The sequence below is a fragment of the Thalia democratica genome, chromosome 4, assembly GCF_965202585.1.
Source record: "Thalia democratica chromosome 4, ktThaDemo2.hap1.1, whole genome shotgun sequence".
Lineage (NCBI taxonomy): Eukaryota > Metazoa > Chordata > Thaliacea > Salpida > Salpidae > Thalia > Thalia democratica.
This window is the reverse complement of record NC_139168.1, coordinates 6,374,811-6,446,899: the sequence shown is the minus strand read 5'-3', so window position 1 is coordinate 6,446,899 and position 72,089 is coordinate 6,374,811. Positions and strand designations below refer to the sequence as shown.

General features: G+C 27.2%; 2 protein-coding genes across 2 annotated transcripts; both read right to left on the bottom strand.

Moving 5' to 3' along the window:
- Nucleotides 1–18,041: 18,041 nt before the first annotated feature.
- LOC145833850 (small nuclear ribonucleoprotein F-like) lies at nt 18,042–21,673 on the bottom strand. Its single transcript, XM_082941064.1, has 3 exons — nt 21,580–21,673; nt 20,133–20,235; nt 18,042–18,099 (listed from the first exon to the last, which is right to left on the bottom strand). The coding sequence occupies exons 1-3, from the start codon at nt 21,671–21,673 to the stop codon at nt 18,042–18,044; spliced, it is 255 nt and encodes an 84-aa protein (XP_082797190.1).
- A 22,586-nt stretch (nt 21,674–44,259) lies between these two features.
- On the bottom strand, nt 44,260–47,891 carry LOC145833848 (small nuclear ribonucleoprotein F-like). Its single transcript, XM_082941063.1, has 3 exons — nt 47,798–47,891; nt 46,351–46,453; nt 44,260–44,317 (listed from the first exon to the last, which is right to left on the bottom strand). The coding sequence occupies exons 1-3, from the start codon at nt 47,889–47,891 to the stop codon at nt 44,260–44,262; spliced, it is 255 nt and encodes an 84-aa protein (XP_082797189.1).
- Between the last annotated feature and the right edge of the window lie 24,198 nt (nt 47,892–72,089).

The following is a 72,089-nucleotide window of genomic DNA, read 5'->3' as shown; positions in this document are numbered from 1 at the left end:
TAATTTTTTAATTAATGACTGAGTGGTTTTATATTGATAAGTTTGAAAGTAAAGTTTAAGGTAGCGGACAAGAATTAAAAAAAAACAAAGGGCTACGGCCGGTCGATGACACGGTGCTCCGCACCTGTCATCTTTCCGGCCTGCCCTTAGTTTTTTTTTAATTCTTGTCCTTTAGGCCCGGTTACTATGCTGGTCGGCACCTTTTTGAGTTATGACTTGGATGTACGAGTTAATGTGCTAGTACTTCTAAGTCAAAACTAATTTTTATTTTCACCAGAAATTATTAGATAGAACAGACTAATTTAAGTTGTATGAAAGACAACAGATATATATTACTCATGAGCCACTTGTTTTAATACTTCTGCAAACTACTTACGTCTTAAGTTGTCCACACAAAACTAGGTAAACTTATAAATCATTTGCATTAATCGTACAAAAGCAACTTGTTTTTTTAATTTATGCTACTATTACATAAAACAGTTTGTTCTTAATTTGTCCACATAAAGGTAGGGAATTTAAAAAATCATTTGCATCAATTATACCAACTTTTCTTTTTTTTGCTATTTTTCCACATTAAGTCTTTAATTTTTTCTTTCATTTTACCATATTGTTGCGTCATAATGAGGTAGTCTCTTTTTTTAATAATTTATTAGGTTTTTGCTACTTATGTAAAATGCATGCAAGTTATATTTATAAACTACCTTTTAAAGTAAATAACTTTCTAATAATGGATGAATAACATCAAGCTTTACTAGTTTATTTTTATGTAAAATTTCTTACTCATCCTTTAATTAGATCAAACAAACGTTGTTTACTTGTACTTCACACTTCCGAGATTCCGTTGAACAACCTTTGTGTATATTCTTCTTTCTAAAGTATTAGTCCATTTACACAATTCGCTTAATGCTTAATTTTTTTTGTGTGTTAGTCTATTGTAGTTGCCTTGTTTGTTATTTAATGGTTGTTTATGCTTGCAGGGACCACTTACATATGCATAATAAGTAATGGATAACATGTTTTTTAATAAAATTCCTGTATTTAAGCGTATATGGTAACCAACTAATAATATTTTGTTGTCTGGTCTCGTTTGATTTAGTTCAAACGAGTGAGATATTGTTTTGTTAATATTATCTAAAATATATAATTGATTATTTTCCTTATTACTTAGCCAAAAACTTCCATTGTGATCTATAAAGTAAAATGTATATTGATACTAATAAATACTTTTTATGTTAATTGTACAATTTAGATCATCCAGGGTTGCCAAAAAACCTGGAACTTGTGAAATTTTGAAATAAACCTTGAATTTTAAACAGTTTTTCCATGTTAAGTAGTAAAATCTTGACTCGACGCAAACAATCTATCAAATGTATAAATACTTTTTGTCATCATTATTTTTTTATTTAAAATACATTTCAAGTAGGTACACAGTAATGTTGTTATACTAGTTAAACTTAAGTTTTACATAAAAATAGACCAATAAACGTGTAATCTGAAAAATCTAGAAGAAATTTTGTGGCAACCCTGATCATAAGCCTAGATTTTATGAAATTAATTTCGATATTAAACAATCATTGTTGTTTGTTTATCTACTATTTTAATTTGATAGAGCTGTGTTTCTTAATTAAACAGTTTTGTTCATGTAATTTTACTCCCTTACTAAACTTTAGTTGAACAAATATTTAAACTACAACAACTCTTAAAATTTTATCATTAATTATCATCTTGTTGCGCTAGTTTATACTAATATACCTATTGCATTAAAAAATATTTACTTAGCTCGAAATTCAATAAAATAGACTGTCTATTTAAAGTAAAGTTACCATCCCGTTTTAAAGTATATATTTCACGGTCTGTACTACACTTAACCGTTATATAAATGGTTGCCACAAAATCAGGAAAAAGTAGGGTTTTTGTAATATGCTCTTAATATGAAAGCTTATCATCACTATATACTGCATTTTGATAATGTTAATTCTAAATAAAACGAAATTGCAGTTCATTTTTTTCTTGGTTTAGTGAAACTTTTTTAAAAAATTAAAATCTTCTATGACCTTTTGTGTGTATTTATTATGTGGTAAAGATACAAGTATTTTGCTTGTAGAGCTTTTTATTGCGTATACATTGATCATATACATATGATTCAAATAGTGCAATGGAAAAGTTTTATGATTGAATCATATAACTTTTGTTATATAAACTGTTGTTAAAACTTGTAAAAAATAGCTATTGAAAAGTTTACACAATTTCAAGTCATTGTTTATGTCTTTTTGAATTGAATCCAAAAATCCGTACATTTTTTTCAACTAGATATGTGACAACCTTGTATATATTTAAGCTATAAAACTGTCTCTACCTAAACTAAAAAATGGCAAACTGATAAACTTGTTACCAGCTTAAAAAAAATTCTTTTAACCGAACACAGTTACGTCAATTAAGTAACTGTTTTATTTTTGTTGTCTTGTTTATAATTTATTAAGAATAGTTTTTGTAGTACGATTAAGCAAAGTTTTTTTTTGTATACAAGAATGAGCATATCATACATAATTGTCTTGTCTAAAAGATATCAAATTCGTATGTTTGTAATGCGTGTACATTTAATTTAAATATTTTATATTATCTTACTGATTTAATCTATGTAAACACAAGGGTACACTTGTCTCAAAACTGTAAGGTACGCTTAGGCTTTATGTAGCTCTGCCGATGTTCTTTGATTTTAGCCTATTAGTTAGGTTATCCAAAAAGTATTGTTAAAGTTAAAACAATTATTTTAGTTTGTTTAATGTGTTTAACAGCTTGTTAAATCAAAACTGTTCAAACAATGTCTGAAACTTTATATTTATCTCCACATTAAAGACAGTTAACTAAATGCTCTAAAATGTTGTTATCGCTGATCTTCTTTTAGAGTTTCTGATTATGTCTTACCAAAGTAAAATTCTATGGAATTCAAATGTTCATTAGTTTTTGATTTATATGTCTGGAAGTTGTAACTATTGACGTTGTAGCGTTGGTTGTAAAAAAATTTTTGTTTGCACATTGTATGGAGATAAGTATTAGTTTAAAAGTGAACAATACTCTAGGATTGATAAATGTGTTTTTGATTTATTTTATCTAAACAAGACTATAATTAGTTCCTATTTCATACTTGTAGTATGATTGCAACCCTGATTTGTTCATTGTTTTGTTCTTACAACTGTAAAGTTAAAATTTGTTTTATAAGTTTAATTTGTTAAGATATTTTATTTTTATTTTTCCGTAGTTGAGTTCTACTTTCTTGCCTAAGGTAAGTAAAGATTGAATATATTTATGTTTTGTCTCAGTATAGCTAATCAATATCTAATTTATATTGTTTATTATTGTGTTATTTATTATACTTAACTACAAGAGAGTAATTGTATTCTAAATCTGCTACTAAATAACTTAAACCAATTAATTTCTCATCGTTAAAGCTTTATTTGTATGTTAAAACTGTGATAATGTTCTTTAGTACATTCAAAGTAATAAAATCGTAGTAGCTTACTAGAAATTCAAACAAAAACAACTAAACTTTCTGAAAATTTACAATATTGATCGTAATTTACTGACTGTTATTTAGTTACTTTTGTTAAGGAGTTAGTTTGATTCTAAACGAGGTTGACAAAAAACCTGTAGTTTGAGATATTTTAAATTTAACAAAAAACCTAGAATTCATAACTTAAATCCTTTAAAAACTTTAAAAATCTGGAATTTTTAACAACTTTTTTTATGTAAAATGTAAGAAAAATCTATCATATCCAATAGTTTTTATTTGTAACAAATATAATTTAAATTACTATAAAATGCATTCCAGTAGCACTACAGTATCTTTTCAGTGTTTTTGTATACTCAAAGTGGACAAAAAGTTGTTGTACTTTCAAAATGTATTCGTTTATGTTTTATACAAAAGTTTTTACATATGTTGTGTAGCTTTGACTTATTCCTCTAATGAGTTGTTATGTTACATTTGTCTAGTTTTCTTTGCGTTTTCTAAAATTTATTTAAGTAAGTTAGTTTAAATCAGATAAACTAGTTTTTTTTCTGAAATAGTGGAGTATGTTTTGTTATTACATTTAATCTTTTAATTGAGGTGTTTTGCTAATTTGAAGTAATTTTACTGAAAATAGTTGTAATGCTTAAATCACACCATGTCAAAAAAAAAGACTCATATTTTAGTTAATGTTTAATTGTTATTACTGTAGAATCACTTGAGTTTGTTCGAAACACCTTAATGGTTTTTCATGAATTTGATCTAAAGTTTGTTTATTAGTCAAATTCGTTATTATACTTTAAACTTATTTTTCCTTAATTTAATTCTACTTCGGTTTAAATTTGATCGGTTTGATTTTTAGATTGAAAAGTATGTTTTACTTATGATTTAGATATATTTTTAGTTAGACACTTGATTGTTTTGTTGTTGTTACTGTAAAATAATTTTAAGGCTTATTTAAAAACTTTTCCACGGGTTCTCTTTAGTTAATAATGTTTGTAAATAAGTTAAGTTATTTCAAGTCCAAGTAATTCAGCATGTTCTTTTAAGCGCAAATATTTTTCACTTAACTACCAATTAAGTTTCAATTTCTCATAACAAACGTCATAGTTTGTCCACATATCCTCAAATTGGTATGTTTTTAATGCGTGTATATTTATTTTAAACTTTTTGTAATTATTCAATTTTTTTCCTTGCTCTTTTAATCGATGTAAACACAAGGGTAAACTTGTTTCAAAACTTTAAGGTACAGCTGTATTTAGGCTTTATGTAGTTCTGTCAATGTTGTTTGCATTTAGCTTTTTAGTTAACTTAAATTTTGTCCTTGCTGAAATTAAAACAAAATGTAATTGGTGTGGTAAAAAACCTTTGAGTTTTATTAAATCGAAAATGATAAAGTCTTGAAATTTATTATTTATCTCCATAATTCAGACAGTTATTGCACTAAAGGTTTATATCGCTAATCTTCTTTTAACATTTCTGACTATTTCTTGATAAAAGTAAAATTCAATGGATCAAAAGAAAATAATTAGTTTTTGTTTTTATTTGCCTGAAAGTTTTAACTATTTACGAAGTAGCGTTAATTGAAATTTTTGAAAATATATGTGTTGCCGTATATATGTTGATTTTGTTTCACACAACAAATTTGTTGGTTATCTATTTTATTTTAGTTACATGAATGAATTTTTTTCTTAAATCAATATTTTTTATTTCTGCAGTTACAAGTTTTATTCCTACCTTTGTTTTATTTTTGTTTGCATTCATTATTATATCTTTAAGGTTTTATTTTATGTTTTTGAAAACTTTATGTCTTGTGTTAACAATGTATCAATTGTTGTCGGAGATACGTTGTACATTAAGCTTTGAATTTTTTTTTGTACATCTTGATACCATTCAATCTATTTTGTACCAGTATATTATTTTGGATACTCTTTTAAGTTTTATTTTAATAATTTCTGAGCCTTTTAGGTTTTCAATCTCATTAAATGTTGAAATCATATTTGTGATAGATCAGTAAATTATTTGTTGTGCTGTCTTAAGATTTCTGCAATCATTTAATGAGCAAATATTAAAAGTAACGTACAAATATCATATTTAAACTGTGGTTTTTAGTATTATAAAATGGATATTTATTACAAATTTTGTATATTTGTATTAAATAATCTATTTATTATGCTCTAAATCAAGTTCAACAATTTTATGGTACTAATTAAGAGTGACATTGTTGTTTTATGTCGTTGCTATGGTTTTCTTGAACTAATCTTGTTTGTTGTTTTGTCGCCTGTTAAAATTTCATGTCTAAAACATTGTTAACTTATATTTTGTCATTATTAAAAACACTTTGAGTTAGTTTTTTGCCTAAAATAAAATAAAGCAACTTCAAACAACCCACTTAAGGACTTTCATAGCTTTTTTACTTTTCTAAAGCTAAGTTGTTTATTGTCATCAGCTGAAATTGCTTTATTTTAATCTTTATTATTTTAGAAAAGTTGTACGTATTTCTAGAGAATTACAAATCTTAGAATATTGTGAATAAATGTGTACATTTTAAAGCCATTCAGTTTCTATAACTGCAGTTGAACTACACCTGATGAGCGTGTAACTCAACAGTTTGTATTTTTATTGATTTAATTTACCTATTCATGATCCTATTAAATGTTCTTAATTTATATAATATTAAGAGTCATTTTTGAGTATTAAACTAAAGTTTTATACATTTAAGTAAGCTATAACTTTAGCTGCTAAAAAGCGTTTTATAATTATGAATCACAGTTAAAAAATATTGTAAATCAATAGATTGACGTAAGATAGTAGTTTATAAATGATTACAATATTCATTAAGAGTTTGTTTAATAGACTGACCCAATTTACTTTAATTCTTATTTTAAATCAGTTGATATTGATTCAGTCTTAAAGTAAGTAGTAAGGGTTAATTCATGTTTGTTTTCTATGTTTAAACTTTTACGGTTTGTAGTCTAAAGTTTAAAGAAGACATCATGTTGTAATGTTCGTAAATTATTAAACTTTCCATGTTATTAGTTACTTTAATTCAATTTTTTTTTTTAATTTAACCCAAAGTCTTTTAAATGTTCTTAATTGTTGAAATGACGTAACAATCAAGATATCTGATTTTAAGTTTTCTTATTTTCGTTTGTAATGTTAAAACATTATTAATTCTCTTTTTATATTTCCAATAAACTGTTTTTATTCTATCTTTAAAATGAGTTAATATTTTAGTTTACACGACAATCAAAAATCTGCTTAAACTTTAAATTAAATTCGAAAAATATTTTCTCACCACGAATTTCCTTTTTTGAGTTATGTGAACGTACTTTTGATAGTTTTTTATTCTGGGTTGCTTTAATTTATTGCTGTATGATGCTGATTTTGTTTCACACAATAAGTTTGTTGGTTATATGTTTTTTTTTTTACTTACATAAATGACATTTTTCTTAAAACAATCATTTTAAATGTGCAGTTACTTTTGTTCTTACCTTTGTTTTATTTTCATTTGCATTCATCATTATTTTTATATCTTTCTCAGGTTTCTTTATTGTATGTTTTTGAAAACTTTATGTCTTGTGTTAGCAATGTATCAATTGTTGTCAGAGATACGTTGTACATTAAGCTTGAGTTATTTTCTTGTACATCTTAAAGCCATTTTTAAAACTTTTTTGTACCAGACCATGATTTTAGATACTCTTAAGTTTGAATTTAAATACTGAAATTAATCAATATTCCGAATTTTTTAGGTTTTCAATCTCAATTTTTTGGGTTTCAATTGATATATGAGGTCATACCTGTGATAAATCAGTAACTAGTTTGTTGTGCTTTCTATAGATTTTTGCTTTTAATTTTTTTTCAATTTTAAGTTTTTAGTATATTTAATTACTGCCGTCATATAACGAGCAAATATTTTAAACACAAAAGTAACATACAAAGTTTCATATTCAAACTGTGGTTTTTAGTATTATAAGATGGATATTTACTACAAATTATGTATATTTGTATTAAATGATCCATATATTATACTCTAAATCAAGTTCAACAATTTTATAGAACTAATTCAGAGTGACATTGTTGTTTTATGTTGTTGCTATGGTTTTCTTGAACTAATCTTGTTTGTTCGTTGTATCGTCCCCTGTTAATATTCCATGTCTAAATTTTTTTTTTTTTGTGTTATTTAGTTGTTGCATTAGTTTTTTGCCTAAAATATACCAAGTTTAAATACAAAATTTAAGGGATTTTGTAACCGTTTAGATTTCAGTTTACTTTGAGTTTGCTTAAAAGTTTAATTGAAGCTGAGTCATCAGCTGAGTAACTTTTTAAAGTCAGTATAAACGTTGTATTTGTACAAACTGTTACTTTTAAATCTTTTAAAAATACGTAGAATATCTCATTTGATTGTTGATTGAGGCAAATACTCAATACGCTAGATATGCTTTTTACAATGTGTTATGGATATTGCCAATGGACCATAACTTTTTATCTTTTTTTGTTTACAATAAAAGTTTCTTTAAACTAATGTTTATAAACTTGCTCTTGGTAATGGTGCTTATAAAATGATTATTTTATCGTTAATATTAAAATTTCGTTAAATTACATTCAGTTTTCTATAACTGCAATTGTAACTGCAATTGTAACACGCCTGGAGTGTTTGTAATTCAGCAGTTTTTGTTTTTAATGATTATATTTAACTAATATACTCCTATTAGTTTTTATAAAGTTAAGAGTCACTTATGAGTTTTTAAACAATAGTTTTTATGTATGACTAACTAGTACATTTTATAATATTTAAGCTAACTATTACTTAAGACGTTCAAAAAAATTTAATTATGAATCATAGTTAGAAATATTTTTACATAAATGGCTGACTTTAACTAACAGTTTACAAATGATTACAATATACCTTAAGAGACCGACCCTGTTTTCTATTTACTTTAATTCTTGATTTATATCATCATTTAATTTATATTTGTTAAGAATTTAAGTTTTAAATATTATAAGTGTTCAAGTCCGCACATATTTAGTATAGAGATTAACTGTTCTGTAAGCTATTATAAAAATAAGGTTATAAAAAATAAAACAACTTTGTTTTTTTGATAAAGACCATGTAAAGGTTAAAACATTGTAAATAAATACTGCAGTTTAACAAATTTTATCAAGTTCAACTCGTGAACTCGGAGTATAACCAGTATATTGATTTGACTTTTCTTTCTTTTAAGCATTTGTATCAACTGAGCTTGATGTACTCCGGGCTACTTGGGTCTACAGGTTCGGCAGTTTCGACAAGAGCCAGATTCGCAAAAGTTTCGGGGCCATCTTTATCTTTAGTTGCTACCTCGGCCTGCGAGTGCGGGAGAGTTTAAGATCTAATAACCTCTTCGTTTTACTTATAAGATTAGTTTCAATATAGACTAACAAGTGTCTATATGCTTTATTATGCATAAAAATAAAAGACACAATAAGAAAGGTTTACTACTTTAGAAGTCTCCTTGCAGTTCACGATTATAATTGTGCTGTAACGAATGTTTGCTCGTACAGTTTACTGGTTCAGAACGTAGGGACTTATACTTCCTCGTTGACATCGGATGTAGAGCGCGCGAGATAAAAAGATACAATATTGAAATAAAGAAAGGAAAGATAGAAGTAATAAGTTTATGCCACCGAATGTGTAGGCTTATACGTTGAGTTCAATGTTCAAAATGACCAAAAATGGAAGTTGTTGCTTGAGGACAGCTTGTCTGCTACAGTATGCGTATAACTCAAATCGAGCTGTACGCCCCGTCGACATTGCTAAAGTAGGTATGCAAAATGTATATAGAACAAGATATAAAAAATACGTCATGTAGTAGTAAAGTTGTGAAGTAAAGTACAAAGTAAATGTTTTAGATAAACAAACAAATACTTAAATAAGATCATCCAGCTTTTCCAAGATTACGCTCAATGAGCCAAGTGACGTGGAGCTGCTTTCTTCTTGACATGAAGTCGGTAAAACTTGCTCTCTCATTAACTCGGCTGCTTATGTACACCTCGTTTGCATGATCAAAGCATGGTTCTAATTATAACATGCTGATAGAAGCATGATACCCGGCGTGAATAGTTAACTCTACATGGCATTTTGGAAAATGTGTCAACTAGCGTGACTAGCGAATGTTATTATTTGTTCGAAACCAAATTGTTTTCTTTTAATTATTATTAAGCGTAAATAATTTAAAAAATTAATTCATTATAAACTAACTCGACTTTTGGACTATCGAAGCAAAAACAATAAAATTTTCAGGACTTATTTATTTTCAGGACTTAGTTATTTTTTTGTAATGAGTAAGTTTTATGAAAGCAAGCAAATAGTATCATACTTCTCAAAAAGTTGTTCTATTCAATATAAAGAATATAAACTTTAAACTTTATTTTAAGAACAATTAATGATAGAAAAATAAAAAAAATCATAAAATAAGCTAATCATTATAAATATAAAAATCTAAACCTCAACTTAAACGAATTACGAGATGCTCCATAATCAAGTGTCACAAAATATACTTGAAATTAAAATCAAATTACAAAGGGGATTCATCTAAACTGTATAAAGTACATTTTTTGATAAAAATAAACTAATCATGATAAATAAAAAGTTGAATTTAAACCTCAAAATAAACGAATTACGAGAAGCTCAACGATCAAAAATATATTATTATAATATGTTTTAAATATGTAAAAATATATTATATGTTTGATTCAAAATATTTTTTTCCTAAAAAATTAGCTTCTTTATTTATACTATTTTTTTGATTGATGTCAATCTGCAACACCCCTTTAACACTTAACAAAAAGACAACAATCCAGCGTCAAAAAAATATAAATTAAGTTAAAAACGAGATTCATTCAAAATGCATTAAGCACATTTAACATAAAAGTAAAGAACGTATTGAACTTTTTAATAAGTTTTAAATTTCTTCAGCACAAAGGAATGGTAATTGAGTACGCTTACAACGAGCCATTTACGAGAACTTCCAGCAAAATTCACTTCAACTTGAAAGGTTTGATTAGATTAGAAGTTTTTACTCAATATTTTTCAAACAAAAGTTACGTTACGACTATTTCAGTATGAGACTAAAACTTAAAAAATTCGTACACCAGATAAAAACTAAACTATTAACTAATTTAAAATTTTTAAATATATTCAAGTATTTGTATTGACTCTAACGTAGTATTAGAAAAATGATGTATAATTTAAAATTTACAGATAAAAACTTTTAAACTGTTAGCAGTGTAAACAATTAACAAAACGTACATGAAAATTTCAAAAATTTAGTTTGACTTTAAAAAAATAACTCAAAAACTATTCTTTTGTTTAAACAACAAAATCAGATTATAGCTGCAGAAAATATATTTTTTTCCAGTATCGGCCGCATTGGAAGACACTGCCGATGAGATCGTGTCGAAGCTGCAGGGATCATCCGAAGTGTTTTCAGGATATTCAGGATCAGGTGAGGGTTCCGGTGACGTCACACCTGAGAACGAAACCTTCCCCAACCTGACACTGGGAGAAAAGAGGGTCCTGTACTCGAGGATCAACATCAGATACAAGAACGGTTTGATTTTGAAACTACGAGTTGAAGTTCATACTTAACTTGCGTTGTTGATAAAACTATGAATATGTTTTAAATCGGTGGTTACACAAAATCTTTTCAATTATTTCGAAATACTTCGTCATTCAGATCAAAATGTCGCCGATGTGAACTGTGTAAAAGACTTTTTTAGTAAAAAAAAACTTTAGAGAACGTTCACAAGCTATGCAAACTTAAGCATGTTTGCTACATATTTTTTCAAAAACTTTCAAGCTACATTCATTTAATTACTTTCCACAGAAACGGACTTGCTGGAATCGTTGGAAGAGTTGAGATTGGTGTTGGACGTTGAGAGCGTCGAAGTGCACGATCATCATTACGACGAGTGGGCGGGCTTCATCAAGCTCTACTGCGATCTCACTATGAGTTTGTGCGAATACGTTGACAGAGGAGGTTTGTTTTTCTTTTATTAAAAAATCCATGAAGTTTGTAGGTTTTTTTTCGGCTAAAATATGATTCAGAACCAAGTTTAAAAATCATATTTTCACTATAACTTATTTTCATATAATCACTACTTTTTTATATTTTCCTTTAATAATCCTAACATTTAAAACATAATTATTATACAACATCATATGAAATAATAACACTCGACATTCAACCAGGATCCGTCGATAGAGGAGGTTTGTTTTCCATATTTTCTACAAAAATTCCAAGTTCATTTTTATTCCAATAAACGTGGTTGTTTAAACGTGAAAAAATTTAAACAAGTATTTTAACTTTATTTTAAAGTTGTTTGATATACTGCGAAAACTTAAGAGTATTCACAAGTCTCACTTTCGTCAAATAAAAAATACTCCTGCAGTTTAATAACAAAACTGTGATAAAACTAATAGTACACGCAACAGCCTGCAAACAATTTTCCTTCCATAACATCTACTGTCTAAAACATAATTATATTTACAACGTCGTTTAAATTAATAACATTCGACATTCCGCCAGGATCCGGGGAAGGATCCGGCGAGGGATCCGGATCGATGAGGTCACTCGTGAGCTACAGAACGGCTTTGAGGTCGAGCGAGGAAGTGTTGCTGAAGATTGTGACGAGGAGGAACCACCACCAGGAGGCGAGTGCGCTCATGCGGAAAGTGAAGGCGGCGGCGGCGGCGGGCGCGGAAATCGGTGACACGATCGAACTGTGCGGCACTCAGATATACGGTGAGTTGTGAACAAAGAACAACATAAAGAACAATTAATCTGTTTAGAATGAGAGTTTTAGTTATTTATTTAAAAAACAGTATTTAAAAACGATTTGTTTTACACTTTTTGGTTCAACTTAGAATTTGTGGAACAGTTTTTGGAAGTACTAAGCTTATAGATTTATTCAGAAAAAATATAAAATTTAAGGATCTCTCTATACAAACGCCTTGTTTAACTTTTTCTAATTGCTTGTTTTTCCGACAGTCCTACCACCTTGGACTGAAGTCGAACCAACCATACCAGTTACGACACCTGAGGCCACCACAGTTCCTGAAATAACCACTCAACAGCTCAACACGACAGTTGACGTCACTACTAGTGAGTTTGAAAAAAAAATACTGTTTAATACGTTTCGTGTGTGTTTTTACAGCAGATACGTGCAAAAGTAATGCAGTAAACTAATTTGTTGGTTCGTACACAATGTAGTTGAAAGTTATAAATAAGTGTTTGTTTTGTTCCATTTAATGGTTGCTAATATACGTAAAACTCTTTTTTTGCCATAGAAGAAAATTAATGAGTTAGTTAACGAATTTTTTCTTTATTTTAAATGGTAGTGAGTTTACGGACCTTAAATTTTCTGCGAGAAGGAAATAGTTAGAATGAAATAAACAATTTAAAGCGACTTTTCTACTAAACAAATAGAAAATAAATTTTAGTTTTTCCCTTTAAAGTTAATCAAATAACAATTAGTTATTATCAACAAAAAAGAAAAGATAGTTAAACTAGTACTATAATTTTTTGAGTGTTGTTTGATAATTTATAATTACAAAAAGTAACAATCAAACAAATTCACAGGATTTAGGGAGCCGTCAACAGTTGGTCCACCTAGTGGTTGGTTGCTGATTGCGCTTGCTGTTGCCCTATTGGTCGCCATTGTTGCGTTGTCTGTGATGTCATACATAAAAGCTACAAAGTGAGTTTATTTGTATGTAAATATATACATATGTTTATTTTTAATAACTATTTATTATATCTCTAATGTCGCATATCAAAGCTACATAGTGAGTTATATACGTTTGTTATTTTTGTTTACAATTGTTTATTTTGTTTTGTCTGTGACGTCATACGTAAAAGCTACAAATTGAGTTGTTTGTAACCAATAAGACGTTGTAAGTATAACTTGTAAATGTACAAACAAGAACATTTGTCGAATAAAAGAAGCTTAAAGTTTTAAAATCTTTCAAAGCAAACTATTATCATTGTTTAGCTAAAGGCTTTCATGGTATTCAATGTGGCTTGCAAAGTATTTTCTATTTATTTATACAACTATATCTTTGTGCATTTTTTTGTATTGAAGTTTTTAGCTAGGGTTTGCACATAAACGAAGTTCTTAAAAACTCTAGTTTTTCAGTTTATTTTTTTTCAATAACGTTTTATTTTTACAGGCAAGGAAGCTACTCTCCGGCAGCTGCAGAAGCCGGACAAGCTTGAAACAAAACAAAACTTTAAAAAAAATCAATGTACGCTATAAAGGGCCAAGCTCGGAAAATACAAAAGAAAAGCTGATAAAACATTTTTTAAGATTTTATTTTTATACTAATTCGCTTGAACACTAATAAACTGTAATTTGGATTATAAACACAAGTTGTTTTAATGTAGTTTTAGCTTTCAGGTAGATATTGTTTGTTCAAAGTAATTGGTACTATGTGTACGAAGAAACTTTGTTTTACGCTCTACAAAAACAAAACGTTTATTCAAAACTAACTTGAAATCAAATCGTAACATAGTTTAAAAAGTGATTAAATGTAGTTAGTTCAAAATAATTTTTAAATAAAAAGAAATTAAAAATATCTGTACAAAAATGCCTCCCTAGTGTAATGTTATAACCTAGTAATTTAATACAGTTGTAATTGTTTTATGTATATGATGAATAATAGATAAACTTAACTAAAAGTTAACTACTGGCTTTAAAATTTGTATTAAACTTCATGACAATTAGTATTACTAGTATTGACCAATCATTTAAATATTGTGCAGATGAGTTGTTTTAAAAAAAGGCTATCGAAAACAAAAAAACACAAAGTTGTCTTTAGTTTAAGTATAAAATTATACTTCAGTAGCATTAATTAGACTCAAAGCATTATAGCGTGCTTTGACTGTTTTTCTGGGCGACATCTGAAAAACTAAAACTGTAAGAAAACGTAACAAAAAGGCGATTTAATGTGGTTTTAATTTTCAACACCGACTAATAGTTCATATCCAGCTGTTAGCTTTTTTCTGTCAAATAAAGTTTAGTTAAATAGTGTTTTTAATAAAAAAGACGTAGTTTTATAAGTTTTTTTTTCAGAAAACCAAAATTAACTAATCAAGTAGTTTTAAAATGTTTTTGTTAGAAAATAATGTGTACGTTATGTAAAAATTTTGTAGCAGCGAAAGCTTCACATTTTAAAAATGAAACTTTTCATTCAAAATAAGCCATTCAAAGTGTTCTATATAACTATTTAAAAATTATTATACCGCTCAAAGGATTTCCTTTTAAAGATTCGCAACGTTCGTAGTTATAACATTTTTATATAATTTATACGTTTTTTTTTGACTAATTAATTTACTTACATAACATTATATATGTTGTTTTATTATTAATACAAGTTAGTAGCTAGTTTTGATTAGCACTTTGTTTTTAGTTTCTTATATATAAAGGGTTTAAAAATACATTTTAGCTCAACAATGTAAGGCAATACTTTTACATGTTCAATATTAACTGAACTTAGGTTTGTATTTTGATTATTAAATAATAATAATAAAGAACTGGACTACTTAACAACACTTTTAATTATGTTTTACTGGTGTTTTCAAGTTGTTTAAAGTTTAAATACTTTTATGTACCTGAAAAAAAAATTGAGACAACTATGTTACGTAGTTTTCCAAAACGTATTACTAAAAGTTACTACGGGAACTACTCTATTTATTGAAGAAAAGTTATTGTGTTAACTCACTGAAAAAACTCAAGACACGCCCCTGCATTATGCTCTGTCAAAGTATATTCAAAGCAACAACCTTGTTAACAAATGCACGGTGTTCACCTTAGGTTTAGATTTTAAATTAGTTTGACTTTTTTTTGAGCATACTGTTAGTATAATGTTGCCAAATGCTTTACTAAGTTTTTATTTATCAAAATAGTTTTATTTGCTTCATACTATTACTTGTGTTTTAAATTCACAACAGTTAAACTACTTTTGTTAAAATAAGTATTTTAGATTTTTTGGTTTGGTGTTTAGACTTAAAAGTTTTTATTGTTTTTTTATGGTTTACTTGAATCTTGGGGTTTTAGAATTTTAAAGCCTCTCTGCAGTGTACTACATGTATTAATAGTTATACATTACATATTTTAAGAAATAAAGTGTTTGAGATTATTAAAATTTACTTAATACTGTTAAAAAATATTAAAAAATAACATAATTACCTAAATACTAAAGTTACACTCCATGCACATTTTGTGAAAAGTAAAACTCTTAGTATACTAATTTTGCTATTTGAACTAAAATTTCATAGATGCTGTATTTTATTCTTTTATTTTGTACATGTCACTTAAAAATTTTTTTATAATTTTCGATAGTATTATTAATAATACAAATTGTCAATGAAGGCTACGGTCCTCTTTAAAATGATAAGCACTAACTTCACTGATTTAGTATGAGACTCTTTTGTAAGTTTTTGTAAAACTCATTGTAAATTAAAGTAAGTTTAACTGTTATGTTAAATACGTGTTTGTACAGTATGGAAATAATCAAAAAAAAACTTTTACTGAAACTTAGTTTGCATAATAAAGTCTTGAAATAGTAAAATAGTATATGTTATTATCGTCTCTAGAAGTTGAGACCTTTTTGTTTGTTTTCGAACAATCAATGTACAAAATATGTTTTTTTATGTCTGTTTACAAGGATTATTTCGCTATAGCAAAATTTATAAATATGTGTTTATTAATAATATGTGTATAACAGTACAAAAACAATAGCTCAAAATAGGTAGAAAGTATTCTTTATTCTTGGTGTAAATGAATTCCAAATTTTATAGTTTTCTGATTATTTTAGAATAAGTTGATACGCCTAAACTTGTTATACTTACCAAAGTATTGTTATCTACTATTTAAACATCATTTGTTTGGTATTATTTTACTTATTATTATTACTAAGTATTGTAGCAAACTTGTGAAACTTATAGTAGATATTCTGGTAAGTTTACACTAGGTACTTGGCAAAAGGTAGAGATATTTCTTTCAGAATTTTTAAAGTACAAGTTTTTGGGTTTATTAATACAAAATTAAGTTTAATGCAAAAAATGTTTTAAATTGTATAAAAACAATGAGAAAACACTGTAGAGCTACTTTTAATGTGTTTTAAATAAAAATTTTAATAACGATAAAAAACTATCTACATGATAATTTTTCTAATCTATAAAAAACAAAACTTCATTACTTAAATGCTATTGTCGTTTAAAATTGTAGGTATTTTGTTCAAAATTCCAGTTTTTTTTTTCAAAATTGCTAATTTCCAGGTTTTTTTAAAATACAATGTCAACTTTCAAGTTTATTTGCAACCCTGTAGATATTCTAGCAAATTTTTAAACTTACACTAGATCTTACGGAGTGTATGATAAAGAGCAAAATAGGACCCACGCATATTTTAGGGGCGTTGTAAAACTTGAATTATATATTTCAAGACATTTTTAAACTTTCTGTACATTTTATCATTCTTCATTTTTTTGAGAAAATCGAGAATCCGTGAAACTTTAGTGAAAACGCGTAAAATGTGTTTTAGTGATGATTGCTACATGTACATAAGTATTCAGCTAAAAACTCGAAGGTCAAATTTTCAAGGTCCCATATAAATTACATAGGGTTTGTTCCTAGAAAAATGTAAGTAGTACGGTAGTGGTAAAAGCTTTTTTTTTTATTGTCTTTTTATGTGATTATGCACAAAAAGTTAAACTAAGATCTACTACATGATTTTTTAGGTAAACAGATCACTCTACTGTTCAAAGGTTGCTAGCACCGATGTAACAGTTTTGCCAGACGTTATCAATATTTTTGAGAGGTTATTATATTCTAGAATGTAAGTAGATTGTTTCGAAACTTGCTCAACACCTAATATTTCAGTTTAAACATTTATACAACTCATCAATAATTTAAAAGGTATGAATGATGTAAAAATCAAATTATCTTATCTTTATTTAAAAATTTTTATTGATCCCAAATGCCTTACATTTTATTTCAAAGGCCAAGCAACCCTCAAATTTGTTTATACACTTCCTGAAAAAGATTGAGAACTATAATTAAGCGCACTTGTGTAAAAAATTGACTGATGGTATTTTTAATAAAACGTTGGACACACAAAGTTACAGTAGATATACATTACATATCACACAATTTAAACAATTTATTGACAACAGAAAAACTTTTAATTTTTCTACAACTCAACAGAATTTACTAAAATTTAAACAATAAAAAATTTACTTCAAAATGCACATTTTAGGAATGCTTTAATTTGATATCCATCTCTAACATACATGATAAAACAGTATTTTAATCGGATAAAAATTAAAAATAGTGACTATTAAAAGTGCTCAACACTATGTGAATTATTTTCAAACCAAGCTAATATTTAACAAATCAAAACACTGCAAAATAAGATCGACCAATAACTGAAGACATCAGACTAGATTGAGCCAATCACAGAAGATTACTTCTTGATTGAGCCAATTCGAATCGTTTAAACTTCACCGGCCTCGCCTTCCTCGATGCCTTTGATGTAGAGGACGTTGTTGCATCTGTTTTAAAAAAATATTCATCTAAACTAAGTACGTGTACAAATTTGTGAATTTGCCATAAATGGTGTAAGAAAAGTGAATCATATTAAACACCTACTTAATATATTTCAAATATAAGAGAATTTAACGTACAGAACATTGTTGCATCTATTTAAAAAAAAAAGTTTTAGATAATTTGATTAGAAACAAATAATAATTTGTAAGTTTGTTCAATGTAGGGAACATCCAATACTATTGTAAATGTGAAGAATTTATAACTATAAAAAATATGTCAAGTTTCATAACCAAAATCACTTATTTGATTTTTTTTCAGCTTTAGACTTTTATATTTATTCACATGTTTTTATGGCATACATTTTTTAACAGGGTTTCCACTCTTTGAATCAAAAAACTATTAAATGTACGCTTAGTGTTTAACTGAGCTTTTCAAAATGCTTAATAAATTTTTTATTGCCTCTGGCGTGCATACAATTTCTGAGAGTAGTAAAAGCTGGCCGTGAAGCTGAAAAAAAACTAAATGAGCATTTCAAAATCAATAAAAATATGTCCTGGAGCTTTAAAATATCTTAAAACTAACCAGAGTCAGCCTGAGTTTAAAAACAAATCACAATGTCCTGGTATTTCTAAAAAAATTAATATCCTAAGTTATCCCAAGTATTTTGAGTGAGTGGCAACCCTATTTTAAGAACTATTTATCTATAAAAACAAGAAAATGAATTCTGAAACATGAAAATTATTCTTAAATATTATATTTACAATATTATTCATCAAAACTATCTTTAAATACCTCTGTTTAAAACTTGAAACTTGAAAAATTTTAGAAAAACTTTAAGCTACAAACCAATTACAGGGTTGCCACTCGTTTGTTCAAAAATTTTTCTAGGTTTTCCAAATTTCATCCAGGTTTTTAAAAGTACACATTTTTGGGTCTATTTTTAGTTTAATGTTAAGTTTAAGCCTTAATCTAATTTTTTTAGTTTGTTTAAAAATGAGCAGGTAGAATTACAAGTGATGAGCTCCAAACTCACTTGCTTGACCTTCATAAAACGTTTATCGTTGCGAAGGGAAGAGTGAGTTCTGATGTTTTCTACCTTATAAAAAATAGATAAAACTTGTTCGAATATAGTTTGTTGTGTTTTTAAATTTCCAAGTGTTTTATTTTTCTTAATATAGTACACTATCATAAAAATTAAAGTACAAATTATTAATTCATGAAATCAATGAAATTATAATAAAATTATTAATAATTAATTAAGTATATAGTGTTAGGGGTGCGAGATCAAATTAAGAGATTTTAGGGGTGCGGAGCATCAAAAAGGTTGGGAGCCACTGGTTTAAGGTAAGAAACTGTGTTAAATAATATAAAAACATTGAAAAGATACTGTAAAGCTACTTTAAATATGTTTTTTAATAAAAAAATTTTGATGATAACAAAATTTTTTTATTTATGTGAAAGATTTTTTGAGTCAAATTGAAATTTTACTACTGAACATGTAAAAATTGTTAAAATTAGGTTTTTTTAGTGATTTTTGTTCAAAATGCCAAGTTTTGCCAGGTTTTTTTCAAAATTTCCCAAATTCCAGGTTTTTCTAGGTTTTTTTGCCTAAATTGTCAAATCCCAGGTTTTTCCAGGATTCCAGGTAAAGTGACAAACCTGCAATTAACAATATACAATTTCATACTACAACAAAAAAATTAACAGATTTAGACAATATTTTGTAAGCTTTTATTTCAATTTTAAAAATATTAAAAATAACAATAAACATTGAATATTCTTTTACATAAACAAAAAATTAAAATTTAATATTTTTTTATGCAGATAATTGCATTATATAAAAAGAAATTTTATTAAACCATTCTTTGATAAAATCAATAAGAAGTAATATATTTATTTTACGCAAATCACCATTTTACTTTAGTTTATTCTTTTTTTATTTTACTAAAACAACTGGATAAAACTATCACTGTACACATGCACTCAAACTATTTATATTTTTCATCTAAACTTATCCTACATACAAACAACTAATAACCTGATGAGAATTTCACCGAGGTTACCAGCTTTGTTTCCTTCAACAAACTCTTCGGTGTTTGCGAGTTGCATGTTCATGTATCCGTCAACACTCACCAAATATCCTGATATAAAAAATATAAGTTAAAAATATGCACACTATATTATATTGTAGTTGCATATCCACCAAACATCGTACAATGTGAAAAACTTAAAAACACCAACACTTTATAGCATTGTGAGTAAATAGTGTTTATTTCAAAAACATATCAATTAAGATCAAATACATATTCATTGTTGTTCACAAAGTATCCTGAGTTGATATATAATGTAAGTAAAGTTTATATTTATATACATATTTTCTATCATGTGATAAAATATACTAAATAAACTACTGTTAATAATACTAGCTATTGTGCATTAAGTATAAATTATGAGTGTTTATCAACACTATAAGTTCTAGTATAGAAATTTAGAATGTCCATTGACATATTCTTCAAAAAGTCAACCTACTATTTTCAAAATCTCTGCTTTAGATTTCCAATATTTTAGGAATAAAAACTCGGTGAATAAATATATGGTCAAGAAGACTTTCAAATGTTAACTAAAAACTCAATAATAATTAATTCAAACTATTTTTAAACAAGCAATTTGTATACATATGCTCTTGGAGAGTTTTTCTGTACTTTTCTGTACTTTAGCTTCTTTGTGAAAGCTTTAAATACAAACTACAAGCCAGTTTTTGTAGAATTCAAAAATATCATTTAACTTTTGAGATATTTATTTTTTGTAAAAAGTTTCAGATACAAACGTATGGACTTAACAAACGCGGTCAATTTTCTCAAAAATTTTAAAATTCACTAAAAATCTATCTCCTCCTTCATTTTTCAAGCAAACTTCTTGGAATTTTCAGAAAATGTTTCTTATGTTAAAAAGAAAAAATGTTACTTATGAATTTTAATTACTTATAAAAATAAAATTTTATCTCAAAAGTTAAAAAAAAGTGTTTTTTTTTTTAAATAAAATAATTCTACAATTTTTTTTTAATTCCAAAGTATTATGTTTTGTTATTGTATAGAGATTAGACTGTGAAAGTTTGAAGATTGCTTGAAAAATGTAGGAGGAGATAGATTCTAAATAAAATATTCTTTTTTTGCTGTTTTAGTTTTCCCTTCCCATAGGGAACCTATTATGCGGCCCGACTTTGACTGTTCATATCTCAAAACATAATTAGATTTTTTTTAAACAATAAAAAGCATCTTGAAGCTTAGAAAAAACTCTATAAAATAAGATTAACTTGTAAAAAACATGGCTTACCTCCCCCCTTATGGCCTTAACAATATATATAAATACAAATCTCTATTCTCCATACCCCACTTCAGATTCACAATGACTTTTCAATGAGCAAAATAAAATATACAACACAACTAAACTTTACATTTATTTACATTATTTTTATGTAAACGTACCTCTATACTCCATACCCCATTTCAGCTTGACCATGACTGGCTTACCAGTGAGCTGGTTCAAAAACGGCTTGGGGTTCATTGGCATAGAAGACATGGTGACTATTTAATAGTATTTTCTGTAAAAATAATGTTTACAGCTTTGATATCTTCTCTTGGTAGCGAATCATAGATTACAAAACTGTTTGAACTAGGCTAAAAAATAATCTTCAGAGTTTTTTTTCCATGTTGTAAGATATCAGTTTTGCTGCCATAATCAATAAAAGCAAAGTTTTTTTCAAAGCCATTCATAAATGTTTTGGTAAGTGTATATTAGCATTTACTCACTACGCACAATATGGATTTTTTTCTACCTGCTTCAAATTTAAAGCTGAACAAGTTGGTATATCAGCGACTACAAAAACTCTATAGTTGCCAAAACGTATTAAAATAAGTAATAACTAAAATGAGTTACAAACTTTTAAATGTAATGCTACAAGCTGATGAGAAAAGGTTTTAAAATACACATAATTCATCTTGAACAAATTATTAAACATTTTAAGTAAACCAAAAGCAATTTTGTAAAATTTAGAGGTAAATACTTGTTTTATATACTTTTTAAATGTTTTCAAATGTATTTTACATGAGCACAATGAATTACTGTAGCTTAAATATTAAACAGTACGTTCAAACAAATATCGATAATGTAGTAAAAAAGGAAGAAATTAAGAAAAACTTTAAAAAGTTTTAGATACAAAGTTAAATAAAGTTTGTACGAAAAAAGTATTTAAGCTTTAACTTTATCTTAATTAAAAAACACATAACTGAAGAAATTATTAAGTGATAAACATTTCAAATAAATTAAAAACGGTTTTGTAAAATTTACATTTCAATACTTGTTTTGTATAATTTTTAGATGCTGTCAAATGTAGTTTGTATGAGCATAATGAATTTTTCAACTTCAATTTTAAACAACGTGTTTAACTAAGTATCATTTATACAGTTAAAAAAGTAAAACTTAAAAAAAACTATAAAAAGAATCAATAAAAGAATCATCAAATAAAAATAAGATTTAAACAAGTAAATTTATCTTTTACAAAGTAAAAAAAGTAATGTTTAACACTGCGTAAAACAAAAAATACTTTATGCTGGAAAAAGTTAAAAATCGCTCTGCTATGCTTACATAGTTTTTCAATTTGTAGTTTTAAATGAATTCTGGAAAATCTTACATTTTAATGTGACATCACAACAAGAAAGCTTTTTGGAAAATGCTTTTCTGCCTGGGCAAACTCATTTGTAAAAAGTAGTTGTAGGAGAAGGAGCTCTAGGTTCTGGACTTTAATTTTTCTTTTTTTCATTGTGCAGTTTGAGTACACTAAACAAAGTACTGCATCTATCAATTGTCAATGTTGCTTTAGACAAATCTTGTTATTGATGATTATTTTTATTGTTGTCTAATCTTCTAAAACATTAATTTCTTTATATTTTCTGAGAAAGTTTAAGAAATCACTTGATCTATAAAATATTTTGAAAAGTACTATTTCAATGAATATTCTTTTCAGAAAAGCACTTGTAGTAGTAACATGTGTTTTTTTCTTTTTTTATTCTGTTTAAGTAAGCTTTGTAAAATACTTGGCAAACTCTATTTGATTGTCAATATTCTTGAAGACAAAATTAGTTCTTGATAGTTTTTGCTCATTTAATCTTTTAAAACTCTTACATTCTACATTGTTTTAGTGAGTTAAAAAAAGCATTTGACATAGTTTGGGAATCAACAGTCTTGAAGTTTATGTTGATAACTAATATTCATTTTCTCATGCAAAACCTATGAAAAAATTCTTTATTTGATCTTGTAATTCATCATAGAATGAATATATCTTTATTCATAAAAACAGGCTCACAAATATGACATTTCAGACAACATCAGTACATGATGCCAGAAAAAAAACTCTTCAAGAAGCTTTAAAAACTTGCATCTCAGTCTTTGAAACACCATTGTAAAGTGAACTGAGTAAAAGAATGCTTTGAAAAATCTTTTTAACCTCTGTAAGAACATATGAGGTTGTCTCAAAGCCTTTATCTTTTTAAGTTGTATCTATTCCTATAGGTTGAGTTTAGAAAATGGATCAAACATTAATGGATTCTGTTTGGATGATGAGTACCTACTACAGCAGCTGTTGAGGTTAGTTTGTTTAATAGTTAATAGGATAGTTTGAATTTGTGCAAAACTTAACTGCCAGGGTTACCAGTCAGACTAGTTGGATATAAGAAAATTAAGTATTTTTGGATATTTTTAATAAATCACGATTCTTAAGATTTTATATTTTCTACTCATAATTGTTGAGCCCTTTTGTTACTGTTAAAGTTTTGAATACTTGAACAACATTAAGCTTTAGATATTAATTGAATTTTGCACAAATTCAGACTAGCATTTTTTATTAATAGAGCTGTGACCTTGGTTTATACCATTAACATATATTTGTCTTGTTGGGCTTCATTCTGCTAAGATTTTTAAGCTACCTTAAATAAGACTCAAACATAAATAAAATCAATAAAAACATTGTGGTAAATTTTATAAGCTTTTGCAAAAAAGCATTGCATTCTTGAATGAAGCCCAAAGAGACAGCAAGCTAAGTAATATAGTTATAATAAAGTTGAATAAATTGTATTAATGTAGTTTAAATATTATTAGATTAATGATATATTTAGTAAGAAGTATTTCTTAAACTGTGCATGTAAGATAAGTAGCATTTAAAACAAAATTGTAGTATTTCTGTATTAGTTTCAAAAAATAATTAAATTTTTTACAAATTAATAGAATTAAACCATATCAGGATTAGGTTTTTTAGTAAACAAAATGTAAAAATGTCCCAAATTTTAAGTTTGCATTCATACATTTACAAAGCAGTTAACAGCAAGCAAAGTTTGAAGGTTGTTAGTGCATATGTGTATGAGGTTTATTTTTACTTTTGTTTTGAGATTTTCTGTTCTTCTAATACTTACTTCTTTCTAATCTTTTATCTATCAACAATTTCTTTTGTTCATATGAATGCACTAACAAGCTTTATCAATAACTTGCTGTACTGTTTTCTGTGTATGTGTTAAAGATAAATCATTTCTTTAAAGATTAAAAGTTTTAAAGCTAATGAAACAACACTAAATATAGTTAAAAACTCAATGTACTTTTGTTAAGACAAAATTTTGGGAATAGTATAATTTTTTTTTGTTATATCAGGTTAATACAGGCATAAAGGTTTTAAATGATGAGTATTTAAGATGCAATATTGACAAATTTTGAAATGATTAACAGGAAAATCAGTCACATAGAGTAGTATGGTTTAATTGTTTTAGTTTGTAACAATGTGTTGATAAATTGAAAACAGCAAACACCTTTAGTTTATATGTACACTTATTAAGTTGTCTGAACTCAACTATTAATGCAGTCTAATTTTAAGTCTAGTAGTAAAAATATAAAGTTAATTAAAATACACCAGTCAGTAATGGTAGTAACAGTTAATGAAAAGCATATGTTTTTAATAGATTGATTATTAATAAGTAAAGTTACATGAAAAGTAAAATGATATCTTGTAGTAGGAACAGTATAAAATTGAATTTAAATAAAGCTATAAACACTGTGTGACAATTTAATAATCATTGACAAAAATATACAAATCAAACAATTTTTTCATTTCAAGTGTTGATTAACTTTTGATCAATTTAAGTTTATACTGTTTTGGAAAGGTTACTAATTAAGATCAATTTACATAAGCAAGTTAAGTGACTATTGTTTGAATATACATAGAAAGCAATTCAATCATATAAATAGATTTGTCAATGTACACACTTAGACTCATATTAAACTTTCTATTTTTATTTGGTACATTTTCTGTCATTAAAAAGTACATTTATCTACTGATGAACTGTTTTCTATGTATTTGTAAAACATTAGGTAATAAACTAGGGTGGTGTAATGTCTGAAACTATATTTCATTTAATTTAGTATCTAAATCATAACATAAAAATGTAATCTTATCAAAAATCTACAAGGTGCGCATTCTAAGAAGTACGCACCCGCATAAGGTACGCACTAATTTTTAACAGCAGATTTTCTGTTACAACTAAAGGTATTATTTAAGAAGTACGCACCCGCATAAGGTACGCACTATATTTTAACAGCACATTTTCTGTTGCAACTAAAGGTATTATTTAAGAAGTACGCATCCGCGTAAGGTACGCACTAAATTTTTAATAACATATTCTTTTTAGTCATTAAAGAGGTTTTTTATGAAGTACGCACCCGCATAAGGTACGCACTGAATTTTTAAGGACCGCCACCCATTTTTTCAAAAATGGGGAATCCCCAGAACCGAAAATTGATGGGGAAATTTTTGATGAAGATTATTTAAAATTATTTTTTCTAAGGCATTTCGCCGGCTCTGCCGGCGAAAAAATTTTCACTTTTTCCTTCTCCCTTTTTCTTCACGGCCTTTTTTCTTGAAGGCCACCTTTTTCTGTCAAATGGACCGTGAGTAGCGTAACTGCCAAACAAGTATATGTTTTTATATTTGTACGGTCTTTATCTGTTATCTTTTACCAACCTTGAGCTTATATGATCTAACTTATTAGTGTTTAACCATTAAAGGCCTGACGGTAATATCGGTTGTAATTTTTTAATTAATGACTGAGTGGTTTTATATTGATAAGTTTGAAAGTAAAGTTTAAGGTAGCGGACAAGAATTAAAAAAAAACAAAGGGCTACGGCCGGTCGATGACACGGTGCTCCGCACCTGTCATCTTTCCGGCCTGCCCTTAGTTTTTTTTTAATTCTTGTCCTTTAGGCCCGGTTACTATGCTGGTCGGCACCTTTTTGAGTTATGACTTGGATGTACGAGTTAATGTGCTAGTACTTCTAAGTCAAAACTAATTTTTATTTTCACCAGAAATTATTAGATAGAACAGACTAATTTAAGTTGTATGAAAGACAACAGATATATATTACTCATGAGCCACTTGTTTTAATACTTCTGCAAACTACTTACGTCTTAAGTTGTCCACACAAAACTAGGTAAACTTATAAATCATTTGCATTAATCGTACAAAAGCAACTTGTTTTTTTAATTTATGCTACTATTACATAAAACAGTTTGTTCTTAATTTGTCCACATAAAGGTAGGGAATTTAAAAAATCATTTGCATCAATTATACCAACTTTTCTTTTTTTTGCTATTTTTCCACATTAAGTCTTTAATTTTTTCTTTCATTTTACCATATTGTTGCGTCATAATGAGGTAGTCTCTTTTTTTAATAATTTATTAGGTTTTTGCTACTTATGTAAAATGCATGCAAGTTATATTTATAAACTACCTTTTAAAGTAAATAACTTTCTAATAATGGATGAATAACATCAAGCTTTACTAGTTTATTTTTATGTAAAATTTCTTACTCATCCTTTAATTAGATCAAACAAACGTTGTTTACTTGTACTTCACACTTCCGAGATTCCGTTGAACAACCTTTGTGTATATTCTTCTTTCTAAAGTATTAGTCCATTTACACAATTCGCTTAATGCTTAATTTTTTTTGTGTGTTAGTCTATTGTAGTTGCCTTGTTTGTTATTTAATGGTTGTTTATGCTTGCAGGGACCACTTACATATGCATAATAAGTAATGGATAACATGTTTTTTAATAAAATTCCTGTATTTAAGCGTATATGGTAACCAACTAATAATATTTTGTTGTCTGGTCTCGTTTGATTTAGTTCAAACGAGTGAGATATTGTTTTGTTAATATTATCTAAAATATATAATTGATTATTTTCCTTATTACTTAGCCAAAAACTTCCATTGTGATCTATAAAGTAAAATGTATATTGATACTAATAAATACTTTTTATGTTAATTGTACAATTTAGATCATCCAGGGTTGCCAAAAAACCTGGAACTTGTGAAATTTTGAAATAAACCTTGAATTTTAAACAGTTTTTCCATGTTAAGTAGTAAAATCTTGACTCGACGCAAACAATCTATCAAATGTATAAATACTTTTTGTCATCATTATTTTTTTATTTAAAATACATTTCAAGTAGGTACACAGTAATGTTGTTATACTAGTTAAACTTAAGTTTTACATAAAAATAGACCAATAAACGTGTAATCTGAAAAATCTAGAAGAAATTTTGTGGCAACCCTGATCATAAGCCTAGATTTTATGAAATTAATTTCGATATTAAACAATCATTGTTGTTTGTTTATCTACTATTTTAATTTGATAGAGCTGTGTTTCTTAATTAAACAGTTTTGTTCATGTAATTTTACTCCCTTACTAAACTTTAGTTGAACAAATATTTAAACTACAACAACTCTTAAAATTTTATCATTAATTATCATCTTGTTGCGCTAGTTTATACTAATATACCTATTGCATTAAAAAATATTTACTTAGCTCGAAATTCAATAAAATAGACTGTCTATTTAAAGTAAAGTTACCATCCCGTTTTAAAGTATATATTTCACGGTCTGTACTACACTTAACCGTTATATAAATGGTTGCCACAAAATCAGGAAAAAGTAGGGTTTTTGTAATATGCTCTTAATATGAAAGCTTATCATCACTATATACTGCATTTTGATAATGTTAATTCTAAATAAAACGAAATTGCAGTTCATTTTTTTCTTGGTTTAGTGAAACTTTTTTAAAAAATTAAAATCTTCTATGACCTTTTGTGTGTATTTATTATGTGGTAAAGATACAAGTATTTTGCTTGTAGAGCTTTTTATTGCGTATACATTGATCATATACATATGATTCAAATAGTGCAATGGAAAAGTTTTATGATTGAATCATATAACTTTTGTTATATAAACTGTTGTTAAAACTTGTAAAAAATAGCTATTGAAAAGTTTACACAATTTCAAGTCATTGTTTATGTCTTTTTGAATTGAATCCAAAAATCCGTACATTTTTTTCAACTAGATATGTGACAACCTTGTATATATTTAAGCTATAAAACTGTCTCTACCTAAACTAAAAAATGGCAAACTGATAAACTTGTTACCAGCTTAAAAAAAATTCTTTTAACCGAACACAGTTACGTCAATTAAGTAACTGTTTTATTTTTGTTGTCTTGTTTATAATTTATTAAGAATAGTTTTTGTAGTACGATTAAGCAAAGTTTTTTTTTGTATACAAGAATGAGCATATCATACATAATTGTCTTGTCTAAAAGATATCAAATTCGTATGTTTGTAATGCGTGTACATTTAATTTAAATATTTTATATTATCTTACTGATTTAATCTATGTAAACACAAGGGTACACTTGTCTCAAAACTGTAAGGTACGCTTAGGCTTTATGTAGCTCTGCCGATGTTCTTTGATTTTAGCCTATTAGTTAGGTTATCCAAAAAGTATTGTTAAAGTTAAAACAATTATTTTAGTTTGTTTAATGTGTTTAACAGCTTGTTAAATCAAAACTGTTCAAACAATGTCTGAAACTTTATATTTATCTCCACATTAAAGACAGTTAACTAAATGCTCTAAAATGTTGTTATCGCTGATCTTCTTTTAGAGTTTCTGATTATGTCTTACCAAAGTAAAATTCTATGGAATTCAAATGTTCATTAGTTTTTGATTTATATGTCTGGAAGTTGTAACTATTGACGTTGTAGCGTTGGTTGTAAAAAAATTTTTGTTTGCACATTGTATGGAGATAAGTATTAGTTTAAAAGTGAACAATACTCTAGGATTGATAAATGTGTTTTTGATTTATTTTATCTAAACAAGACTATAATTAGTTCCTATTTCATACTTGTAGTATGATTGCAACCCTGATTTGTTCATTGTTTTGTTCTTACAACTGTAAAGTTAAAATTTGTTTTATAAGTTTAATTTGTTAAGATATTTTATTTTTATTTTTCCGTAGTTGAGTTCTACTTTCTTGCCTAAGGTAAGTAAAGATTGAATATATTTATGTTTTGTCTCAGTATAGCTAATCAATATCTAATTTATATTGTTTATTATTGTGTTATTTATTATACTTAACTACAAGAGAGTAATTGTATTCTAAATCTGCTACTAAATAACTTAAACCAATTAATTTCTCATCGTTAAAGCTTTATTTGTATGTTAAAACTGTGATAATGTTCTTTAGTACATTCAAAGTAATAAAATCGTAGTAGCTTACTAGAAATTCAAACAAAAACAACTAAACTTTCTGAAAATTTACAATATTGATCGTAATTTACTGACTGTTATTTAGTTACTTTTGTTAAGGAGTTAGTTTGATTCTAAACGAGGTTGACAAAAAACCTGTAGTTTGAGATATTTTAAATTTAACAAAAAACCTAGAATTCATAACTTAAATCCTTTAAAAACTTTAAAAATCTGGAATTTTTAACAACTTTTTTTATGTAAAATGTAAGAAAAATCTATCATATCCAATAGTTTTTATTTGTAACAAATATAATTTAAATTACTATAAAATGCATTCCAGTAGCACTACAGTATCTTTTCAGTGTTTTTGTATACTCAAAGTGGACAAAAAGTTGTTGTACTTTCAAAATGTATTCGTTTATGTTTTATACAAAAGTTTTTACATATGTTGTGTAGCTTTGACTTATTCCTCTAATGAGTTGTTATGTTACATTTGTCTAGTTTTCTTTGCGTTTTCTAAAATTTATTTAAGTAAGTTAGTTTAAATCAGATAAACTAGTTTTTTTTCTGAAATAGTGGAGTATGTTTTGTTATTACATTTAATCTTTTAATTGAGGTGTTTTGCTAATTTGAAGTAATTTTACTGAAAATAGTTGTAATGCTTAAATCACACCATGTCAAAAAAAAAGACTCATATTTTAGTTAATGTTTAATTGTTATTACTGTAGAATCACTTGAGTTTGTTCGAAACACCTTAATGGTTTTTCATGAATTTGATCTAAAGTTTGTTTATTAGTCAAATTCGTTATTATACTTTAAACTTATTTTTCCTTAATTTAATTCTACTTCGGTTTAAATTTGATCGGTTTGATTTTTAGATTGAAAAGTATGTTTTACTTATGATTTAGATATATTTTTAGTTAGACACTTGATTGTTTTGTTGTTGTTACTGTAAAATAATTTTAAGGCTTATTTAAAAACTTTTCCACGGGTTCTCTTTAGTTAATAATGTTTGTAAATAAGTTAAGTTATTTCAAGTCCAAGTAATTCAGCATGTTCTTTTAAGCGCAAATATTTTTCACTTAACTACCAATTAAGTTTCAATTTCTCATAACAAACGTCATAGTTTGTCCACATATCCTCAAATTGGTATGTTTTTAATGCGTGTATATTTATTTTAAACTTTTTGTAATTATTCAATTTTTTTCCTTGCTCTTTTAATCGATGTAAACACAAGGGTAAACTTGTTTCAAAACTTTAAGGTACAGCTGTATTTAGGCTTTATGTAGTTCTGTCAATGTTGTTTGCATTTAGCTTTTTAGTTAACTTAAATTTTGTCCTTGCTGAAATTAAAACAAAATGTAATTGGTGTGGTAAAAAACCTTTGAGTTTTATTAAATCGAAAATGATAAAGTCTTGAAATTTATTATTTATCTCCATAATTCAGACAGTTATTGCACTAAAGGTTTATATCGCTAATCTTCTTTTAACATTTCTGACTATTTCTTGATAAAAGTAAAATTCAATGGATCAAAAGAAAATAATTAGTTTTTGTTTTTATTTGCCTGAAAGTTTTAACTATTTACGAAGTAGCGTTAATTGAAATTTTTGAAAATATATGTGTTGCCGTATATATGTTGATTTTGTTTCACACAACAAATTTGTTGGTTATCTATTTTATTTTAGTTACATGAATGAATTTTTTTCTTAAATCAATATTTTTTATTTCTGCAGTTACAAGTTTTATTCCTACCTTTGTTTTATTTTTGTTTGCATTCATTATTATATCTTTAAGGTTTTATTTTATGTTTTTGAAAACTTTATGTCTTGTGTTAACAATGTATCAATTGTTGTCGGAGATACGTTGTACATTAAGCTTTGAATTTTTTTTTGTACATCTTGATACCATTCAATCTATTTTGTACCAGTATATTATTTTGGATACTCTTTTAAGTTTTATTTTAATAATTTCTGAGCCTTTTAGGTTTTCAATCTCATTAAATGTTGAAATCATATTTGTGATAGATCAGTAAATTATTTGTTGTGCTGTCTTAAGATTTCTGCAATCATTTAATGAGCAAATATTAAAAGTAACGTACAAATATCATATTTAAACTGTGGTTTTTAGTATTATAAAATGGATATTTATTACAAATTTTGTATATTTGTATTAAATAATCTATTTATTATGCTCTAAATCAAGTTCAACAATTTTATGGTACTAATTAAGAGTGACATTGTTGTTTTATGTCGTTGCTATGGTTTTCTTGAACTAATCTTGTTTGTTGTTTTGTCGCCTGTTAAAATTTCATGTCTAAAACATTGTTAACTTATATTTTGTCATTATTAAAAACACTTTGAGTTAGTTTTTTGCCTAAAATAAAATAAAGCAACTTCAAACAACCCACTTAAGGACTTTCATAGCTTTTTTACTTTTCTAAAGCTAAGTTGTTTATTGTCATCAGCTGAAATTGCTTTATTTTAATCTTTATTATTTTAGAAAAGTTGTACGTATTTCTAGAGAATTACAAATCTTAGAATATTGTGAATAAATGTGTACATTTTAAAGCCATTCAGTTTCTATAACTGCAGTTGAACTACACCTGATGAGCGTGTAACTCAACAGTTTGTATTTTTATTGATTTAATTTACCTATTCATGATCCTATTAAATGTTCTTAATTTATATAATATTAAGAGTCATTTTTGAGTATTAAACTAAAGTTTTATACATTTAAGTAAGCTATAACTTTAGCTGCTAAAAAGCGTTTTATAATTATGAATCACAGTTAAAAAATATTGTAAATCAATAGATTGACGTAAGATAGTAGTTTATAAATGATTACAATATTCATTAAGAGTTTGTTTAATAGACTGACCCAATTTACTTTAATTCTTATTTTAAATCAGTTGATATTGATTCAGTCTTAAAGTAAGTAGTAAGGGTTAATTCATGTTTGTTTTCTATGTTTAAACTTTTACGGTTTGTAGTCTAAAGTTTAAAGAAGACATCATGTTGTAATGTTCGTAAATTATTAAACTTTCCATGTTATTAGTTACTTTAATTCAATTTTTTTTTTTAATTTAACCCAAAGTCTTTTAAATGTTCTTAATTGTTGAAATGACGTAACAATCAAGATATCTGATTTTAAGTTTTCTTATTTTCGTTTGTAATGTTAAAACATTATTAATTCTCTTTTTATATTTCCAATAAACTGTTTTTATTCTATCTTTAAAATGAGTTAATATTTTAGTTTACACGACAATCAAAAATCTGCTTAAACTTTAAATTAAATTCGAAAAATATTTTCTCACCACGAATTTCCTTTTTTGAGTTATGTGAACGTACTTTTGATAGTTTTTTATTCTGGGTTGCTTTAATTTATTGCTGTATGATGCTGATTTTGTTTCACACAATAAGTTTGTTGGTTATATGTTTTTTTTTTTACTTACATAAATGACATTTTTCTTAAAACAATCATTTTAAATGTGCAGTTACTTTTGTTCTTACCTTTGTTTTATTTTCATTTGCATTCATCATTATTTTTATATCTTTCTCAGGTTTCTTTATTGTATGTTTTTGAAAACTTTATGTCTTGTGTTAGCAATGTATCAATTGTTGTCAGAGATACGTTGTACATTAAGCTTGAGTTATTTTCTTGTACATCTTAAAGCCATTTTTAAAACTTTTTTGTACCAGACCATGATTTTAGATACTCTTAAGTTTGAATTTAAATACTGAAATTAATCAATATTCCGAATTTTTTAGGTTTTCAATCTCAATTTTTTGGGTTTCAATTGATATATGAGGTCATACCTGTGATAAATCAGTAACTAGTTTGTTGTGCTTTCTATAGATTTTTGCTTTTAATTTTTTTTCAATTTTAAGTTTTTAGTATATTTAATTACTGCCGTCATATAACGAGCAAATATTTTAAACACAAAAGTAACATACAAAGTTTCATATTCAAACTGTGGTTTTTAGTATTATAAGATGGATATTTACTACAAATTATGTATATTTGTATTAAATGATCCATATATTATACTCTAAATCAAGTTCAACAATTCTATAGAACTAATTCAGAGTGACATTGTTGTTTTATGTTGTTGCTATGGTTTTCTTGAACTAATCTTGTTTGTTCGTTGTATCGTCCCCTGTTAATATTCCATGTCTAAATTTTTTTTTTTTTGTGTTATTTAGTTGTTGCATTAGTTTTTTGCCTAAAATATACCAAGTTTAAATACAAAATTTAAGGGATTTTGTAACCGTTTAGATTTCAGTTTACTTTGAGTTTGCTTAAAAGTTTAATTGAAGCTGAGTCATCAGCTGAGTAACTTTTTAAAGTCAGTATAAACGTTGTATTTGTACAAACTGTTACTTTTAAATCTTTTAAAAATACGTAGAATATCTCATTTGATTGTTGATTGAGGCAAATACTCAATACGCTAGATATGCTTTTTACAATGTGTTATGGATATTGCCAATGGACCATAACTTTTTATCTTTTTTTGTTTACAATAAAAGTTTCTTTAAACTAATGTTTATAAACTTGCTCTTGGTAATGGTGCTTATAAAATGATTATTTTATCGTTAATATTAAAATTTCGTTAAATTACATTCAGTTTTCTATAACTGCAATTGTAACTGCAATTGTAACACGCCTGGAGTGTTTGTAATTCAGCAGTTTTTGTTTTTAATGATTATATTTAACTAATATACTCCTATTAGTTTTTATAAAGTTAAGAGTCACTTATGAGTTTTTAAACAATAGTTTTTATGTATGACTAACTAGTACATTTTATAATATTTAAGCTAACTATTACTTAAGACGTTCAAAAAAATTTAATTATGAATCATAGTTAGAAATATTTTTACATAAATGGCTGACTTTAACTAACAGTTTACAAATGATTACAATATACCTTAAGAGACCGACCCTGTTTTCTATTTACTTTAATTCTTGATTTATATCATCATTTAATTTATATTTGTTAAGAATTTAAGTTTTAAATATTATAAGTGTTCAAGTCCGCACATATTTAGTATAGAGATTAACTGTTCTGTAAGCTATTATAAAAATAAGGTTATAAAAAATAAAACAACTTTGTTTTTTTGATAAAGACCATGTAAAGGTTAAAACATTGTAAATAAATACTGCAGTTTAACAAATTTTATCAAGTTCAACTCGTGAACTCGGAGTATAACCAGTATATTGATTTGACTTTTCTTTCTTTTAAGCATTTGTATCAACTGAGCTTGATGTACTCCGGGCTACTTGGGTCTACAGGTTCGGCAGTTTCGACAAGAGCCAGATTCGCAAAAGTTTCGGGGCCATCTTTATCTTTAGTTGCTACCTCGGCCTGCGAGTGCGGGAGAGTTTAAGATCTAATAACCTCTTCGTTTTACTTATAAGATTAGTTTCAATATAGACTAACAAGTGTCTATATGCTTTATTATGCATAAAAATAAAAGACACAATAAGAAAGGTTTACTACTTTAGAAGTCTCCTTGCAGTTCACGATTATAATTGTGCTGTAACGAATGTTTGCTCGTACAGTTTACTGGTTCAGAACGTAGGGACTTATACTTCCTCGTTGACATCGGATGTAGAGCGCGCGAGATAAAAAGATACAATATTGAAATAAAGAAAGGAAAGATAGAAGTAATAAGTTTATGCCACCGAATGTGTAGGCTTATACGTTGAGTTCAATGTTCAAAATGACCAAAAATGGAAGTTGTTGCTTGAGGACAGCTTGTCTGCTACAGTATGCGTATAACTCAAATCGAGCTGTACGCCCCGTCGACATTGCTAAAGTAGGTATGCAAAATGTATATAGAACAAGATATAAAAAATACGTCATGTAGTAGTAAAGTTGTGAAGTAAAGTACAAAGTAAATGTTTTAGATAAACAAACAAATACTTAAATAAGATCATCCAGCTTTTCCAAGATTACGCTCAATGAGCCAAGTGACGTGGAGCTGCTTTCTTCTTGACATGAAGTCGGTAAAACTTGCTCTCTCATTAACTCGGCTGCTTATGTACACCTCGTTTGCATGATCAAAGCATGGTTCTAATTATAACATGCTGATAGAAGCATGATACCCGGCGTGAATAGTTAACTCTACATGGCATTTTGGAAAATGTGTCAACTAGCGTGACTAGCGAATGTTATTATTTGTTCGAAACCAAATTGTTTTCTTTTAATTATTATTAAGCGTAAATAATTTAAAAAATTAATTCATTATAAACTAACTCGACTTTTGGACTATCGAAGCAAAAACAATAAAATTTTCAGGACTTATTTATTTTCAGGACTTAGTTATTTTTTTGTAATGAGTAAGTTTTATGAAAGCAAGCAAATAGTATCATACTTCTCAAAAAGTTGTTCTATTCAATATAAAGAATATAAACTTTAAACTTTATTTTAAGAACAATTAATGATAGAAAAATAAAAAAAATCATAAAATAAGCTAATCATTATAAATATAAAAATCTAAACCTCAACTTAAACGAATTACGAGATGCTCCATAATCAAGTGTCACAAAATATACTTGAAATTAAAATCAAATTACAAAGGGGATTCATCTAAACTGTATAAAGTACATTTTTTGATAAAAATAAACTAATCATGATAAATAAAAAGTTGAATTTAAACCTCAAAATAAACGAATTACGAGAAGCTCAACGATCAAAAATATATTATTATAATATGTTTTAAATATGTAAAAATATATTATATGTTTGATTCAAAATATTTTTTTCCTAAAAAATTAGCTTCTTTATTTATACTATTTTTTTGATTGATGTCAATCTGCAACACCCCTTTAACACTTAACAAAAAGACAACAATCCAGCGTCAAAAAAATATAAATTAAGTTAAAAACGAGATTCATTCAAAATGCATTAAGCACATTTAACATAAAAGTAAAGAACGTATTGAACTTTTTAATAAGTTTTAAATTTCTTCAGCACAAAGGAATGGTAATTGAGTACGCTTACAACGAGCCATTTACGAGAACTTCCAGCAAAATTCACTTCAACTTGAAAGGTTTGATTAGATTAGAAGTTTTTACTCAATATTTTTCAAACAAAAGTTACGTTACGACTATTTCAGTATGAGACTAAAACTTAAAAAATTCGTACACCAGATAAAAACTAAACTATTAACTAATTTAAAATTTTTAAATATATTCAAGTATTTGTATTGACTCTAACGTAGTATTAGAAAAATGATGTATAATTTAAAATTTACAGATAAAAACTTTTAAACTGTTAGCAGTGTAAACAATTAACAAAACGTACATGAAAATTTCAAAAATTTAGTTTGACTTTAAAAAAATAACTCAAAAACTATTCTTTTGTTTAAACAACAAAATCAGATTATAGCTGCAGAAAATATATTTTTTTCCAGTATCGGCCGCATTGGAAGACACTGCCGATGAGATCGTGTCGAAGCTGCAGGGATCATCCGAAGTGTTTTCAGGATATTCAGGATCAGGTGAGGGTTCCGGTGACGTCACACCTGAGAACGAAACCTTCCCCAACCTGACACTGGGAGAAAAGAGGGTCCTGTACTCGAGGATCAACATCAGATACAAGAACGGTTTGATTTTGAAACTACGAGTTGAAGTTCATACTTAACTTGCGTTGTTGATAAAACTATGAATATGTTTTAAATCGGTGGTTACACAAAATCTTTTCAATTATTTCGAAATACTTCGTCATTCAGATCAAAATGTCGCCGATGTGAACTGTGTAAAAGACTTTTTTAGTAAAAAAAAACTTTAGAGAACGTTCACAAGCTATGCAAACTTAAGCATGTTTGCTACATATTTTTTCAAAAACTTTCAAGCTACATTCATTTAATTACTTTCCACAGAAACGGACTTGCTGGAATCGTTGGAAGAGTTGAGATTGGTGTTGGACGTTGAGAGCGTCGAAGTGCACGATCATCATTACGACGAGTGGGCGGGCTTCATCAAGCTCTACTGCGATCTCACTATGAGTTTGTGCGAATACGTTGACAGAGGAGGTTTGTTTTTCTTTTATTAAAAAATCCATGAAGTTTGTAGGTTTTTTTTCGGCTAAAATATGATTCAGAACCAAGTTTAAAAATCATATTTTCACTATAACTTATTTTCATATAATCACTACTTTTTTATATTTTCCTTTAATAATCCTAACATTTAAAACATAATTATTATACAACATCATATGAAATAATAACACTCGACATTCAACCAGGATCCGTCGATAGAGGAGGTTTGTTTTCCATATTTTCTACAAAAATTCCAAGTTCATTTTTATTCCAATAAACGTGGTTGTTTAAACGTGAAAAAATTTAAACAAGTATTTTAACTTTATTTTAAAGTTGTTTGATATACTGCGAAAACTTAAGAGTATTCACAAGTCTCACTTTCGTCAAATAAAAAATACTCCTGCAGTTTAATAACAAAACTGTGATAAAACTAATAGTACACGCAACAGCCTGCAAACAATTTTCCTTCCATAACATCTACTGTCTAAAACATAATTATATTTACAACGTCGTTTAAATTAATAACATTCGACATTCCGCCAGGATCCGGGGAAGGATCCGGCGAGGGATCCGGATCGATGAGGTCACTCGTGAGCTACAGAACGGCTTTGAGGTCGAGCGAGGAAGTGTTGCTGAAGATTGTGACGAGGAGGAACCACCACCAGGAGGCGAGTGCGCTCATGCGGAAAGTGAAGGCGGCGGCGGCGGCGGGCGCGGAAATCGGTGACACGATCGAACTGTGCGGCACTCAGATATACGGTGAGTTGTGAACAAAGAACAACATAAAGAACAATTAATCTGTTTAGAATGAGAGTTTTAGTTATTTATTTAAAAAACAGTATTTAAAAACGATTTGTTTTACACTTTTTGGTTCAACTTAGAATTTGTGGAACAGTTTTTGGAAGTACTAAGCTTATAGATTTATTCAGAAAAAATATAAAATTTAAGGATCTCTCTATACAAACGCCTTGTTTAACTTTTTCTAATTGCTTGTTTTTCCGACAGTCCTACCACCTTGGACTGAAGTCGAACCAACCATACCAGTTACGACACCTGAGGCCACCACAGTTCCTGAAATAACCACTCAACAGCTCAACACGACAGTTGACGTCACTACTAGTGAGTTTGAAAAAAAAATACTGTTTAATACGTTTCGTGTGTGTTTTTACAGCAGATACGTGCAAAAGTAATGCAGTAAACTAATTTGTTGGTTCGTACACAATGTAGTTGAAAGTTATAAATAAGTGTTTGTTTTGTTCCATTTAATGGTTGCTAATATACGTAAAACTCTTTTTTTGCCATAGAAGAAAATTAATGAGTTAGTTAACGAATTTTTTCTTTATTTTAAATGGTAGTGAGTTTACGGACCTTAAATTTTCTGCGAGAAGGAAATAGTTAGAATGAAATAAACAATTTAAAGCGACTTTTCTACTAAACAAATAGAAAATAAATTTTAGTTTTTCCCTTTAAAGTTAATCAAATAACAATTAGTTATTATCAACAAAAAAGAAAAGATAGTTAAACTAGTACTATAATTTTTTGAGTGTTGTTTGATAATTTATAATTACAAAAAGTAACAATCAAACAAATTCACAGGATTTAGGGAGCCGTCAACAGTTGGTCCACCTAGTGGTTGGTTGCTGATTGCGCTTGCTGTTGCCCTATTGGTCGCCATTGTTGCGTTGTCTGTGATGTCATACATAAAAGCTACAAAGTGAGTTTATTTGTATGTAAATATATACATATGTTTATTTTTAATAACTATTTATTATATCTCTAATGTCGCATATCAAAGCTACATAGTGAGTTATATACGTTTGTTATTTTTGTTTACAATTGTTTATTTTGTTTTGTCTGTGACGTCATACGTAAAAGCTACAAATTGAGTTGTTTGTAACCAATAAGACGTTGTAAGTATAACTTGTAAATGTACAAACAAGAACATTTGTCGAATAAAAGAAGCTTAAAGTTTTAAAATCTTTCAAAGCAAACTATTATCATTGTTTAGCTAAAGGCTTTCATGGTATTCAATGTGGCTTGCAAAGTATTTTCTATTTATTTATACAACTATATCTTTGTGCATTTTTTTGTATTGAAGTTTTTAGCTAGGGTTTGCACATAAACGAAGTTCTTAAAAACTCTAGTTTTTCAGTTTATTTTTTTTCAATAACGTTTTATTTTTACAGGCAAGGAAGCTACTCTCCGGCAGCTGCAGAAGCCGGACAAGCTTGAAACAAAACAAAACTTTAAAAAAAATCAATGTACGCTATAAAGGGCCAAGCTCGGAAAATACAAAAGAAAAGCTGATAAAACATTTTTTAAGATTTTATTTTTATACTAATTCGCTTGAACACTAATAAACTGTAATTTGGATTATAAACACAAGTTGTTTTAATGTAGTTTTAGCTTTCAGGTAGATATTGTTTGTTCAAAGTAATTGGTACTATGTGTACGAAGAAACTTTGTTTTACGCTCTACAAAAACAAAACGTTTATTCAAAACTAACTTGAAATCAAATCGTAACATAGTTTAAAAAGTGATTAAATGTAGTTAGTTCAAAATAATTTTTAAATAAAAAGAAATTAAAAATATCTGTACAAAAATGCCTCCCTAGTGTAATGTTATAACCTAGTAATTTAATACAGTTGTAATTGTTTTATGTATATGATGAATAATAGATAAACTTAACTAAAAGTTAACTACTGGCTTTAAAATTTGTATTAAACTTCATGACAATTAGTATTACTAGTATTGACCAATCATTTAAATATTGTGCAGATGAGTTGTTTTAAAAAAAGGCTATCGAAAACAAAAAAACACAAAGTTGTCTTTAGTTTAAGTATAAAATTATACTTCAGTAGCATTAATTAGACTCAAAGCATTATAGCGTGCTTTGACTGTTTTTCTGGGCGACATCTGAAAAACTAAAACTGTAAGAAAACGTAACAAAAAGGCGATTTAATGTGGTTTTAATTTTCAACACCGACTAATAGTTCATATCCAGCTGTTAGCTTTTTTCTGTCAAATAAAGTTTAGTTAAATAGTGTTTTTAATAAAAAAGACGTAGTTTTATAAGTTTTTTTTTCAGAAAACCAAAATTAACTAATCAAGTAGTTTTAAAATGTTTTTGTTAGAAAATAATGTGTACGTTATGTAAAAATTTTGTAGCAGCGAAAGCTTCACATTTTAAAAATGAAACTTTTCATTCAAAATAAGCCATTCAAAGTGTTCTATATAACTATTTAAAAATTATTATACCGCTCAAAGGATTTCCTTTTAAAGATTCGCAACGTTCGTAGTTATAACATTTTTATATAATTTATACGTTTTTTTTTGACTAATTAATTTACTTACATAACATTATATATGTTGTTTTATTATTAATACAAGTTAGTAGCTAGTTTTGATTAGCACTTTGTTTTTAGTTTCTTATATATAAAGGGTTTAAAAATACATTTTAGCTCAACAATGTAAGGCAATACTTTTACATGTTCAATATTAACTGAACTTAGGTTTGTATTTTGATTATTAAATAATAATAATAAAGAACTGGACTACTTAACAACACTTTTAATTATGTTTTACTGGTGTTTTCAAGTTGTTTAAAGTTTAAATACTTTTATGTACCTGAAAAAAAAATTGAGACAACTATGTTACGTAGTTTTCCAAAACGTATTACTAAAAGTTACTACGGGAACTACTCTATTTATTGAAGAAAAGTTATTGTGTTAACTCACTGAAAAAACTCAAGACACGCCCCTGCATTATGCTCTGTCAAAGTATATTCAAAGCAACAACCTTGTTAACAAATGCACGGTGTTCACCTTAGGTTTAGATTTTAAATTAGTTTGACTTTTTTTTGAGCATACTGTTAGTATAATGTTGCCAAATGCTTTACTAAGTTTTTATTTATCAAAATAGTTTTATTTGCTTCATACTATTACTTGTGTTTTAAATTCACAACAGTTAAACTACTTTTGTTAAAATAAGTATTTTAGATTTTTTGGTTTGGTGTTTAGACTTAAAAGTTTTTATTGTTTTTTTATGGTTTACTTGAATCTTGGGGTTTTAGAATTTTAAAGCCTCTCTGCAGTGTACTACATGTATTAATAGTTATACATTACATATTTTAAGAAATAAAGTGTTTGAGATTATTAAAATTTACTTAATACTGTTAAAAAATATTAAAAAATAACATAATTACCTAAATACTAAAGTTACACTCCATGCACATTTTGTGAAAAGTAAAACTCTTAGTATACTAATTTTGCTATTTGAACTAAAATTTCATAGATGCTGTATTTTATTCTTTTATTTTGTACATGTCACTTAAAAATTTTTTTATAATTTTCGATAGTATTATTAATAATACAAATTGTCAATGAAGGCTACGGTCCTCTTTAAAATGATAAGCACTAACTTCACTGATTTAGTATGAGACTCTTTTGTAAGTTTTTGTAAAACTCATTGTAAATTAAAGTAAGTTTAACTGTTATGTTAAATACGTGTTTGTACAGTATGGAAATAATCAAAAAAAAACTTTTACTGAAACTTAGTTTGCATAATAAAGTCTTGAAATAGTAAAATAGTATATGTTATTATCGTCTCTAGAAGTTGAGACCTTTTTGTTTGTTTTCGAACAATCAATGTACAAAATATGTTTTTTTATGTCTGTTTACAAGGATTATTTCGCTATAGCAAAATTTATAAATATGTGTTTATTAATAATATGTGTATAACAGTACAAAAACAATAGCTCAAAATAGGTAGAAAGTATTCTTTATTCTTGGTGTAAATGAATTCCAAATTTTATAGTTTTCTGATTATTTTAGAATAAGTTGATACGCCTAAACTTGTTATACTTACCAAAGTATTGTTATCTACTATTTAAACATCATTTGTTTGGTATTATTTTACTTATTATTATTACTAAGTATTGTAGCAAACTTGTGAAACTTATAGTAGATATTCTGGTAAGTTTACACTAGGTACTTGGCAAAAGGTAGAGATATTTCTTTCAGAATTTTTAAAGTACAAGTTTTTGGGTTTATTAATACAAAATTAAGTTTAATGCAAAAAATGTTTTAAATTGTATAAAAACAATGAGAAAACACTGTAGAGCTACTTTTAATGTGTTTTAAATAAAAATTTTAATAACGATAAAAAACTATCTACATGATAATTTTTCTAATCTATAAAAAACAAAACTTCATTACTTAAATGCTATTGTCGTTTAAAATTGTAGGTATTTTGTTCAAAATTCCAGTTTTTTTTTTCAAAATTGCTAATTTCCAGGTTTTTTTAAAATACAATGTCAACTTTCAAGTTTATTTGCAACCCTGTAGATATTCTAGCAAATTTTTAAACTTACACTAGATCTTACGGAGTGTATGATAAAGAGCAAAATAGGACCCACGCATATTTTAGGGGCGTTGTAAAACTTGAATTATATATTTCAAGACATTTTTAAACTTTCTGTACATTTTATCATTCTTCATTTTTTTGAGAAAATCGAGAATCCGTGAAACTTTAGTGAAAACGCGTAAAATGTGTTTTAGTGATGATTGCTACATGTACATAAGTATTCAGCTAAAAACTCGAAGGTCAAATTTTCAAGGTCCCATATAAATTACATAGGGTTTGTTCCTAGAAAAATGTAAGTAGTACGGTAGTGGTAAAAGCTTTTTTTTTTATTGTCTTTTTATGTGATTATGCACAAAAAGTTAAACTAAGATCTACTACATGATTTTTTAGGTAAACAGATCACTCTACTGTTCAAAGGTTGCTAGCACCGATGTAACAGTTTTGCCAGACGTTATCAATATTTTTGAGAGGTTATTATATTCTAGAATGTAAGTAGATTGTTTCGAAACTTGCTCAACACCTAATATTTCAGTTTAAACATTTATACAACTCATCAATAATTTAAAAGGTATGAATGATGTAAAAATCAAATTATCTTATCTTTATTTAAAAATTTTTATTGATCCCAAATGCCTTACATTTTATTTCAAAGGCCAAGCAACCCTCAAATTTGTTTATACACTTCCTGAAAAAGATTGAGAACTATAATTAAGCGCACTTGTGTAAAAAATTGACTGATGGTATTTTTAATAAAACGTTGGACACACAAAGTTACAGTAGATATACATTACATATCACACAATTTAAACAATTTATTGACAACAGAAAAACTTTTAATTTTTCTACAACTCAACAGAATTTACTAAAATTTAAACAATAAAAAATTTACTTCAAAATGCACATTTTAGGAATGCTTTAATTTGATATCCATCTCTAACATACATGATAAAACAGTATTTTAATCGGATAAAAATTAAAAATAGTGACTATTAAAAGTGCTCAACACTATGTGAATTATTTTCAAACCAAGCTAATATTTAACAAATCAAAACACTGCAAAATAAGATCGACCAATAACTGAAGACATCAGACTAGATTGAGCCAATCACAGAAGATTACTTCTTGATTGAGCCAATTCGAATCGTTTAAACTTCACCGGCCTCGCCTTCCTCGATGCCTTTGATGTAGAGGACGTTGTTGCATCTGTTTTAAAAAAATATTCATCTAAACTAAGTACGTGTACAAATTTGTGAATTTGCCATAAATGGTGTAAGAAAAGTGAATCATATTAAACACCTACTTAATATATTTCAAATATAAGAGAATTTAACGTACAGAACATTGTTGCATCTATTTAAAAAAAAAAGTTTTAGATAATTTGATTAGAAACAAATAATAATTTGTAAGTTTGTTCAATGTAGGGAACATCCAATACTATTGTAAATGTGAAGAATTTATAACTATAAAAAATATGTCAAGTTTCATAACCAAAATCACTTATTTGATTTTTTTTCAGCTTTAGACTTTTATATTTATTCACATGTTTTTATGGCATACATTTTTTAACAGGGTTTCCACTCTTTGAATCAAAAAACTATTAAATGTACGCTTAGTGTTTAACTGAGCTTTTCAAAATGCTTAATAAATTTTTTATTGCCTCTGGCGTGCATACAATTTCTGAGAGTAGTAAAAGCTGGCCGTGAAGCTGAAAAAAAACTAAATGAGCATTTCAAAATCAATAAAAATATGTCCTGGAGCTTTAAAATATCTTAAAACTAACCAGAGTCAGCCTGAGTTTAAAAACAAATCACAATGTCCTGGTATTTCTAAAAAAATTAATATCCTAAGTTATCCCAAGTATTTTGAGTGAGTGGCAACCCTATTTTAAGAACTATTTATCTATAAAAACAAGAAAATGAATTCTGAAACATGAAAATTATTCTTAAATATTATATTTACAATATTATTCATCAAAACTATCTTTAAATACCTCTGTTTAAAACTTGAAACTTGAAAAATTTTAGAAAAACTTTAAGCTACAAACCAATTACAGGGTTGCCACTCGTTTGTTCAAAAATTTTTCTAGGTTTTCCAAATTTCATCCAGGTTTTTAAAAGTACACATTTTTGGGTCTATTTTTAGTTTAATGTTAAGTTTAAGCCTTAATCTAATTTTTTTAGTTTGTTTAAAAATGAGCAGGTAGAATTACAAGTGATGAGCTCCAAACTCACTTGCTTGACCTTCATAAAACGTTTATCGTTGCGAAGGGAAGAGTGAGTTCTGATGTTTTCTACCTTATAAAAAATAGATAAAACTTGTTCGAATATAGTTTGTTGTGTTTTTAAATTTCCAAGTGTTTTATTTTTCTTAATATAGTACACTATCATAAAAATTAAAGTACAAATTATTAATTCATGAAATCAATGAAATTATAATAAAATTATTAATAATTAATTAAGTATATAGTGTTAGGGGTGCGAGATCAAATTAAGAGATTTTAGGGGTGCGGAGCATCAAAAAGGTTGGGAGCCACTGGTTTAAGGTAAGAAACTGTGTTAAATAATATAAAAACATTGAAAAGATACTGTAAAGCTACTTTAAATATGTTTTTTAATAAAAAAATTTTGATGATAACAAAATTTTTTTATTTATGTGAAAGATTTTTTGAGTCAAATTGAAATTTTACTACTGAACATGTAAAAATTGTTAAAATTAGGTTTTTTTAGTGATTTTTGTTCAAAATGCCAAGTTTTGCCAGGTTTTTTTCAAAATTTCCCAAATTCCAGGTTTTTCTAGGTTTTTTTGCCTAAATTGTCAAATCCCAGGTTTTTCCAGGATTCCAGGTAAAGTGACAAACCTGCAATTAACAATATACAATTTCATACTACAACAAAAAAATTAACAGATTTAGACAATATTTTGTAAGCTTTTATTTCAATTTTAAAAATATTAAAAATAACAATAAACATTGAATATTCTTTTACATAAACAAAAAATTAAAATTTAATATTTTTTTATGCAGATAATTGCATTATATAAAAAGAAATTTTATTAAACCATTCTTTGATAAAATCAATAAGAAGTAATATATTTATTTTACGCAAATCACCATTTTACTTTAGTTTATTCTTTTTTTATTTTACTAAAACAACTGGATAAAACTATCACTGTACACATGCACTCAAACTATTTATATTTTTCATCTAAACTTATCCTACATACAAACAACTAATAACCTGATGAGAATTTCACCGAGGTTACCAGCTTTGTTTCCTTCAACAAACTCTTCGGTGTTTGCGAGTTGCATGTTCATGTATCCGTCAACACTCACCAAATATCCTGATATAAAAAATATAAGTTAAAAATATGCACACTATATTATATTGTAGTTGCATATCCACCAAACATCGTACAATGTGAAAAACTTAAAAACACCAACACTTTATAGCATTGTGAGTAAATAGTGTTTATTTCAAAAACATATCAATTAAGATCAAATACATATTCATTGTTGTTCACAAAGTATCCTGAGTTGATATATAATGTAAGTAAAGTTTATATTTATATACATATTTTCTATCATGTGATAAAATATACTAAATAAACTACTGTTAATAATACTAGCTATTGTGCATTAAGTATAAATTATGAGTGTTTATCAACACTATAAGTTCTAGTATAGAAATTTAGAATGTCCATTGACATATTCTTCAAAAAGTCAACCTACTATTTTCAAAATCTCTGCTTTAGATTTCCAATATTTTAGGAATAAAAACTCGGTGAATAAATATATGGTCAAGAAGACTTTCAAATGTTAACTAAAAACTCAATAATAATTAATTCAAACTATTTTTAAACAAGCAATTTGTATACATATGCTCTTGGAGAGTTTTTCTGTACTTTTCTGTACTTTAGCTTCTTTGTGAAAGCTTTAAATACAAACTACAAGCCAGTTTTTGTAGAATTCAAAAATATCATTTAACTTTTGAGATATTTATTTTTTGTAAAAAGTTTCAGATACAAACGTATGGACTTAACAAACGCGGTCAATTTTCTCAAAAATTTTAAAATTCACTAAAAATCTATCTCCTCCTTCATTTTTCAAGCAAACTTCTTGGAATTTTCAGAAAATGTTTCTTATGTTAAAAAGAAAAAATGTTACTTATGAATTTTAATTACTTATAAAAATAAAATTTTATCTCAAAAGTTAAAAAAAAGTGTTTTTTTTTTTAAATAAAATAATTCTACAATTTTTTTTTAATTCCAAAGTATTATGTTTTGTTATTGTATAGAGATTAGACTGTGAAAGTTTGAAGATTGCTTGAAAAATGTAGGAGGAGATAGATTCTAAATAAAATATTCTTTTTTTGCTGTTTTAGTTTTCCCTTCCCATAGGGAACCTATTATGCGGCCCGACTTTGACTGTTCATATCTCAAAACATAATTAGATTTTTTTTAAACAATAAAAAGCATCTTGAAGCTTAGAAAAAACTCTATAAAATAAGATTAACTTGTAAAAAACATGGCTTACCTCCCCCCTTATGGCCTTAACAATATATATAAATACAAATCTCTATTCTCCATACCCCACTTCAGATTCACAATGACTTTTCAATGAGCAAAATAAAATATACAACACAACTAAACTTTACATTTATTTACATTATTTTTATGTAAACGTACCTCTATACTCCATACCCCATTTCAGCTTGACCATGACTGGCTTACCAGTGAGCTGGTTCAAAAACGGCTTGGGGTTCATTGGCATAGAAGACATGGTGACTATTTAATAGTATTTTCTGTAAAAATAATGTTTACAGCTTTGACATCTTCTCTTGGTAGCGAATCATAGATTACAAAACTGTTTGAACTAGGCTAAAAAATAATCTTCAGAGTTTTTTTTCCATGTTGTAAGATATCAGTTTTGCTGCCATAATCAATAAAAGCAAAGTTTTTTTCAAAGCCATTCATAAATGTTTTGGTAAGTGTATATTAGCATTTACTCACTACGCACAATATGGATTTTTTTCTACCTGCTTCAAATTTAAAGCTGAACAAGTTGGTATATCAGCGACTACAAAAACTCTATAGTTGCCAAAACGTATTAAAATAAGTAATAACTAAAATGAGTTACAAACTTTTAAATGTAATGCTACAAGCTGATGAGAAAAGGTTTTAAAATACACATAATTCATCTTGAACAAATTATTAAACATTTTAAGTAAACCAAAAGCAATTTTGTAAAATTTAGAGGTAAATACTTGTTTTATATACTTTTTAAATGTTTTCAAATGTATTTTACATGAGCACAATGAATTACTGTAGCTTAAATATTAAACAGTACGTTCAAACAAATATCGATAATGTAGTAAAAAAGGAAGAAATTAAGAAAAACTTTAAAAAGTTTTAGATACAAAGTTAAATAAAGTTTGTACGAAAAAAGTATTTAAGCTTTAACTTTATCTTAATTAAAAAACACATAACTGAAGAAATTATTAAGTGATAAACATTTCAAATAAATTAAAAACGGTTTTGTAAAATTTACATTTCAATACTTGTTTTGTATAATTTTTAGATGCTGTCAAATGTAGTTTGTATGAGCATAATGAATTTTTCAACTTCAATTTTAAACAACGTGTTTAACTAAGTATCATTTATACAGTTAAAAAAGTAAAACTTAAAAAAAACTATAAAAAGAATCAATAAAAGAATCATCAAATAAAAATAAGATTTAAACAAGTAAATTTATCTTTTACAAAGTAAAAAAAGTAATGTTTAACACTGCGTAAAACAAAAAATACTTTATGCTGGAAAAAGTTAAAAATCGCTCTGCTATGCTTACATAGTTTTTCAATTTGTAGTTTTAAATGAATTCTGGAAAATCTTACATTTTAATGTGACATCACAACAAGAAAGCTTTTTGGAAAATGCTTTTCTGCCTGGGCAAACTCATTTGTAAAAAGTAGTTGTAGGAGAAGGAGCTCTAGGTTCTGGACTTTAATTTTTCTTTTTTTCATTGTGCAGTTTGAGTACACTAAACAAAGTACTGCATCTATCAATTGTCAATGTTGCTTTAGACAAATCTTGTTATTGATGATTATTTTTATTGTTGTCTAATCTTCTAAAACATTAATTTCTTTATATTTTCTGAGAAAGTTTAAGAAATCACTTGATCTATAAAATATTTTGAAAAGTACTATTTCAATGAATATTCTTTTCAGAAAAGCACTTGTAGTAGTAACATGTGTTTTTTTCTTTTTTTATTCTGTTTAAGTAAGCTTTGTAAAATACTTGGCAAACTCTATTTGATTGTCAATATTCTTGAAGACAAAATTAGTTCTTGATAGTTTTTGCTCATTTAATCTTTTAAAACTCTTACATTCTACATTGTTTTAGTGAGTTAAAAAAAGCATTTGACATAGTTTGGGAATCAACAGTCTTGAAGTTTATGTTGATAACTAATATTCATTTTCTCATGCAAAACCTATGAAAAAATTCTTTATTTGATCTTGTAATTCATCATAGAATGAATATATCTTTATTCATAAAAACAGGCTCACAAATATGACATTTCAGACAACATCAGTACATGATGCCAGAAAAAAAACTCTTCAAGAAGCTTTAAAAACTTGCATCTCAGTCTTTGAAACACCATTGTAAAGTGAACTGAGTAAAAGAATGCTTTGAAAAATCTTTTTAACCTCTGTAAGAACATATGAGGTTGTCTCAAAGCCTTTATCTTTTTAAGTTGTATCTATTCCTATAGGTTGAGTTTAGAAAATGGATCAAACATTAATGGATTCTGTTTGGATGATGAGTACCTACTACAGCAGCTGTTGAGGTTAGTTTGTTTAATAGTTAATAGGATAGTTTGAATTTGTGCAAAACTTAACTGCCAGGGTTACCAGTCAGACTAGTTGGATATAAGAAAATTAAGTATTTTTGGATATTTTTAATAAATCACGATTCTTAAGATTTTATATTTTCTACTCATAATTGTTGAGCCCTTTTGTTACTGTTAAAGTTTTGAATACTTGAACAACATTAAGCTTTAGATATTAATTGAATTTTGCACAAATTCAGACTAGCATTTTTTATTAATAGAGCTGTGACCTTGGTTTATACCATTAACATATATTTGTCTTGTTGGGCTTCATTCTGCTAAGATTTTTAAGCTACCTTAAATAAGACTCAAACATAAATAAAATCAATAAAAACATTGTGGTAAATTTTATAAGCTTTTGCAAAAAAGCATTGCATTCTTGAATGAAGCCCAAAGAGACAGCAAGCTAAGTAATATAGTTATAATAAAGTTGAATAAATTGTATTAATGTAGTTTAAATATTATTAGATTAATGATATATTTAGTAAGAAGTATTTCTTAAACTGTGCATGTAAGATAAGTAGCATTTAAAACAAAATTGTAGTATTTCTGTATTAGTTTCAAAAAATAATTAAATTTTTTACAAATTAATAGAATTAAACCATATCAGGATTAGGTTTTTTAGTAAACAAAATGTAAAAATGTCCCAAATTTTAAGTTTGCATTCATACATTTACAAAGCAGTTAACAGCAAGCAAAGTTTGAAGGTTGTTAGTGCATATGTGTATGAGGTTTATTTTTACTTTTGTTTTGAGATTTTCTGTTCTTCTAATACTTACTTCTTTCTAATCTTTTATCTATCAACAATTTCTTTTGTTCATATGAATGCACTAACAAGCTTTATCAATAACTTGCTGTACTGTTTTCTGTGTATGTGTTAAAGATAAATCATTTCTTTAAAGATTAAAAGTTTTAAAGCTAATGAAACAACACTAAATATAGTTAAAAACTCAATGTACTTTTGTTAAGACAAAATTTTGGGAATAGTATAATTTTTTTTTGTTATATCAGGTTAATACAGGCATAAAGGTTTTAAATGATGAGTATTTAAGATGCAATATTGACAAATTTTGAAATGATTAACAGGAAAATCAGTCACATAGAGTAGTATGGTTTAATTGTTTTAGTTTGTAACAATGTGTTGATAAATTGAAAACAGCAAACACCTTTAGTTTATATGTACACTTATTAAGTTGTCTGAACTCAACTATTAATGCAGTCTAATTTTAAGTCTAGTAGTAAAAATATAAAGTTAATTAAAATACACCAGTCAGTAATGGTAGTAACAGTTAATGAAAAGCATATGTTTTTAATAGATTGATTATTAATAAGTAAAGTTACATGAAAAGTAAAATGATATCTTGTAGTAGGAACAGTATAAAATTGAATTTAAATAAAGCTATAAACACTGTGTGACAATTTAATAATCATTGACAAAAATATACAAATCAAACAATTTTTTCATTTCAAGTGTTGATTAACTTTTGATCAATTTAAGTTTATACTGTTTTGGAAAGGTTACTAATTAAGATCAATTTACATAAGCAAGTTAAGTGACTATTGTTTGAATATACATAGAAAGCAATTCAATCATATAAATAGATTTGTCAATGTACACACTTAGACTCATATTAAACTTTCTATTTTTATTTGGTACATTTTCTGTCATTAAAAAGTACATTTATCTACTGATGAACTGTTTTCTATGTATTTGTAAAACATTAGGTAATAAACTAGGGTGGTGTAATGTCTGAAACTATATTTCATTTAATTTAGTATCTAAATCATAACATAAAAATGTAATCTTATCAAAAATCTACAAGGTGCGCATTCTAAGAAGTACGCACCCGCATAAGGTACGCACTAATTTTTAACAGCAGATTTTCTGTTACAACTAAAGGTATTATTTAAGAAGTACGCACCCGCATAAGGTACGCACTATATTTTAACAGCACATTTTCTGTTGCAACTAAAGGTATTATTTAAGAAGTACGCATCCGCGTAAGGTACGCACTAAATTTTTAATAACATATTCTTTTTAGTCATTAAAGAGGTTTTTTATGAAGTACGCACCCGCATAAGGTACGCACTGAATTTTTAAGGACCGCCACCCATTTTTTCAAAAATGGGGAATCCCCAGAACCGAAAATTGATGGGGAAATTTTTGATGAAGATTATTTAAAATTATTTTTTCTAAGGCATTTCGCCGGCTCCGCCGGCGAAAAAATTTTCACTTTTTCCTTCTCCCTTTTTCTTCACGGCCTTTTTTCTTGAAGGCCACCTTTTTCTGTCAAATGGACCGTGAGTAGCGTAACTGCCAAACAAGTATATGTTTTTATATTTGTACGGTCTTTATCTGTTATCTTTTACCAACCTTGAGCTTATATGATCTAACTTATCAGTGTATAACCATTAAAGGCCTGACGGTAATATCAGTTTCGATTGTTCAATTGTAGACTGAGTGGTTTTATATTGATGAGTTTGATTAGTAAGTGTTAAGGTTAAGGTTAAGGTGCTCCGCACCTGTCATCTCCCCGGCCTGCCCTTAGTTTTTTTTTAATTCTTGTCCTTTAGGCCCGGTTACTCTGCTGGTCGGCACCCCTTTTAGTTATGACTTTGATGTACGAGTAAATGTGCTAGTACTTTTAAGTCATAACTAATTTAAATTTAAATTATTTTTCTAACTTCAAAATTAATTTTCACTTAATTAGAAGTCATAAGATACAACAGACTAATTTCACTCTACGTTGTTTGATAGATAACAGATATAATCTACTAATGAGCGACTTGTTTTTATTTTATGCTACTTTTACATTAAACACTTTCTTCTAAATTTGTCCACATAAAATTAAGGAATTTTACAAATAATTTGCACCAGTTATAGGAACATTTCTTTTCTGCTATCTTCCACATTAATTCATTGAATTCTTTTTTTTTATTTTTACTATATTGTTGCGTCATAATCTGGTATTCTCTTTTTTATATAAACTGTTTGATTTTTGTTAATTATGTAAAATACATGCAAGTTAAATTATTTTTTTATTTATCATTTACTATCAGACCATAAGACTTTAAGTATGACTTGATTAGAGTAATTGTATTCTTATTTTTCAATTTGCTATCAAATAACTAAATACAATTCAATGCTTGTGCTTATATTTATTTGTATTAAACCAGAAGATTACGGTATTTTTCCATTGTTTTAACTTCATAACGTACATCACCCTGCAGATAAAACTGTCTAAAATTACCTTAACTAGTTAGACTAATTACTCTACATTAAACTTTACTAAGAAATTCAGTTTTATGCTGCCTCAAAGTTGTACAAGCTGTTTGTTTTGAAATGTACAGGAATTTTGTATATGCTATGTAAAACTTTCACTGATACAGGTATGGAAATCATCTTTTGTGTTAAGTTATCATTTTCTTGTTTATTCTTTTCATTGGCTCTTAACAAACTTACGTATTCCTACTACATATTTCTTTGGTTTCTTAACTTTTATGCTTATATTTTCTAAAGTTTGTAAATCTTACTAAATGGTTCGCTTGGCTGCATTTTTTCGTAAAAAAGTTGTTTATTCTTTCCTTAAGTTTAATAACGTAAGTAGATCAATAAGGTAACTAAATATTATATTTGTATGATGTTCAGCGAACAAAATAATTTACTCAAATAAAATACAGTTGTTTGTTTGAAGTTTGTGTAAAGCGACACACAAACTATACCAGATATCCAAAATTATGTGCCACCTTTTCCAATTAGCTTTAATTTATCACTTACTGTCTTAAGCGTTTATTATTTTCATTGAACATCTCTTTTTAATTAGCTAACAGCGTGTTTGAGTATACGGACTAAGGTTGTTTGACAGTTTATAATAAAAAGAAGATATTTTTTTTTCAAAGTAGTCCTATTTATTTGCTTTCTTTTTTTTTGCGTTGTTTGCGGTTACATATAGTATTTCTATCATGTGTTAATCATTGATTGTACATGATGAATCTTTAACAAAAGTGTGGAAGCATATATTCGTTTAAGGTTTTTTGAGTTACTCATGTATTATTATTTTAGTCTCGTTATTTATGTCGTATGCCGAGTAAGTATTTTAGTTACATTTAAATTGTCATTTAGGTGTTGTTTGCAAGTTTTATACTTTAAGCCTTCTTGAACATTTTTTTTTTATTTAACTTAGCTCACTGTAGGTGAAACAAGTAATATTTTTTTGCACTCCTTAATTTCGGTACACTTATGTTAAGGTATATTTCATAAAAATGTAGTTTCAAGTAATTCATTGCATTCAAGTAATTTTAAGTAGTTTAAGAAACTATTTTCGTTTTAGTTTCTGTTGTGATTAATAAATTAAATAAGTTTTGAATCATTTTACCAATTACCTTAATCTTAATAGACTACGTAGGCAGGGTTGCCACTTTACCTGGAATTTGACAATTATAAATTAGTCAACAGCCACTTGTTTTAAATCTACAAACTATTTACATCTTAAATTGTCCACATAAAGTTAGGTAAATTTACAAACCATTTGCCTTCAATTGTACAAACTTTTTGTTTTCTGCTTTTTTCCACATTAAATTCAATTTCTTTTTACTAAATCGTTGCGTCATAATCCATAATTCTCATTTAACATAAATTTATTAATAAGTATTCTAGTAACATTTATGCATAACATTTACCATATAGATATATGCAAGTTATTTTTAAAAACTATCTTTTGCAATTAGTTAAAAATGCTTAAATAAAAATGGTAAACGTAAACACAAAAGTTACAGCTTAATTATATGTGTGTATGTACTACTTGTTACTGCGTATTTTTATAAACTATATAAAAATCTAGACAGAACCTTATAATTTGTTATGCAAAGTATATATACACTTATAAACAGATTATATCTGTGCCAAACTATAAAGTCATAAAAGATTAACAAATGTTCCAACCGAAATGTTTAACTCTTTAAAGTTGTAACTTTACAATAAATTCAAACAAAGTAGTTGTTTTTTTCAAGTACATACATGATTTTTAGCTTTTATACAACAGCAGATAATTAATTCCATTTAGTTTTCTTTTTTGGGTATTTTTCTGGTTTTGATAAAAATATCTAATATTCTTTATAAATTTAAGTTAATCAAAGTTACTTTACATACAAATTATAGACCTTAATGTATTACCAATAATTTATATTACCTCAATGTATAAATATTTCAGGTATCAGTCATATATAAGTTATTTTTTAATTCTTATGTTTTTAATTTGTTAACTTTATTTATTTAATTCGTAATAATATTTACCATTGCTTTATTAAAATTGTTAGAAAAATACATTTTGTGTTCACGTTTTTTATAGCTACGTTAGTTGTATTTAATATGTACAATCAGTGGTTCCTTTCTTAATTATTGAGTCTTTAAACCAACATATTTTGTTTAATAATTTTTTAGTGATTTTTTATGTGGAAAGTAATGTTCTTTTATTTTTGATATATTTTTTTTGTGAACTTACCTTGTTTTTATAGTTATTACTCTCCTTATTAATCCCTTACTTTTTTATTTATCGGTTGAATTAAACATGTCATATTCCATGCTTGGATACTGCATTATTTTTGTTAGTCAAAATCCATTTAAAACCATGACCCTTTCAGTTAAAATACTTTAAATAAATTAAATCATATCCAGATTAAACTCCCTTTTCTTTTTATTTCGCAAATCAACTTGAAAGGTTAAGTATCTTTCTGTAATTACTGTTTGTTAACTGAAGTTTTCAAATTAATATTACACACTACATATTTAAAGTAGCTTTACAGTATCTTTTCAATGTTTTTATACTGTTTAACACAGTTTCGCACCTTAAACATAGTTAGTTTTAACTAAAAATAGACCAAAAATGTGTACTTTTAAAAACCTGGATTTTTTTTGCAAAACGAGTGCAACCCTGTTTATACTTACTTACTCGTTATTATGTTTTGTTTTTTATTTTTTGTAATTTAAAATACTCTTAAGCCAAAGTTAAGTAGAAACTGAACAGAATTATATATACCTTTGGTTTTTGTCGTTTAACTATCCATTATCCGTTAGTTTATCACTAGTTTTTCCGACGATTAGGGTTTCAGTTTAACTTCATTTGTTTTCATTAGAGTAATTGACTCTTAAAATATAATCTGCTACTTAAGAGCTAAAAACATTTAAATGCACGTATTTAGAAAAAAATTGTGATACTGTTTTAATAGTTTCAAAGTGATAAACTTTTAGTAACTAATAAATACTAAAATGCTTAAGGTTAGGTCCTGAAAAAGAGCTTCTTTTAATGTTTTATTATAAACCATTAAAGTTCTAGCAATGTTGTTATTACTTTTATTTTTGATAAATGATCTATAGAAATATTTAGTTGGTTGGTTTGATTTTGGGATTGTTTCATTGTTATTACTGTAGAGTTACTTCAGATTGTTTAAAACATTTTATGTTTTTTCATTAAACTTGTTTATAAGTCTAATTCGTTATTATGCTTTGAATTTATTTTTTTCCTAATTTAACTCTACTTCGATAAATTTTGGTTTAAAATTTTGATTTTTGGATTGAAAAGTATGGTTTAGTTATATTTTTATTTAGCACTTTGTCGTTTTGTTGTTGTTACTGTAAAATAATTTTTAGGTCTATTCAAAAACTTTTTCACAGTTTCTCTTTAGTTAATAATGTTTGTAAATAAGTTTAGTTATTTTAAGTGCAAGTAATTAAGCATGTTCTCTTAAGCGCAAACAGTTTCTACTTAACTACCAATTAAGTTCCAACTTCTCATGATAAACGTCTTAGTTTGTACACATACCCTCAAGTTCGTATGTTTTAAATGCGTGTATATTTATTCTAAACTTTTTGAAAGTCTTTAATTATTTTCCTTGCTCTTTTAATCTATGTAAACACAAGGGTAAACTTGTTTCAAAACTGTAAGGTACAGCTATGTTTAGGCTTTATGTAGTTCTGTCAATGTTCTTTGCATTTAGCTTTTTAGTTAACTTAAATTTTGTCCAAAAATACTTGCTGAAATTAAAACAAAATGTAATTGGTGTGGTAAAAAACCTTTGAGTTTTATTAAATCAAAAATGATAAAGTCTTGAAATTTATTATTTATCTCCATAATGCACTGAAAGGTTTTTATCGCTGATCTTCTTTTAACATTTCTGACTATTTCTTTAAATAAGTAAAATTCAATGGATCAAGGGAAAATCATTAGTTTTTTTTTTTATATGCCTGAAAGTTGTAACTGTTTACGAAGGAGCGTTAATTGAAATTTTAGACAAACTGTTTTCTCAATTGCTTTATATGTGTTGCCGTATATATGTTGACTTTGTTTCACACAACAAATAGTTTGTTGGTTATCTATTTTATTTTAGTTTCATGAATGACTTTTTTTCTTAAATCAATATTTTTTATTTCTGCAGTTACAACTTTTATTCCTACCTTTGTTTTATTTTTGTTTGCATTCATTACTATATCTTTAAGGTTTTATTTTATGTTTTTGAAAACTTTATGTCTTGCGTTAACAATGTATCAATTGTTGTCGGAGATACGTTGTACATTAAGCTTTGAATTTTTTTGTACATCTTACAACCATTCAAACTATTTTATACCAGTATATTATTTTGGATACTTTTTTTGTAGTTATGTAGTTTTGATACGTAGTTTTGTTTTAATAAACTGAGCTTTTTAGGTTTTCAATCTCGTTAAATATTGAAATCATATTTGTAATAAATCAGTAAGTTATTTGTCGTGCTGTCTTAAGATTTTTGTTCTCAATTTAATTTTTTATACAATTTCTGCCATCATTTAATGAGCAAATATTAAAAGTACAAAAGTAACGTACAAAGATCATATTTAAACTGTGGTTTTTAGTATTATAAGATGGACATTTATTACAAATTTTGTATATTTGTTTTAAATAATCCATTTATTATGCTCTAAATCAAGTTCAACATTTTATGGAACTAATTCAGAGTGACATCGTTGTTTTATGTCGTTGCTATGGTTTTCTTGAACTAATCTTGTTTGTTGTATTGTCGCCTGTTAAAATTTCATGTCTAAAACATTGATAATTTATATTTTGTCATTATTAAAAACACTTTGAGTTAGTTTTTTGCCTAAAATAAAATAAAGCAACTTCAAATATACCACTTAAGGACTTTCATAGCTTTTTTACTTTTCTAAAGCTAAGTTGTTTACTGTCATCAGCTGAAATTGCTTTATTTGAATCTTTATTATTTTAGAAAAGTTGTACGTATTTCCAGAGAGCTAGTTCTTACAAATCTTAGAATATTGTGAATAAATGTGAACATTTTAAAGCCATTCAGTTTCTATAACTGCAGTTGTACTACACCTGATGAGCGTATAACTCAACAGTTTGTATTTTTATTGATTTAGTTTACCTATTCAGGATCCTATTAAATGTTCTTAATTTATATAATATTAAGAGTCATTTTTGAGTATTAAACTAAAGTTTTATATATTAAGTAAGCTATAACTTTAGCTGCTAAAAAGCGTTTTAAAATTATGAGTCACCGTTAAAAAATATTTTTAAATCAATAGATTGACTAAAGATAGTAGTTTATAAATGATTATAATATTTTTTAAGAGTTTGTTTAATAGACTTACCCAACATTCAATTTATTTTAATTCTTATTTTAATTCATTTGATATTGATTCAGTCTAAAAGTAAGTAGTAAGGATTAATTCATGTTTATTTTCTATGTTTAAACTTTTATGGTTTGTAGACTAAAGTTTAAAGAAGACATCATGTTGTAATGTTCGTAAATTATTAAACTGTCCATGTTATTAGTTACTTTAATTCAAAAGTTTTTTTTATTTAATTTAACCCAAAGTCTTTTAAATGTTCTTAATTGTTGAAATGACGTAACAATCAAGATATCTGTTTTGAAATTTTCTTATTTTCATTTGTAATGTTAAAACATTATTAATTCTTTTTTTATATTTCCAATAAACTGTTTTTATTCTATCTTTAAAATGAGTAAATATTTTAGTTTACACGACAATCAAAAATCTGCTTAAACTTTAAATTAAATTCGAATAATATTTTCTCACCACGAATTTCCTTTTTTGAGTTATGTGAACGTACTTTGATAGTTTTTTATTCTGGGTTGCTTTAATTTATTGCCGTATGATGCTGATTTTGTTTCACACAAAAAGTTTGTTGGTTATATGTTTTTTTTTTACTTACATGAATGACATATTTTTTTTTCTAAAAACAATCATTTTAAATGTGCAGTTACTTTTGTTCTTACCTTTGTTTTATTTTCATTTGCATTCATTATTATTTTTATATCTTTCTCAGGTTTATTGTATGTTTTTGAAAACTTTATGTCTTGTGTTACCAATATATCAATTGTTGTCAGAGATACGTTGTACATTAAGCTTGAGTTATTTTCTTGTACATCTTAAAGCTATTTTTAAAACTTTTTTGTACCAGACCATGATTTTAGATACTCTTAAGTTTGAATTTAAATACTGAAATTAATCAATATTCCGAATTTTTTAGGTTTTCAATCTCAATTTTTTGGGTTTCAATTGATATATGAGGTCATACCTGTGATAAATCAGTAACTAGTTTGTTGTGCTTTCTATAGATTTTTGCTTTTAAATTGTTTTCAATTTTAGGTTTTAATATATTTAATTACTGCCATTATATAACGAGCAAATATTTTAAACACAAAAGTAACATACAAAGTTTCATATTCAAACTGTGGTTTTTAGTATTATAAGATGGATATTTACTACAAATTATGTATATTTGTATTAAATAATCCATATATTATACTCTAAATCAAGTTCAACAATTTTATGGAACTAATTCAGAGTGACATTGTTGTTTTATGTTGTTGCTATGGTTTTCTTGAACTAATCTTGTTTGAACGATGTATCGTCCCCTGTTAAAATTCCATGTCTAAAATTTTTTTATTTTGTGTTATTTAGTTGTTGCATTAGTTTTTTGCCTAAAATATACCAAGTTTAAATACAAAATTTAAGGGATTTTGTAACCGTTTAGATTTCAGTTTACTTTGAGTTTGCTAAAAAGTTTAATTGAAGCTGAGTCATTAGCTGAGTAACTTTTTAAAGTCAGTATAAACGTTGTATTTGTACAAACTGTTACTTTTTAATCTTTCAAAAATACGTAGAATATCTCATTTGATTGTTGAGTGAGGCTAATACTCAATACGCTCGATATACTTTTTACAATGTGTTGTGTTGCCAATCGACCATAACTTTTTATCTTTTTCTCTCTACAATAAAAGTTTCTTTAAACTAATGTTTATAAACTTGCTCTCGGTAATTTTTCAGTGCTTATAATATGATTATTTTATCGTTAATATTAAACTTAGATTTGTCTCACTTGTTGGCTATGTGAAGCTTTATAAAAAATAGTAGTCGAGTTGTATTTTTATTTATTTTTGTCAAGAAAGTTAAAAGTTATTTTCTTTTTTATTGAACTTTTTTTTTCGTTTGTATCTTTGACAAAATTTTATTTCCGATAAGGAGAGCTAGTTCTTACGAATCTTAGGATACCGTGAATCAATGTGAAAAGTCTAACAGCCATTCAGTTTTCTATAACTGCAATTGTAACACGCCTGGAGTGTTTGTAATTCAGCAGTTTCTGTTTTTAATGATTATATTTAACTAATATACTCCTATTAGTTTTTATAAAGTTAAGAGTCACTTATGAGTTTTTAAACAATAGTTTTTATGAATGACTAACTAGTACATTTTATAAAATATTTAAGCTAACTATTACTTTAGCTGTTCAAAAAAAAATTAGTTATGAATCATAGTTAGAAATATTTTTACATAAATGGCTGACTTTAACTAACAGTTTACAAATGATTACAATATACCTTAAGAGACCGACCCTGTTTTCCATTTACTTTAATTCTTGATTTATATCATCATTTAATTTATGTTTGTTAAGAATTTAAGTTTTAAATATTATAAGTGTTCAAGTCCGCACATATTTAGTATAGAGATTAACTGTTCTGTAAGCTATTATAAAAATAAGATTACAAAAAATAAAACAACTTTGTTATTTTGACAAAGACCATGTAAAGGTTAAACCATTGTAAATAAATACTGCAGTTTAACAAATTTTATCAAGTTCAACTCGTGAACTCGGAGTATAACCAGTATATTGATTTGACTTTTCTTTCTTTTAAGCATTTGTATCAACTGAGCTTGATGTACTCCGGGCTACTTGGGTCTACAGGTTCGGCAGTTTCGACAAGAGCCAGATTCGCAAAAGCTTCGGGGCCATCTTTATCTTTAGTTGCTACCTCGGCCTGCGAGTGCGGGAGGGTTTAAGAGCTAATAACCTCTTCGTTTTACTGATAAGATTACTTTCAATATAGACTAACAAGTATCTTTATTATACATAAAAATAAAAGACACAATAAGAAAGGTTTACTATTTTAGAAGTCTCCTTGCAGTTCACGATTCTAATTGTGCTGTAACAAATGGTTACTCGTACAGTTTACTGGTTCAGAACGTAGGGACTTATACTTCCTCGTTGACACCGGATGTAGAGCGCGCGAGATAAAAAGATACAATATTGAAATAAAGAAAGGAAAGGTAGAAGTAATAAGTTTATGCCACCGAATGTGTAGGCTTATACGTTGAGTTCAATGTTCAAAATGACCAAAAATGGAAGTTGTTGCTTAAGGACAGCTTGTCTGCTACAGTATGCGTATAACTCAAATCGAGCTGTACGCCCCGTCGACATTGCTAAAGTAGGTATGCAAAATGTATATAGAACAAGATATAAAAACTACGTTATGTAGTAGTAAAGTTATGAAGTAAAGTACAAAGTAAATGTTTTAGATAAACAAACAAATACTTAAAAAAGAAGGTTTTGCCGGATATCATCTAGCTTTTCCAAGATTACGCTCAATGAGCCAAGTGACGTGGAGCTGCTTTCTTCTCGACATGAAGTCGGTAAAACTTGCTCTCTCATTAACTCGGCTGCTTATGTACACCTCGTTAGCATAACAGTTCCGCATGATCAAAGCATGGTTCTAATTATAACATGCTGATAGAAGCATGATACCCGGCGTGAATAGTTAACTCTACATAGCATTAAGAAAAGTGCGTCAACTAGCGTGACTAGCGATTGTTATTATTTGTTCGAAACCAAATTGTTTTCTTTTAATTATTATTAAGCGTAAATAATTTAAAAAAATAATTCATTATAAACTAACTCGACTTTTGGACTATCGAAGCAAAAACAATATCAGGACTTATTTATTTTCAGGACTTAGTTATTTTTTTGTAATGAGTAAGTTTTATGAAAGCAAGCAAATAGTATCATACTTCTCAAAAAGTTGTTCTATTCAATATAAAGAATTTAAACTTTAAACTTTATTTTAAGAACAGTTAATGATAGAAAAATAAAAAAATTCATAAAATAAGCTAATCATTTTAAATATAAAGTTTAATTTAAACCTCAACTTAAACGAATTACGAGATGCTCCATAATCAAGTGTCACAAAATATACTTGAAATTAAAATCAAATTACAAAGGGGATTCATCTAAATTGTATAAAGGACATTTTTAGATAAAAATAAATTAATCATGATAAATAAAAAGTTGAATTTAAACCTCAAAATAAACGAATTACGAGAAGCTCAACGATCAAAAATATATTATTATAATATGTTTTAAATATGTAAAAATATATTATATGTTTGATTCAAAATAATTTTTTTCTGAAAAATTAGCTTCTTTATTTATACTACTTTTTTGATTGATGTCAATCTGCAACACCCCTTTAACACTTAACAAAAAGACAACAATCAAGCACCAAAAAAACATAAGTTAAATTAAAAACGAGATTCATTCAAAATACATTAAGCACATTTAATTTGAACTTTTTAATAATCTTTAAATTTCTTCAGCAAGGAATGGTAATTCAGTACGCTTACAACGAGCCATTTAGTTAAAAGTTACGTTACGACCATTCCAGTATGAGACTAAAACTTGAAAAGTTCGTACACCACATAAAAAATAAACTTTTAACTAATTGAAAATTTTTAAATATATTCAAGTATTCGTATTAACTCTAACGTAGTATTAGAAAAATGATGTATAATTTAAAATTCACAGATGAAAACTTTTAAACTGTTAACAATGTAAACAACTAACAAAACGTACATGAAAATTTCAAAAATTTGTTTGACTTAAAAAAATAACTCAAAAACTATTCTTTTGTTTAAACAACGAAATCAGATTATAGTTGCAGAATTTTTTTTTCCAGTATCGGCCGCATTGGAAGACACTGCCGATGAGATCGTGTCGAAGCTGCAGGGATCATCCGAAGTGTTTTCAGGATATTCAGGATCAGGTGAGGGTTCCGGTGACGTCACACCTGAGAACGAAACCTTCCCCAACCTGACGCTGGGAGAAAAGAGGGTCCTGTACTCGAGGATCAACATCAGATACGAGAACGGTTTGATTTTGAAACTACAAGTTTCATACTTAACTTGCGTTGTTGATAAAGCTACGAATATGTTTTAAATCGGTGATTACGCAAAATATTTTCAATTATTTAAAGTAAAAGACTTTTTTAGTAAAAAAACTTTCGAGAACGTTTATAAGCTATGCAAACTTAAGCATGTTTGTTGCATGTTTTTTCAAAAACTTTCAAGCTACATTTAATTACTTTCCACAGAAACGGACTTGCTGGAATCGTTGGAAAGGTTGAGATTGGTGTTGGACGTTGAAAGCGTCGAAGTGTACGATCATTATTACGACGAGTGGGCGGGCTTCATCAAACTCTACTGCGATCTCACCATGAGTTCGTGCGAACACGTCGATAGAGGAGGTTTGTTTTCCATATTTTCTACAAAAATTCGAAGTTCATTTTTATTCCAATAAACGTGGTTGTTTAAACATGAAAAAGTTTAAACAATTATTTTCTTTAACTTTATTTTAAAGTTGTTGAATACACAGCGAAAACTTAAGAGTATTCACAAGTCTCACTTTCGTCAAATAAAAAATACTCCTGCAGTTTAATAACAAAACTGTGATAAAACTAATAATACACGCAACAGCCTGCAAACAATTTTCCTTCCATAACATCTACTATCTAAAACATAGTTATGTTTACAACATCGTTTAAATTAATAACATTCGACATTCAACCAGGATCCGGGGAAGGATCCGGCGAGGGATCCGGATCGATGAGATCGCTCGTGAGCTACAGAACGGCTTTGAGATCGAGCGAGGAAGTGCTGCTGAAGATTGTGTCGAGAAGGAACCACCACCAGGAGGCGAAGGCGCTCATGCGGAAAGTGAAGACGGCGGCGGGGGCGGGCGCGGAAATCGGTGACACGATCGAACTGTGCGACACTCAGATATACGGTGAATTGTGAACAAAACAACATAAAGAACAATTAATTATTGTCGTATTTAAAATGATAGTTTTAGTTGTTTATCAGAAAAACATAATTTTAAAACGATTGGTTTTACACTTTTTGGTTCAACTTAGAATTTGTGGAACAATTTTTGGAAGTACTAAGGTTATAGATTTATTCAAAAAATATACAACAAAAAACTGTTTAATTTAAGTTTCTCTCTGTACAAAAGCTTTGTTTAACTTTTTCTAATTGCTTGTTTTTCCGACAGTCCTACCACCTTGGACTGAAGTCGAGCCAACCATACCAGTTACGACACCTGAGGCCACCACAGTTCCTGAAATAACCACTCAACAGTTTAACACGACAGCTGACGTCACTACTAGTGAGTTTGTTTTATTAAAAAAAAATATTGTTTAATACGTTTCGTGTGTGTTTTTTTACAATTTTTAACGTTTTAAATACGTGCAGATGTAAAGCAGTAAACTAATTTGTTGGTTTGTACACAAAGTAGTTGAAAGTTATGAATAAAATAACTGTTTGTTTTGTTTCATTTAATGGTTACTAATTTACGTAAAACTGTTTTTTTGCCATAGAAGAAAATTATTGTATTAGTTATCTACTTTTTTCTTTATTTTAAATGGTAGTGAGTATACGGACCTTAACTTTTCTGTGATAAGGAAATAGTTAGAATGAAATAAACAATGTGAAACAACTTTTCTACTAAACATATAGAAAAAAAATTTTAGTTTTTTCCTTTAAAGTTAATCGAATAACAACTAGTTATTATCAACAAAAAAGAATGATAGTTAAACTAGTACTACAATTTTTTTAGGTAATGTTTGACAATTTATAATTACAAAAAGTAACAATCAAATAAATTCACAGGATTTAGGGAGCCGTCAACAGTTGGTCCACCTAGTGGTTGGTTGCTGATCGCGCTTGCTGTCGCTCTATTGGTCGCCATTGTCGCGTTGTCTGTGATGTCATACATAAAAGCTACAAAGTGAGTTTATTTGTATGTAAATATATACACGTTTGTTATTAATAATTGTTTATTGTTTCATATCTGTAATGTTTAATATCAAAGCTATATAGTGAATTTTTTACTTTTATTACGTTTTGTTTACAAATTTTATTTTGTTTTTTCTGTGACGTTATGAGTAAAAGCTACAAATTGAGTTGTTTGTAACCAATAAGACGTTGTAAGTATTACTTGTAAATGTACAAACAAGAATATTTGTCGAATAAAAGAAGCTTAGAGTTTTAAAATCTTTTAAAGCAAACTATTATCATTGTTTAGCTAAAGGCTTTCATGATGGTAAATGTGGCTTACAACGTATTTTCTATCTATTTATACAACTATATCTTTGTGCATTTTTTTGTATTGAAGTTTTTAGCTAGGGTTTGCACATAAACGAAGTTCTTAAAAACTCTAGTTTTCAGTTTATTTTTTTTCAATAACGTTTTATTTTTACAGGCAAGGAAGTTACTCTCCGGCAGCTGCAGAAGCCGGACAAGCTTAAAATAAAACAAAACTTTAAAAAAATTCAATGTACGCTACAAAGGGCCAAGCTTGGAAAATACAAAAGAAAAACTGATAAAACATTTTTTAAAATTTTATTTTTATACTAATTCGCTTAAACACTAATAAACTGTAATTTGGATTATAAACCAAAGTTATTTTAATATAGTTTTAGTTTTCGGGTAGATATTGTTTGTTGATAGACAAAAACAGCTGTTAAAATAATTGGTACTACGACCATGTGTACGAAGAAACTTTATTTAACGCTCTACAAAAACAAGACGTTTATTCAAAACTAATTTGAAATCAAATCGTAACATAGCTTAAAAAATGATTAAATGTATAAAAAAAGTTAGTGAAAAATTAATTTTTAAATAAAAAGATATTAAAAATATCTGTACAAAAATGCCTCCCTAGTGTAATGTTATAACCTAGTAATTTAATACAGTTGTAATTGTTTTATGTGTATGATGAATAATAGATAAACTTAGTATTTTTTGCCAGGGTAACCAGTCAGACTAGTTGAATATAAGAAAGTTAAGTTTTTTAGATATTTTAAATAAACCATGATGTTTTGTCTTAAGATTCTATATTTTCTACTTATTAATTGTTGAGCCCTTTTGTTACTATTAAAATTTTAAATACTTGAACAACATTAAGCTTTAGATATTAATTGAATTTTGCACAAATTCAGACTAGCACTTTCTACTCATAGAACTGTAACTTTGTTTTATACCATTAACATATATTTGTCTTGTTGGGCTTCATTCTGCTAAGATTTCTAAGCTACCTTTAAAGAAAACTTAAACAAGACTCAAATATAAATAAAATCATTAAAAACATTGTGGTAAATTTTATAAGCTTGTGCAAAAAAGCACTGTATTCATGAATGAAGCCCAAACAGACAGCAAGCTAAGTGTAGAAGTTTATATATAATAAAGTTGAATAAATTGTATTAATGTAATTTAAATATTATTAGATTAATGATATATTTTGTAAGAAGTACTTCTTAAAGTGTGCATGTAAGATAAGTAGCATTTAAAACAAAATTGTATTATTTGTATTAGTTTCAAAAGCTAATTAAATTTTTTACAAATTAATAGAATTAAACCATATCAGGACTAGGTTTTTTAGTAAACAAAATGGAAAAATGTTCCAAATTTTAAGTTTGCATTCATACATTTACAAAGCAGTTCACAGCAAGCAAAGTTAAAAGGTTATTAGTGCATATGTGTATGAGGTTTATTTTTACTTTTGTTTTAATTTTTTTGTTCTTCTATTACTTACTTCTTTCTAATCTTTTATCTATCAACAATTTCTTTTGTTCATATGAATGCACTAACAAACTTTTTTCAATAACTTGCTGTACTGTTTTCTGTGTATGTGTCAAAGATAGATCGTTTCTTTAAAGATAAGAAGGTTTAATGCTAATGGAACAACACTAAATATAGTTAAAAACTCAATGTACTTTTGTTAAGACAAAATTTTGGGAATAGTATAATTTTTTTTTTTTATATCAGGTTAATACAGACATAAAGGTTTTATATGATGAGTACTTAAGATGCCAAATTTTGAAATGATTAACAGAAAAATCAGTCACATAGAGTAGTATGGTTTAATTGTTTTAGTTTGTAACAATGTATTGATAAATTAAAAACAGCAAACACCTTTAGTTTACATGTAAACTTAATAAGCTGTCTGAATTCAATTATTAATGCAGTCTAATTTTAAGTCTAGTAGTAAAAATATAAAGTTAATCAAAATACACCAGTCAGTAATGGTAGTAACAGTGAATGAAAAGCATATGTTTTTAATAGATTGATTATTAATAAGTAAAGTTACATGAAAAGTAAAATGATATCTTGTAGTAGGAACAGTATAAAATTGAATTTAAATAAAGCTATAAACACTGTGTGACAATTTAAATATAATCATTGATAAAAATATATAAATCAAACAATTTTTTCATTTCAAGTGTTGATTAAGTTTTGATCAATTTAAGTTTATACTGTTTTGAAAAGGTTACTTATTAAGATCAATTTACATAAGCAAGTTAAGTGACTATTGTTTGAATATACATAGAAAGCAATTCAATCATATAAATAGATTTGTCAATGTACATATTTAGACTCATATTAAACTTACTATTTTTACTTGGTACATTTTCTGTCATTAAAAAGTACATTTATCTACTGATGAACTGTTTTCTATGTATTTGTAAAACATTAGGTAATAAACTAGGGTGGTGTAATGTCTGAAACTATATTTCATTTAATTTAGGATCTAAATCATAACTTAAAAATGTAATTTTATGTAACTTAAAAATGTAAAAGGTGCACATTCTAAGAAGTACGCACCCGCATAAGGTACGCACTAATTTTTAACAGCACATTTTCTGTTGCAACTAAAGGTATTATTTAAGAAGTACGCACTCGCATAAGGTACGCACTATATTTTAACAGCACATTTTCTGTTGCAACTAAAGGCATTATTTAAGAAGTACGCATCCGCATAAGGTACGCACTAAGTTTTTAATAAAGCATTAATAATTTAAGAGGTTTTTTATGAAGTACGCACCTGCATAAGGTACGCTCTGAATTTTTAGGGACCGCCACCCATTTTTTCAAAAATGGGGAATCCCCAAAACCGAAAATTGTTGGGAAATTTTTTGATGAAGATTATTTAAAATAATTTTTTCAAGGCATTTCGCCGGCTCCGCCGGCGAAAAAATTTTCACTTTTTCCTTCTCCCTTTTTCTTCACGGCCTTTTTTCTTGAAGGCCACCTTTTTCTGTCAAATGGACCGTGAGTAGCGTAACTGCCAAACAAGTATATGTTTTTATATTTGTACGGTCTTTATCTGTTATCTTTTACCAACCTTGAGCTTATATGATCTAACTTATTGATGTGTAACCATTAAAGGCCTGACGGTAATATCAGTTATAGTTTTTCAATTATGACTGAGTGGTTTTATATTGATGAGTTTGATTAGTAAGTGTTAAGGTAGCGGACAAGAATTAAAAAAAAACAAAGGGCTACGGCCAGTCGATGACACGGTGCTTCGCACCTGTCATCTCCCGGCCTGCCCTTAGTTTTTTTTTAATTCTTGTCCTTTAGGCCCGGTTACTCTGCTGGTCGGCACCCCTTTTAGTTATGACTTGGATGTACGAGCAAATGTGTTAGTAGTACTACAACTAAACTTTATTTTCACCATTTTGAAAGTTAAATTATTTTCTATAATAGCTACCCCTCACGTTGTATTTAAGGTAACAGATAAAGCCTGTACAATTTACTCCTGAGCGTTAGTAGATTACTTAATGAGTTTTAAGATTCATTAGTTTTAAAAAAGAAAGAAAATGATTTTATTATAAGTAATACATTGCATTGTTAAAAGTACAAATCCATATACTTTGTAAGTAGTATCTTTGCAATACTGTATGTATATCACTTAAAGAGAAACTAAGCAAAAGTTTTCCATTTACATAAGTAAGTATTAACGTCTTAATTTGTATAAATAAAGTTTGGCCATCTTTTAAATTAAACACTACCAAAATACTGTTTTTGTCCATAGTTTTTCATTTAATTTTGTTAAGATTTTTATATTTTTTTTTGTTTCTTATTATTACGTCATAATCCAGTAGTCTCAAAAAAAGTCATCTTACTATTTTTCTTTTTAACTATAGTAATAAGTACATTAAAAGTATTAGATAATTGTGCTTTATTGGAAACAAAACTTAAATTTTGTTTAATGCAGACAGTGCTATCACTAACTATCTATGCATGATCCACAACAAGCTTAAGATAGTATTTTAAGTTATGATTTAATACTTTTTATCTTGATTTCAAGATCACCATTTAAGTCTAAACTACCAAGTTTATCTAGGATGTTAGTGCTCCATTAGGGAACCCTTTTTTTTGTTTTTTCTGAGTAATTACATATGATTAAAGCTTGTTCAAACTGCGGCTAATATCTTTGATTATGGTGGTTTATTAGATTATATTCAAAGTTTTCAATAAAAAGTGTTTATTAAACATAAAACTTGAACGGATAAGCTGTTTCTTTTCAGTAATACATCCCTACCTTCCTCTATATTCTGTTTTATCGATCTGTATCCAATTAATTTCAAACTGACTTTGTTTTTATTTTCAAGTAAACCAAGTAGTAATAAATCGATTAAACGATTACCAGCTTTATACTTTTTTTCAATCAATTACCATTATGCCAGTTTAGTAACTAACTAGCTTTGATGTCTTAGAAACTTATTAACATAAATTTTTGTAGCTTTAAATATCGTTATTTAAGCGTAAGTTCTTATTTTTCTTTATGAGGTTTTGTATACCGTACATTATCTTAGTGGTACTTTTATTTGACAACGTAAACTTGCTGTCAATGAATTTGAAAAACAATAAATCTCTTTGTCCTTAGTATATTTATTTCAATTATTACTCTTTGTATGTATTTATTATGTAATCTTTATTCTTCTTGTTTAACTGCAATACTATTCATGCTTTTTAAAAAATGAAGACATTTTGTCTATTTAGAAAAGAAGGGTAACAGTTTCTCTAAACTGTAGTGCGGCATTCATGTAGTTCTGCCTTATGCTTTTTTAGTTTATTAACAGGTCAATCAAAATTAACTGAATCAAATTTTCAATAATAAGAAAATAAAGGTCTTTGAGAATTTGAATTTTGATTTATATGAAATCAAAACTGTTGAATTCGACAATTTCTTAAATTCTGTGTTTATCTTCACAGTTATGAAAGTTAACTATATTTCTCCGTTATTTTTCTTTGCTTTTTCGATTATTGATATTTTTCTGTTTGTCAGCAGTATAATATTAAATTAGGCAAACGTTAATTGGTTCTCGAATTTTTTGAAATACACTTGCAACATACGTGTTTAAACAAACTGCTTAATTTACCAATTAATTGAACGAACATGAGATTTCAGTTTTTGATAAAAAAAAAAAAAAATTATACATTCCTTTATTGTACCGTTTAAAAAGTATTCAGTTATGGCAACACTGGTTCGTAAATTTTCTCCAACTTTGTCACTATTTACGCTGTAGCATCATTACAATTAATATAATTATTATATATTGGTTTAGAATACAACAAAACTTCTGGTATTGTTGTAAATGATGTCTTATTCGTGATTAAACATACCCTATTCTCAACAAGATTAAGATTAGATCCAACTTCGTCAATTAAAAGTTAGTTTAAATAACATTTTCTACGGTTTCTCTTTTAGATCAATAGCATTTGTTTATAAGTCTAAAATGTTATTGCATTTCTGTTTTGCTGTTCTTATTCAATTCTACTTCTAAAGTTAGTAGATTAAATTTAAGAAAAAGCTGAATAGATTTTCATTGCATTTTTTGTCTTAGTTTATCGAATATTCTCTACTAGTTTTTCAAACCACAAGGCTTGAAGATTGACTTCATTAGAGTAATTGTATTCTCAGTTTTCAATCTGCTATAAAATAAGTAAAAACAATTCAAATTTTAATGGGCTTCTAACTTTACGTTTTATTTAATACTGTTGTTTCACCGGTTTACGAAACTAACTCAGTCATTTTCTGCTTCATTCAGTGTAAGCAACCCTAAACTATTCGAATACACCTCAAAAAATTCTATGTGTCATGTTTTTCTTTGTTCAGGCAAGAACATAAGTTAGATTTTTATTAATCTGTGCTTATATTTAATTTTATCAAACCAGATGATTACGGATGTAACAGTATTTTTCCAATGATTCAACTTCATAACGTGTTTCAAAACTAGTTTTAATGCTTTATTATTTTTGTTACTAGTTGCCTTGTTTGTTATTTATGCTTGCGAAGTATTACTTTAAATTCTTAATTTGGATTTTATGTTTTTGCTTTAAATTTTTACTTCTTTGGCTAAGTTTAACATTAGATCACTCAATTTTGTTTTCTTAGTAAGTTACGTGGCGATTCTTTTACGTTTTTTTACAAATTTTTGTTTCTTCACAAGTGTGGAATTTAAAAGTAATTTATAAATTTTCTTGTTTAATTTTTTTAAGTAGGTAAAAGCCTTAAATTTTAGCTACATCCTACTGGTCAAAATACTTATTAAGTATTACAATAAAGTTATTAGATTAAACTTGCTTTCCGACTGAAGTACTAACTAATTTGTTGTATAGCTTGCTCT

Excerpts from the sequence above, each read along its gene's own strand:
- LOC145833850 (XM_082941064.1), bottom strand. The coding sequence starts at position 21,673 with ATGTCTTCTATGCCAATGAACCCCAAGCCGTTTTTGAACCAGCTCACT. Across the intron at positions 20,236-21,579 it reads ATGGGGTATGGAGTATAGAG|GATATTTGGTGAGTGTTGAC; the intron begins GTACGTTTACAT and ends TTTTTATATCAG. Across the intron at positions 18,100-20,132 it reads CTCGGTGAAATTCTCATCAG|ATGCAACAACGTCCTCTACA; the intron begins GTTATTAGTTGT and ends TTTTTAAAACAG.
- LOC145833848 (XM_082941063.1), bottom strand. The coding sequence starts at position 47,891 with ATGTCTTCTATGCCAATGAACCCCAAGCCGTTTTTGAACCAGCTCACT. Across the intron at positions 46,454-47,797 it reads ATGGGGTATGGAGTATAGAG|GATATTTGGTGAGTGTTGAC; the intron begins GTACGTTTACAT and ends TTTTTATATCAG. Across the intron at positions 44,318-46,350 it reads CTCGGTGAAATTCTCATCAG|ATGCAACAACGTCCTCTACA; the intron begins GTTATTAGTTGT and ends TTTTTAAAACAG.